Source organism: Pollachius pollachius (assembly GCF_949987615.1).
Source record: "Pollachius pollachius genome assembly, chromosome: 19".
In the NCBI taxonomy this organism is placed as follows: Eukaryota; Metazoa; Chordata; class Actinopteri; order Gadiformes; family Gadidae; genus Pollachius; species Pollachius pollachius.
Window position 1 is genome coordinate 9,169,531 of NC_136952.1, and position 72,089 is coordinate 9,241,619.

Sequence of the window (72,089 nt, forward strand, 5' to 3'; positions counted from 1 at the left end):
TGTTTGTGTGTGTGTGTGAGCGTACATGTGTGTGCATGTGCGGCTTTCGTGTACACACACTGGAGCTCTGCTAAACACACACACACACACACATGCATGCACGGCAGCACACACATGTGCACACAAGTGCACACATACACACACACACACACACGTTCGCGCACACAATTTGTGCATGCACATATATGCACACGTGCACACAGACACACTAGTGCGCACGCTAGTATGGACAAACTGCTGCATCCTTTTGAGGTTAAATTGAAATGGATTGTGTCGTTCAATATTTTATTGACAGCAGCTTCACAGAATGTTGCTACAGTGACACCAGGGATAATTATTTCAGCGCAGATTCCTTCCGCATCCTCATATTTTCCCTCCTTTTTTGTTGCTGTTTCTCTCCTTCTCTTTCTACTCTCTCCCTCTCTCTCCGTCTCACTCTTCTCTATCTTTCTCTCTCTCTGACTCTCTCTTTCTCTTTCCTTTTCTCTTTCTCCCTCGCTTCTCTGGCTTCCTCCAAGCCCTTCCATTCCTGTAGAGAATTAGTTCTGCATAAATTACCCAGCAGAATATTGAATCAGTCTCCAGCCACCAAAGGCGAGGTCTGTGTGGCTGATTACAGAGGAGTGCACATGCGCACGCACGCACACACAAACCCACACACACACACACACACACACACACACACACACACACACGCATATCGGAGGGGCTGGGTGGGAGCAGAGAGAGAGAGAGATATAGAGAGAGCGAGAGTGGGGGAGGCAAAGGGATGGATAGATTGAAAGAGGGAGCATAAAGGTTTCACTCAGAAAGAAAGGAATAGAGACGGCGAGTGGAGAATGAAATAGAGTGGGGAGAGAAAGAAAGAGAGGGAGAGAGAGCGTGAGAGAAAGAGAAGGAGAGAGAGAGAGAGAAGGAGAGAGAGAGAGAGAAGGAGAGAGAGAGAGAGAGAAGGAGAGAGAGAGAGAGAGAGAGAGAGAGAGAGAGAGAGAGAAGGAGAGAGAGAGAGAGAGAGAGAGAAGGAGAGAGAGAGAGAGAGAGAAGGAGAGAGAGAGAGAGAGAGTCATGAGCCTCCGAGCGAGGAGCTGACACCGTTGCAGTGAGAGGGGCTGGAGGAGAGGGGACGGGGGAGGGGGGATGAAGAGGCAGGGGGATGTGACTGGGATGAGAGAATCAGCCAATCAGGATGCAGAGCATAAGCTGTGTTAGCCAGCCAAGCTATCTACTCATTACTTAGTAGTAAGGTGGAGGGGGGGGGGGGGGGGGGGGATGTTTTTAAGAGGTGTTCACGTGCACGCATGTGTGTGTTGTTGTGTGTGTGTGTGTGTGTGTTTGCATGCGCGTGCAGATCAATCGTCACGGGTCACCGATTCATAACCCTATTACGAACCTTGAGTGGCTCCGTAAATTAAGCACGGTAATTACTCATGTTAATTACACAAAGATACCGCACACACGTTGATCTGCAAATAGGGGTTTTGCATACCAACACGCCATGATACGCAAGCACATAACACACTGGAGCCCCCCTCACAGGACCTCTGATACCCAGAGAGAGGAACATTTGAATTAGAGTGTCTTGTGTGGTAAATTGCTGTGCATGATCGCTGCTGAGTCCGATTGTGCGATACGACACATTTTCTGATCAATTATTAATTGTTGTGAATGTAACAAACGGCACATCCTGTTTGCATATATACCTTGAGGACACACAGGAAGTTGATGAATGGGAGCAGGGACGATATGACATCCCTGCTCTGCACGCATGTTCGGGCCTGTGCTTTGAGCTGTAGCACTGAGTCGATAGAGCGGTGTGTGTCTGTGTGCGTGTCCATGTGTGTGTGTGTGTGTGTGTGTGTGTGTGTGTGTGTGTGTGTGTGTGTGCGTGCGTGCGTGTGTGTGTGTGTGTATGTTTCCTATAGGCTAGGCAATACGTTGGATTCATGATATTAGATAGGATCACATAGCTGCCTCTTGTTTTCCCGAGAGCTGTTTACAGTGGCTTCATAGCCTACAAAATGATTGAACACACACACACACACACACACACACGCACACACACACACACACACACACACACACAAACACACACACACACACACACACACACACACACACACACACACACACAAACAGACACACAAATTATTCACACTTATACAGGGACTGAATAGCAGCTGATTACTATTATAATAACTTGTTTTGGGGGTAAGTACCACCAGAGGCCATTTATTTTCTGCCTATATTCCGCTTTAATTAGGATTAGTAGTTTCAAGTTTATTTAATTAGAGCAAACTACCTGCACATAAGTGGTGGGAAATATGAACTGCGAAAGCAGGTTGCATGAGACACTGTTCACTTGTCCGTGGCAAGTATTTCAAATGCAAATGTTTTCATATGCATAATGGATTTTTTCCGGAGAAATCCAGACTTGTTTCTCTTTTTCATTACATTTTGCAGGCATTCACCAAAATAATACATTTGATTGAAATCTGGGATGTCCAGCCCGTTCCACTTGCTTTGTCCAGTGATTTGGTTCCACCTAGTGGCCGTAGGTACAGTTACAGTAAAGATAAGCTTGTGTCTCAAAGAAACACGTTGCTGTTGTGGATTTTCTCTCTCGATACATTCTATTGAAAGACGTTTTATTCAAACATCGTCGTTAATACTACATTATTTTAGAATATTTAAAACATATAAAGAAAAATAGTTATGAACAGAGGGTGACTAATAGTTGTATCCACATTTCCACATACATTCTTACGTTGATTATATGTATCATGTTTTACTCAATTGTTATTACTTAATTTCTTCACATCTTTTTTATTGTATATTTTTGTTTGTTATTCCTTGAACGTATGCAGTGATAGTAAACATTTGCTAGATGGCAGCCATGTTTTTCGACTGTGCAAGTCTGCGATCATTTGGTTCCTCTTTGCCTGTCCTCGTTGTCTACAGGAAGTCCCGGGTCACGTGTGATCAACACTGCCATGGTGCAGCATGAATGGCATGATGCGTCCATGCAGACTGTAGCGTGCTATATTTAGGGGAATACTGAACAATTCTCCGTCTATTTAAACGTTTTCTACCAGTAGGCCCGTATCGGGGAGAAAAACCGCCACAATGGTGAAGGAGCAGTTCAGAGAGACAGATGTGGCCAAAAAGATGTGAGTAGATAGGAGGATTTGGCTAAGAAACTGTTAGCTTCCCGGTTAGCAGAGCTCAGGGACAGACAGGCAACTCTCAAATGAGCTGTCAACTTCACTGATGACATTCGCATTTGTGAATGACGCTCTTAAGACCCTTATTCCGAAAGAGTCGCCCTTGCCCACCAACTTCTAAAACACATTTCTAAAATTAACTTAAATCTATTGAAATTACAGTGGCAAAGTAGCGAAATTATTTCACTGGTCAATGCTGCTAAATTCCCTAAATGTAAATGTAAATGGTCATGGCTAGTCACAGCACACAACAAAAGACATGTGAAGAAATGCTTTCCCCATGAAAAACGTTTTACTATACACTCCCTTACTGGCACTTCTTGTTGCTTCAAATGCCTACAGAAGCCACATTTGTTTCGGCATCCAGTCTGCCGAGCAAATGCGTCAGCAGGCCCATATCCAGGTGGTCAGCAAGAATCTGTACAGCCAGGACACCAAGCACACGCCATTGTCCTATGGAGTGCTGGACCATCGTATGGTAGGACATGGACTCGCACTGCCCAATCAAACACACACTCTCAACAAAGTTGATCACACTTGTGCTGCTTGCCATTTTGTTGTTTAATTTCTTTCATTTGTGTACATCCTTTTTATTAAACATTCTTACTAATAATAAATAATCATCGTCTTTTTACTTTCAAACAATCTTTTTGTTCACGTGTAAGAATGAGATGCAATACTGTCAAATATAATGGTGTTGGTGTATAGATATTGATATCGGCAATTGTCACAAATATGTCACACTGATTTATACATAATGTCCTAATCCACACTGATGTGTTTCCTTAAGGGCACCAGCGAGAAAGACAGGCCGTGTGAGACCTGTGGAAAGAACCTTGCCGACTGCTTGGGACACTATGGCTATCTGGATCTGGAGCTGCCCTGTTTCCATGTGGGCTATTTTAAAGCTGTCATAGGAATCCTACAGGCAAGTCGATGCTTTGTTTACTCAGATCAAACATACCCTGAATACAGGTTCCGTAATATCTACAGCATGATCTAATCTAATTTATTGCAATTTTAATAAATACATCTGAATTCATAAATTACAGTTAAATGCAGCGCATTGAATGTCATCTTGGACCTTTTTTATACTGAGCGAAACCCAGACCTATGTTTGGTTTTCCCACTGCAAACCAGAACTGTGAAAGTAGGAGTGGTCAAATCAAAACAGTTGGCCTTAGGGATGCACCGATCTGTTTTTTTCTGTCTGAATCGGATCATCGATCTTTTCAGTGAGTGATCAGTCGTTCATTTTTTTATTAGAAGTGTAATCTGATCAGAATCAGCATTATTTGCCAAGCATGCGTAAAGATACAAGGTATTTCATTCCGGTTCCTGTGCTTACACAGAATCACAAGCTGAATGAGGAAAACAAAATAATTTCAACTACTATGTACAGATATTAACCTTTATGGAACACTCCCAACACCAATCTTATCCAACATACAATCAAATGTAATGGTATCGCCTGCGATACGGTCTGCATATATCCAATTGCGCAGGCAAAGAAATGCATCCTTATTCCTATGCCTGGATGAAGCGGCTGAGATAACCAAGCTCTGAAACAAATGATGAATTGGACTGTTCTGTCGTCATTATTGTATTGTATTGTATAGGTAGATGTCTGGTAGCTAAAAGAGCGTTTCACAAGAACTAAGGAAATTGCCTTGAATCCCAACACAAGTTCCTTGTCGCCATCTGTGGGTATGCTGCAATTGCTATGTTTTGGCCTGATGTCTTCCAATTATATTAGCCCTGACCTTTAAATAGAGGGGTCAAATGTCAAAATTGAGATATCCGCCTGTGTGTGTCTCATCACTTTTTATATTGCCGTGTTGTGATATGTTTGCATTGTATTTATTCTGGCTGTACTTCACTTTGTTGGCATCAAATCGATTCATCCTCTGAGCAATAGCATGTCCTTGTGAATGGCAGGGAATCCTTTTAATATTTGAAAAATATTGTGATATTCCATTGCTAGGCACAACACTAAATAGTGCCTGGACTGATTACTACATTGAGTTTGACAGACGTCATATAATTTGGCGTCATATCAAGGTATATATATATATATATTTAGTAATTATTTTAATTATATATATATATATATATATATATATATATATATTATTGCATTAAGGTTCATCAATAGAGACAAAAAACAAATAAAGGGGTGAACATTTGGGTGAGTGTGGTGTCCAGTGTTTCCAATGAGCCTTGTTCCCTCCTCCTCCAGATGATCTGCAAGACCTGCTCCCACATCATGCTGACCCGCGAGGAGAAGCTCCAGTTCATGGACCACCTGAAGAGGCCCCACCTGCCCTACCTGCAGAAGCGGGGCCTGAAGAAGAAGGTCTCGGAGAAATGTCGCAAAAGGACACTCTGTATGAATTGCTCGTCGTTCAATGGTGAGTCAAAATCCGGATGTATTATTTGCCGGTTGATGCTGACTGACGTTTTGTCCTGGGGGAATCATGGTTGTGATTGCGGGGTCCTCTTCCTCCTCCAGGGACTGTGAAGAAGTGCGGGCTGCTGAAGATCATCCACGAGAAGTACAAAACCACCAAGAAGGTGGCCGACCCCTTTGTCTCAGAGTTCCTCCAGTCGTTTGACATCGCCATCGAGCACAACAAGGAGGTGGAGTCCCTACTCAACAGGGCGCAGGTAAGCCCCCGTAAGAATTATATAGGGCCAAGGCAGCTGGGGAAATTATACATTTCCACAGGCTACCTTTGAATAGGAAACCAGCCCTTAATGCATGGCTGGCAGCCTTAAAACTGACTAACCCTCCGATAGCCCCTGTCATGTCAATCTCCACAAGCTAGCACTCCGACCATAAAGTGTATAAACTATTACTCAGACGATATCACAGATCTATGTTTCCAAGCTGCTAATTAAACCACGGCGGGTTTGTAAACAGAAGTTCCACAAATGTCCCTCTCTACTCACCCTGATGTTCGCCGACTAGCCGATTGCTGATGCAGAGGGAGTTAAACTCAAAGAAGTAGTTTCATAGTAAGATGTATCTGTACAATATCCATCTGTGCAATATCCATCAACATCCACCAGAAAGTAAACCTCCAACATCCACCTAAAGTAAACGTGACACTCGTGAATCCGCCTCGCATCTATGCTCATCCGCGGGTGTATCTCCCAAAGTGCATCTAACCGAGACGATTTTTTTGTGAAACCATGTCTTTAATAACCATGTTATTAGGCAGATAATGAACCATGTTCTTTAATAGGTCCATGGTCCCAGGGTGGTTTCAAATTAAACCGGACCTATGCCGTTTCGTGTTAGGATTCGTGTGGACGCCTCAAGCGACGTTAGAGTTGCGTTGAAAGTTACAGGTTTTTTTTTGTATTATCTTTGTAGCTTTAAATACAGCTCCTTGGTCAATTTAATTACTAACTGTACATTAAAAAGTATTTCTACTCAATCTAAAAGGTTAAACAACTACTATCTCCTCCTCGACTTGAATGTTTTTATACAGCGCGCAGGCTGGATGCGCGCAGGCTTGATGCGCTCCACTTTTTTGTGGAGAACCAGCGCCTTGAATATGTAGGTACTACAGCGTTTGTACAGTTCGTTGCATTTTCGTTGAGTCCGTCTTTACGGAGATATTCCTCAAACGTGTCAAAGGAAAACAGGGGGAATCATACTTTTTGCCTTGTTACTTGGTTACTATTTGTGGGGCGCTCCAGTGTGTCCGCTCGGACGTCCCTTAGAGAGAGCATGGCCACTTCCAAAACCTCTCTCTCGCCGCACAGCATCCGAAATGCCCTATGCATGGTTATGCAACCTAATCCCACCATTAGATGGTCAAGGTTGACCGGGACATCTCAGCAGCAGACCGATTCAATGGCAGTGTCCATGCTCCGGCAGCACCCACACGCACACCAGTCACACTCACACGATCTGAAGGTGGAGCTGGAGCCTGAAATTGATCCCTCTCCACCGGGTGGCAGTCGGACACTACAGACATGTCCCTCACAGGCTCAAACGCGTAACCAGCCATATTAAAATCACTATTTTCCGCCGTGGAGTGTAGAAGACGTTTGCATGTCTGCAGCAACGACCTAGTCCTACCATGCCAGTGACGTCATCGGCGCTCTAATACTAAAAGACGCATTTCCTTTTGTTGCTAAAAAAAGCTATATATTGATTTTTTAAATATTTTTTTTAGTGTCATTTTTGTTATAATGTTCATAACTAACACGTTATGGATGTTGATTATTTCAGTTCAGTTCATCTTTAAAGGTGACATATTATATCACCAGGTGTGAGTGTGGTTAGCCGTGACAAGACGTTTTGAAAATCGGCCTCTTCTGACATTACAAGGGGCCGTGTCCACCTAGATGTATGCTAGATAGATCAGTCTACGCCAGTCGACTGTAGCAAACGTTGCTCATCTATCCGTCATACATCTATGTGGACAATCCCACCTGGGATGGAAGAAGATTTTCAAACCAGCTTATAGCGGCTTATCACACTCACACCTGGTGGTATAATAAGTCCCCTTTAATGACTGTATTTTGATGTCAGTTTATGTAATGTAAATGCCAGAGCTATCCATGAGTTGAATGCACCCAGAGAACATTTGATCTGAGTCGACTGCACCAGGGAGCAGTAAAGGGAGGGTATGGAGTTTTTTAATATCAAAGTGTAACCATCATTGAACTCAAAACTTTATACTTAAAAAAATGATACTTAAAAAACAAGGTAATCCGAATTACAACATTTGAGAAATGTGTTTTTATCATTTATGACTGGATTGTTTCATTGGGCCATAATTTCTTGAATGCGTGTGTTCGCCCATCGCTCCTTCAAAAGGATGCAAGAGAAAAGATGATTGCATATGTTCTTTCCCTTTTCCATTTTTTATTGATTTTCATTTGATGGGGCACTCTCATATAGAAATAGCTTGGATATAAGACAACCTTTCTCAACAAATTTCTCCAAGGCCTTTGTTGATTAGGTCCAACGTTAAAAAAGGAAGAAGGTTAAAAAGAAACGCACATTTTCATTTGACGACACACTGTCAAACCCGGCGCGTGTCTCGGGGATGCTGACTAAAAGGCGGCGGCGGTGCTCTTTACCTTTCTAAATATCGCCATGATGTCCCCCGCCCCAGGAGAACATGAGCCCTCTGGTGGTCCTCAACCTGCTAAAGCGGATCCCCGCCGAGGACGTCCCCCTGTTGCTGATGAACCCCGAGGCGGGCCGTCCCGCCGACCTCCTGCTGACGCGCCTGCTGGTGCCCCCGCTGTGCATCCGCCCCTCGGTCGTCAGCGACCTCAAGTCGGGCACCAACGAGGACGACCTCACCATGAAGCTCACTGAGATCATCTTCCTCAACGATGTCATCAAGAAGGTCAGCGGCGGCGTGACCACGCCCTCCCCGAGAAGGTCTCCTTTAGAACGTAGCACTGGGTTTTTTAGTTTTCTCTCTCTGAATATGGCCTTGTTTTTAAGTGAAGTAGGAAGACAAGAAAGTAGGAAAGCGAGCATTTTGAATACAATTTAAAAAAAAAACGCCTCTTCGAATAATTTCGACTTAAAATGTTGCATCAATTTTCTTCAAACTTTCCCCAATTCCATCAGTTCTTCTTCTTTGGCAAGACACACAAGTAGCTCAAGCTCTCTCTCTCTCTCTCTCTCTCTCTCGCCCCTCCGTCAGCACCGCATGACGGGAGCCAAGACCCAGATGATCATGGAGGACTGGGACTTCCTCCAGCTGCAGGTGGCCCTCTACATCAACAGTGAGCTGTCAGGCATCCCCATGAACATGGCGCCCAAGAAGTGGACCCGGGGCTTTGTCCAGCGGCTAAAGGGCAAACAAGGTACCGTCCCCGTGGGTTCGCTCGCTTACGAGTTTAATGGAAAACCCTACCCCCGTCGACTTCAGGTCAGACAATTGTTTTCGTTAAGCGACAGGGCTATGAAGCTGTTCAGGCGCTCGCTATCTCCACTTGCCCCAATCAGATTTAGGGGGCGGGGCATGAGGCAGAATGTTTGATTGACGTTGCATGGTAACCACAAATGGCCAATAACGGGTAACTTATGTCCTAGCATGGGTTTAAACCTTGGAGGGGAATTTATGCCCATATTTACATTTTATCCAGCTCATTACCTCACTTTTCACCTAAAAAAAGTTGTTTTAGTGTTGTGTTTTTTCCTCCTTTCATTTTTCTATTCCGACGACCTCTCCGACTGCGTCGTCTTTCATCCACTCAGGGCGTTTCCGAGGCAACCTGTCGGGGAAGAGAGTGGACTTCTCGGGGCGAACGGTCATCTCCCCGGACCCCAACCTGAGGATCGACGAGGTGGCCGTCCCCGTGCACGTGGCCAAGATCCTGACCTATCCAGAAAAGGTGCCCGCCACCGCCCGGGCCTGTCCGCACGGCACCTTACGAAAAGATCAGAATCACCATTATTTTGGTCAATATTGAAATCCTGATATTTTTGAGTTTGAAAACACGCATTTATTCAGCATTTCTCTCCAAAAAAAACACTTTGTAACTGAGAACTCTGAAATTTTCCCTGAAAAAATACGCAAAGTGGTCAAATAATGTACAAATATGTTTCCATAAAACATTGACTGAAAAAAATAAATAATAAAAATCTTTTCAACTCGATTATATTAGCTTGGAGATCGTTTGACCCAAAATTGAAATCACAATCCAAATTTGATTAAATGCGCAGCCCTAGCGTGATGTGTTGGGCAGCTCTCCCTCGGTTCCACCCCACAGCCCCGGCAGTGTGACTGAACGCAGACCAAACTAACCTCCCGATCGCCCCGGCAGGTGAACAGGGCCAACCTGGAGCTCATGAGGAAGCTGGTCCGCAACGGGCCTGACGTCCACCCTGGGGCCAACTTCATCCAGCACCGCCACACGCAGATGAAGAGGTGTGGACGGCTCCCTCCAGTCCTCCTCCCCACAGCGTTATTTAAAAGATGTAACCATGGTTGCAACCATTAGTCTATTTAATCGATAAGTCGATCGTCCGAAAATTTGTTTTTGTCATTTATTACACTATTCAAAACTATGTCAAAATAGCGATCTCAAAGATCAAAGATTTCTTATTGCTTTCCATCTCCGAATGAGGTAACACAGCGGTTATCGAGCCTTTCGTCCAACTGATGAAAGCCCTTTTATTTGCAGTATTATGACTATTATAGTCACAGACCGGGTTCTGGGCGCGACTTTCTCGCCATGCCCTCAAATCAAAGTGGTGCACAGTTAGTGACACGTTCCACATCACCCAGAAGGGGTCATTCTGCCATAGAGGGTATGGCTGAGTCACCAAATCAGACCCACTCTTCAACCCGTCTGTGTGTGTGTGTGTGTGTGTGGAGGCTAACAGGTCTTTTCGTTCTCTTTTCGACCAAAGAGAACGGGATTGATCTCGAGATAGATCTTTGTGTTTACCAAACATTTGCCTCATGCTTCAGAAATTCTAATATTTGGTTCATGGATCATGACTGAACGAATACTTGGTACACTCGGTTTGTCTTGGCTTCTTGTCAGATAAAGCAAGCAAATTGCCGACATGTCTTTGGACTTACAGTAGTTTGGTACCCGTCAATAAACCAACAAACGTGTGTTCCAGTACTGATCAACGACTCGTCCCCGCTAGGTTCCTCAAGTACGGAAACAGGGATAAGATGGCCCAGGAGCTGAGGTTTGGGGACGTGGTGGAGAGACACATGATCGACGGGGACATTGTGCTGTTCAACCGACAGCCTTCCCTGCACAAGCTCAGCATCATGGCTCACATTGTGAGTAGGGCCCAACTGCATTCTCTTCACTATCACTAACACTTTTCTACTCGTGAGACTTGAAGGTCATCAGCCTTGGCTCCTTGGAACATAAAAGGATGTCATTATATAAAACCTATTGCCATGGAATAGCAGTGTGTATCCATTAATGAAGCGTAACATCAAGCAAGAGATTAGAATTGTTCAAGGCTTGCATGTGGATTTATGTGTCCCCGCGTGTGTATCCCTATTTAGGGTTAATTTATGTAGTCCTTTATTTGGACCATAGTCTAATACCATTGATATGTTGCTGACGCACTGTCAAAACACGGCGCGTGTCTCGGGGATGCTGACTTGGTTGATGAATAAAGTGTGTCAATATGTATTGTGATGGCGTGTGTGTCTTTCGTCATCCTCCCAGGCCAAGGTGAAGCCTCACCGGACGTTCCGCTTCAACGAGTGTGTGTGCACGCCGTACAACGCTGACTTTGACGGCGACGAGATGAACCTCCACCTCCCCCAGACCGAAGAGGCCAAGGCTGAAGCCCTGGTGCTGATGGGCGTGCGTAGGACACACACACATACACACAGAAGCAACCACTTCATTAACACACACATATGGGGAGGGAGGGAGGGAGAGGCGCATGACACATACGCAAACATGCATGTGTCACAGACACGCGCGCATTCATGAAAACAGAGAGAAAAACAAAGACACACATGACAAACATAGGCAAAGAGAGAGACGCACACACACTTATTCTGTATGTTCTGTAACTTTAACGTGTGTCATGCAGAACAGCTGGCCATCATTGTCTAGGTTGAGGGTTCAATCGACTTGCCCTTTTCTTTCCCTTCAGACCAAAGCCAACCTGGTGACACCGAGGAACGGCGAGCCCTTAATCGCGGCCATTCAGGACTTCATAACGGGTCGGTATTGTGTCGCACAGCAGTTAATAAAAACCTCTGTGTTACGTGACGCCTTCAAAATTTGATTTCCTATTTAAGCTTTGAAGATGCATTGATCACACCCTTTCAACCGGTCTATAACTATAACCGTTTACGAACCCTGACTTTTAAAGTGTGTATGGCATTACAAACACCCATTGGGGTAAATAGGAGATTCCGCATTAGAAAGTCCCCCATGCGGTACATGAATGCATCACCGCTCTGTTTCTGAACATGCGATCAACGTGGCTGAGTGTGTCTTTCAAACGTGCGTTGGCCTTCCAGGAGCCTACCTGATGACGCTGAAGGACACCTTCCTGGACCACGCCAAAGCCTGTCAGATCGTGGCGTCCATCCTGGTGGGGCAGGACGAGCGTGTTAAGATAGGGATGCCCCGGCCTGCTATCATGAAGGTACGCCACGGCACCGCCATGATGTATAGGCCAGGTGATGATGGAGGAAACCTTGTTCTATTTAGGGCTGCTTGATTATGGAAAAAAATGATAATCATGATTATTTTGGTCGATGTTGAAATCACGATCATTGAAACGATTGTTGTTGAGTTTAAAAACACGATGCATTTATTCAGCATTTCTCTCCCAAAAAACGAATTGTTCTAATAGAAAAAAATGGACAAATATGTATCCAGCTGTTCTTTTCTGTAAAAAAATGAATGAATAAAAAGACTGTGTGTGTGTGTGCTTGTATATAGAGCAAAAACAAATCGTTTCAAGCTGATTATATTAGTTTGGAGATCGTTTCACCCAAATATCGAAATCGCAATTGAAATCCAATTATCTGTACAGCCCTAGTTACGTTGTGTGTGTGTGTGTGTGTGTGTGTGTGTGTGTGTAGCCTGTGGCTCTGTGGACCGGCAAGCAGCTCTTCAGCCTCATCCTGAAGCCCAGCAAGGAGAGCCCTGTGCTGGCCAACCTGCGCACCAAGGGCAAGCAGTACTGTGGCAAGGGAGAGGACCTCTGCTTCAACGACTCCTGTGAGCACCCCGCTGACATACACCCCTACGCCAAACCATCGCACGCACGCACGCACGCACACTATTTAGTTGTGATTAATGCAGGGAGCCCTTGTGCTTCCTTGTCTGTTGTCTCTTATGCTTTTAGATTTTCTAGGCAACAATAATATTCTGGTTTCACTTGACACTAAATGCGCTTCTATTTGCATCAGCATTGAGTTCGTCACGATATATTGCCATGTCGATTTTTGGAGCACAGCCCCACAACATTCCCTTTCGATGTTTCACTGTTTGTGCGCTCATCAACACGCGTGCTGTGTCCCTCTGTCTTTCTGTCTGTCTCTCTCTGTCTCACTCACATTTATTTATCAATACCTTTTGTTCTCCCTCCCCGGTAGTCGTGGTGATCCAGAACAGCGAGCTGTTGTGCGGCAGCCTGGACAAAGGCACCCTGGGCTCTGGTTCCAAGAACAACATCTTCTACATCCTGCTGCGGGACTGGGGCCAGCTGGAGGCCGCCAACGCCATGTCCCGCCTGGCGCGCATCACCCCCACCTACCTCTGTAGGTGTCCCCCCCGCCCACCCCATCCCACCAGCGTAGAAAATCAAACCGGGTGTATTGTGTTAATGCTGCAAAATTGAATTTCTTGTCTGCTTCCAGGCAAGACATTTATCCGTTAGCATTTTAATCTTTATTCTGCCGGAGTCATTTCAGAACAGCAGAATAGCAATTGATATAAGAGGGAATTATATCTGTAATTCTGGGTCGCAAAGAATGAAGATTATTTCTAAAGTGCTTTCACCATCCGCAGGTTAATTAGCTAGCAGGCAAACCTGCACATTGCTCCTGAGCACTGAACCCACTATAATCGAACAATAACCTTTTTAATCAAATTGAACCCAAAGTGTTACAAAACATGGAAAGTCTATTAACCCGACAAAGGACTCGCAACAATACACAAACAAACCATTGCCCTGGATGCAGTCCAGAATGGATCTTTGGTGTTAAACGGACCTGCAAGCAGACAGAGACGGATGGAAGGGGGGGGGCGATGTCTGTGATTGTGGCTGTCACGTCCTTTTTATGGCTGATTCGAGGCGCCCAGATCACCTTTGGTGTCAAACAGACCCCAACACTGGTTGACTATACCACCGGGCACAGAGGGACGACGTGGATGATGCTGATGTATTTCTCTGAATCGGAAAGGAAGTTGGCGGTGTTAAGTTCATGTTATCTTGCGTTCCGAGTTATGTTTCCGCTCAGGCCTCTCCGCCCCGGAGGGAATTGGGGATAAGCGGGGGTAGGTCTCCCCTGGGGCTCCTCAGCCCTTCGCTGAAGGCCCCCTTGAATAAGAGGCCTGCTCATTAATGAGGCGAGTGCCCACTCATAACGTGCAGAACGTGCCTGGGCGGAACGGGACGCCGATTTGCTGGGCCCCCTGTGAATAGGTCTGGAGCCCCCCTGAGAGCCACTCAGCCAAACAGCTCCCCACTCCACACCGCACCTCCTCGGGAGCACAGCATTACACCCGACAAGTGTGGAGTCGGTCGGATTAAGGGGTCACCGAGACTGTCGAAGGGCATACATAGTCATACAAACATACACGCAGTCATCCAAACATGCATACGTATATGAATATATGTAGCCATACAAACAATCGTAGATACATACAGCCATACAAACATGTGTATATACAAAAATACAGCCATACAAACATGCATACTTATATACATACATACAGCCATACAAACATACATGCGTGTACACATACACTCCTCTCGTCATAGGAGCTGGATCTGATTTCACTCAAAGCATATGCCCAATGACTTAATGGTCAACTAAATAGAAGATATCTGAGTTTTCTTCAGAGAGAACTGAAAACCCTAGGAAAGACTCTCAGTGGACTCGGATTTGAATCTAGGTAGGTAGGTAGGAAACTTCTCTTCATCACCTGGGGTTAAAATGTTTATTTTGAGACATTGGTGCTCAACCCAATGAATAAAATAGTATATATTGTGCTTGGCATCTTTATGGGCAGGAGACTGAGGACAGACAGGACAAGGGGTCAAAGTACAGAGAGAACAACACATAGCATGGGACCGCAAGCTAGAACCCGAGTAGCTACACGGCTAAATCCCTGCACCCTTTAGTGGTTCGAGCCCCCCTTCGCACTAAACAATCCTTTTTCTATCCCTCTTTGGTCCCGCTCCAGCCAACCGGGGCTTCTCCATCGGGATCGGCGACGTGACCCCGGGCCAGGGCCTGCTGAAGGCTAAGCAGGACCTTCTGGACGGCGGCTACAGGAAGTGTGACGAGTACATCGAGGCCCTCAAAACCGGGAAGCTCCAGCAGCAGCCGGGCTGCACGGCCGAGGAGACCCTGGAGGTACCCCTCTCTCTCTCTCTCTCTCTCTCTCTCTCTCTCTCTCTCTCTCTCTCTCTCTCTCTCTCTCTCTCTCTCTCTCTCTCTCTCTCTCTCTCTCTCTCTCTCTCTCAATGTAATGTAATGTGGTCGCTGACGTGAGAGTTAGGCATCCGAGTAGAGTGTACTCTACTTGGATTCATTTGATCGAGAGATAACGTTCAGAATTTATTTCCCTCATCAACCAACCGATCAATCGGTTGAAGATTCTGTTGAACTGCAGCCTATCAAGAATTTCTCTGGTTGACCCGACACAAGAGGTCTAAAGGGAGGGGCTGGGACGCATTCAAAATCTATCTTAGTGGTTTCTCCAACTTGCCCAGCCCAGGTTTATTGAATATACATAACTATTGTGGTCATTTTCTGTAGTGTTCCATAAATATATACACACAGTATGCCAGCCCTCACAACACGCCCCCCTGCTCCTTAATGACTCATCCTATACTATCTTCATTGGCTGTGAGTAACGTCTCGTTGCTAAATGACATAATGGTAAAAGACGAGCGTGCTCGTCGTCGAACAGTGGACTACGCATGTCAACGTAATAACAGTTGACACACAGAGGCTCCTGACAGCAAGGCTGCCAACCAGAGAGCCAATCACACCCTCCAGGCGAACATCCATCTATGATGTGTGATCTTCCCCCACCAGACGTCAGCTCAGTCTCTTATCCCCCCAGCCCACTGGATGCCCGACGCACTTTGAGGAGCCCTGCGGAGAACGGACTAAACTCTCGTTCCCTCCCCTTCTGTGTGTGTGTGTGTGTGTGTGTGTGTGTGTGTGTGTGTGTGTTTGTGTGTGTGTGTGCAGGCTCTCATCTTGAAAGAACTGTCCGTCATCCGAGACCATGCCGGCAGTGCTTGCCTCCGGGAGCTGGACAAGAGCAACAGCCCTTTGATCATGGCGCTTTGTGGCTCCAAAGGTGCCAAAGAACACGCACAGTCTCCAAGGACACACACACACACATATATATATACACTCTCTCTCGCACACATACAAACACACACACACACACACACACACACACACACACACACACACACACACACACACACACACTTACTCAAACAGAGCACAACGCTCACCCTCACCCTCCATCACTCACTCACTCACTCACTCAAACACACGCTCACATAACTGGAAGAAATCCACAGCATGGGGCCCTGCATTTCCCCAGAATGAAAAGCGCTCTGCTGTGGAAGGGGGGGGGGGGGGGGAGATGCTTGAGGTCCATCGCCATGACAACAGCCTCCGAAGGCGTTCATTCTAAAGCAATGGAAGCCGGCCGGATTATCGCCCAAACCACATTTCTTGGTACATTATTATGTTGATATGGTGACATTGGCAATCTTTTCTGTGGCCTTAAATGTTTTATTCGTCTGCTTTGGGTGAATACAAATTCACATTGGACAAGCCAAAGCACTAGTTAAATAGGCCTTAACAAAAAAATGAATACCGGGGCGTGCGGTCAGAAAGCAAGTAGTTCCCTTCAAAATAGAGTCTTCCCATTCTCTTATGTCGCCGCTGGAGCCGCTAATCGTCTTCTGCGATTGGTTGGGTTTTGGTTTTGGTTTCTTACCCCTGTATTATCCCCAAACATCCCCCCCTTGTGCACACCACCGCAGGCTCCTTCATCAATATCTCCCAGATGATTGCCTGTGTGGGCCAGCAGGCCATAAGTGGATCACGAGTGCCCGACGGCTTTGAGAATCGCTCCCTGCCGCACTTTGAAAAACACTCTAAAGTAAGGTTTGCTTCCTTTTTTAATTGAATCCCTGCGTCGCTCCCTGTTTATTGATCATTGCTCAATGTCTTGCTTCTTGGACACATCATTTAGGCCTTCCTTAGGTAACTAACTGAGTGTGATGGGGGGAGGGGGGGTAAGAACAACATGCATCTCAACGGAAGCTTTCTGGGGCACTTATTGGTCCAAGGGATACATCAGGTTTTTTTTCATTGTATTAAATACTGTGTAAACCATTTTTTCATTATCCCCTGTAGCTTTTCCCTTTTTTCCCTCAACTATTCAATAAAAAATGCCATTTGCTATTATTCACAGATTTAGTAAAACAGTCACTCCTCTTTCACATCTCAAGGTGTGCACATTTACATTTACCTTTAGGGCATTTAGCAGACGCTTTTATCCAAAAGCAGCTTACAATGTGTTAACAATTACAATTTGCCAGAAGAAAGTCAGTAGAAAGAGAAACAATCTGTAGGTACAATTACAAGATATTCATAGAAGTGCAAGTCCCATGCGCTTACAAGCGCTAGGTTAACCCATTCGCCATATGTACAACCAAGATGGCTAGGACAACGCTACACAATGCTAAACACTATTTAGATAAGTACTATGCTCCCACCTAGGAGCCCCATCGCTAGCTCTAACCCTTCTGCCTTCTCCTCCCAGCTGCCGGCCGCCAAGGGCTTCGTGGCCGACAGCTTCTACTCCGGCCTGACGCCCACAGAGTTCTTTTTCCACACCATGGCCGGCCGAGAGGGCCTGGTCGACACGGCTGTCAAGACCGCTGAGACGGGCTACATGCAGGTGAGCCCCTTTCTCTCGTTTATTCATAAGGAACACCATTGTTTTTTTTATTCATTCAGGGATTTGAAAGGTGCCCCCCCCCCCCCGCGGCCCATATGTTTTGATTACATGTGTGATATGGTGTGAAGTGTGTGCAGAAGTACCCTCTTGCCAGACGCAACAATGGGAAAACAAAGCCAGGCATTTCCATAATCCTTACCTAGGGCACAGCCTCTCATACTGCCTTGATACAAAAGCAGGGCCTTCAGGTGGCCTCTATGAGCCCCTGCACATTCAGGCGTCCTTTCTGATTATACCCTAGTACACGTGAAAACACCGTGTCCTGCACACTTATAAGTGTTGTGCTGCATGCTAACAATAGTGTGACGTGGTGCACGCTTATGCTTGGTTGCATGGTAACACTTGTGTTATGCGTTTTAACACCTGTTGTGTTGCACACTTATGGCGCATTTCAACCGGCAGTGCGCTTCGGACCCAGCACGCCTCAGCCCAGACGTGAGGGTGCGGTATAGCCCAGCTCAGTTGTGGCTCGCGTTTCCAACGCCGACAGTACCCTTATGGTAGGGCGGGTTTTAAGCCGGATGGCGATAGAATAGGGACCTCATAGCAGCCCGACACAGTGTAGCCTGCTAATAAATCCAAGGAAAAAGAAGAACGAAAAAACAACGAGCAACAATGTAGGTGGTCCAAGACGGCCGTCAAGCTTTTGAGCGACATTTTCTTCAATAAACAAAGCTTTCTCCGTTGTCCAGAAATACCTTGCAGGTACTTTCTTTGTTTGTCATTATCCCCCTGTCGCATTTAAGCGCACATACGGCTCAGTCTGGATCACGGGCACTTTTGGCGGTGGAAACGCAACGCGTGCCGTGCCTTTGCATACTGAACCGACCCCCACCCTCTGGTGAAAATGCGCCATTACACTTGTGTTGCAAGCCTTTACCTGTCCTGCGTGCTAACACATGTTTTGCACACTTACAAGTGTGTTACGTGCACACAACCTGTGTGTTGCACGCAAACTCTTACGTTGTGCGCTCAATCATCCCTCTCTCTCTCTCTCTCTCTCTCTCTCTCTCTCTCTCTCTCTCTCTCTCTCTCTCTCTCTCTCTCTCTCTCTCTCTCTCTCTCTCTCTCTCTCTCTCTCTCTCTCTCTCTCTCTCACAGAGGCGTCTGGTGAAGTCCCTGGAGGACCTGTGCTCCCAGTACGACCTGACGGTGCGCAGCTCCACGGGCGACATCATCCAGTTCATCTACGGCGGCGACGGCCTGGACCCCGCCGACATGGAGGGCAAGGACGAGCCGCTGGAGTTCAAGAGGGTGTTGGACAACGTCCGGGTGGGTGGGCCGACTCACACCCTGTGAGCCTGCACGCACACTGCGCTGCACGCACACACACACACACCACCAAGCGGCATGTGACTTGATGGTGCTTTTAACAATACTTGATGGTGTTTGCGTCGAGGCGATGTTTGTTCCCACATGTTGTAAACACATATTTTTTATTTATTCATGAATATGATAGAATATTTTCAATTATTATTATCATATATAATTATTATCTACAACAATGATGATATAGAATATAATTATATTATTATTATATAATTATTTTGTGCATTTATCAAATAATTATTGTATATATATTAGGTAAAAATATCGATTCATCACATGCACTGCAATTTATTTGTTATTTATTTGTTCTTGACTCAATTTAGATTCAGAATCTTTTTGAAATAGATTATTTCCATAAAAAATAAACATTTAAGCATACTCAGTCATTGTTATCTAGAAGCGAGTATGCCTAAATGTACATGCCCTTGTACATTTGTCCATGTTATGATTATTACTTTTGTGCTGCTGGTTTAGCTCAGGAACAATACTATACAATGGTGTATTCCCTTTTCGTTAGTTAAAGCACAATGAAATGGTTAATTCATTTTGAAATGGTTAATTCTAAATAGTAAATAGGTATTTTTGTCATCTGCACGTATTATTGAATCGATATCGAAGCAATTGGATCAATATCGAATCGATATCGAAGCGAATCAAGACCTAAAGAATTGAATTGAATTGAATTGTGAGGTACCTGGCAATACCCAGCCCTAATATATATTAGGGATAGTAAATAACTAGGTCATCGATTGATAACCAGACACAAAAACACCTAATCCAAATAATAGTTAAATATGAACACCACAGGATCTGGCATGCTTCCTTAAGACAAAGCAAGGGACATTTCAGCTTTATACAGTTGAGAATGTAGTCCGTCCGATGTGGAAAGGTGGGTTTGAGGTAGAATTTTTTGTGGGAAAGCGTATCATTTTTTCATCACCACCCATAAAGCAGAGGATCGACTGGCAAAAGATATTATTATCAAAGACACGGGGAGGCTGGCCAATTCAATTATTAAAAAACGGCGAGGTTCAACTACATGACAAATGACTGTCTCTCACACACATACAGACACACACATATACACATACACGGACTCGTTCACTCTCTCTTGCTCACCCTGACACACATGCACTCACTCGCTCTCGCATGCTCCTCGCCTGTCACTGACTCCCTCTCTCCCTCACTTACTGCCCCTCTCTCTCTCTCTCTCTCTCTCTCCCCCCCCCTCTCCCCATCAGGCTGTGTTCACGTGTCCAAAGCAGCCGGCCCTCAGCAAGAACGAGCTGGCCCTGACCGCCGAGTCCATTATGAAGCGGGGAGACTTCTCCTTCTGCAGAGACAGCTTCCTGGAGGTAATCAGCCCCAGGGAGGGGCCAGAATACATGTCCATTATTATTATTGCACGAACAATCCCCATTGAATCCCCGAATCAATTCACCAACAAAAGAACATGGATACAGAACACATCCCCCTCACAAGGCTCGAAATTACCTCCCTGTCTTGCCTATGGTTGAATCAAGGCGGACATGATGATCAGTCATTACTCCAATGTTCAACATGTCACAGCCTGCTGTGATGTTGGTTTCTGCCGGCGGTTTTGCCAAGCAGGGGGCCAGCGGCCGCCAAAAGAAACGTGACTAGACGAGATTTGATTTGACCCTTACATTCGGTTATTTAGCAGATGCTTCTTTCCAAAGAAACCTGCAAGTTGTGCTGAGAGGAGATCATGCCTTGAGTCCAAGTAACACCATTAAGAAAATAGCGTTCAGTGCTACGGCTAGGACACCACCAGGTGAAAAGGAGCTAAGCTCACCCGAAGGACGAAATATCTTATTTTCTTTTTCTTTGTGCAATTGGAATTAAAGCGCTGCCTTAATTCCACATAATAGTTTTAAAACGACTTTCACGTGGGATGCGCACATTGAGAGTCTAGACGGCTTATTCCTTCGTTCAGTGGCGCCAGTGACTGAGGGACTGAATTTGTAAGTGGACCTCGGAGGGCAGCGGAGTAAGAATATGAGCCTCATTTATTTGATCTCTGCCATCGTCTACAGGAAGCCAAGAAAGTAAAAGTGAGAAACCTTTTTCTTTTTTTGCCTAATTTCGTTCTGCCAATTATATATCTTATAACTTGGGAAGAATCATGTTGGTCCCAGGTGGTCATGTCTGAGTTGTTCAGACACGAGTGAGACGTTATGTAACTAGTTTCTTAATGACTGAATGAATTTTCCTGGTAACTGCTGCTGGTTATATTCTCCCCAGTGGACATGTGGTAATTTGTAAGCGTTAACCGTTCTGGCTACCGCAGAATGTCATCTAATCAAATGTGACGAAAAAGGACTGTTATACACAGACTACCCTCTGTTCCAACTCAAAATGCTTCTTCCTCTATCAAATTTATGTTCCCGTTTTTTTTAATACAATGTTCAAGGTCATCGGGCAAGCTCTGGCCAAGACATGGCCAGGTGTCTCTTTTGCAAAATATTTGTTTAATCTCAATAAGAGCAACCTGGCCCAATAAACACTAAATATCTCTGTTTATTGAGTTTCTTGGCTCTAACCACAGCACTTTCCTCTGTAAAGGAGTTAAACAACACAGGCTCAGAGAAGTTCCTGGAGGTATAGTGAATTCAGCATGCCCCGGCCTTGGGTGTTAATCTATAGACAGGTGGGAAACAGAGTACCTCGCTTTTTGTCAATTCAAGCTGGCTGACAAACAACGGTCTTTGCTTGAGTGGGTGTACCTTAATGTGTATAATAGTTATTCATATGCAGTTATGATGATAATTGCATATGAATAACCATTATGATTATGATCTAGTAATCATTGTGTGGGCAGGAGCTACTACAAGATAGTAATGCATGGGCAGAGCGTACAGTTTCAGGCACACATTGAATAAATAATGTCAAGTAAATAGTCAAATCTAGTATGCGTTTGTCCCGAGGGGATAGTTATGAAAGTTATGGTCTTCCCTTGGCAAGGACCAGGAGTTGTTTGCCATGTCCTGATGCATAATATCCCAGAATTTAAAGCGAGGGTACTCTGTCATGCGACTGTGTATTAACTAAGTATGTAATCTTTCAGAGTGGCATTTTTGACTGATCGATTCTGTCTTTGTTGTGGTTCTTTCCCAAGGCTCAAAGTTTGAGCTGACACATTTTACTGAACTAATTACACTCGTCCATGTGTGTCAACGATAACAATGCAAATGATGTTCCCTCCAGAGTGGTGTGTGTGCGTGTGCGTTTGTGCAAGTGTGTGCCTGCCAATATACTTTATTCTCCCTGGAACTTCTAACAAGTGCATGAGTGGGATGTCAGCTCCCCACGGAATAGCAATTATAGGAGTCTTTTCAAATGGCTCCCCACTTATAACACACTGACCCCCGTTGTTCTCCTGCCGACAGGAGATAAGGAAGTTCATCCACAGCATGTCAGAGAGAATCAAGAAGACCAGAGATAAATATGGCATCAATGATAACGGCACCACAGAGGTACCTACCGTGAACACCATCACATTATGGACAACAGTGGCTATGTTTCATATACATGCAGCCCACACACCCCCTAATCTCTCTCGCTCTCTCCCCTTATCTCTTTTTGCTCATCCTTTCCTGCCTTTTCTCTCTCTTTCGCTCCCTCTTTTGTGTTTCTTTCATTGTATGTTTCGTTATCTTTGCATATTTTTTTCTCCTTTTTCCCTATTTTTTTGTTCTTCCTCTTTCTTTGCTTCTATATATTTTTTAATCTATTCTCTCTCTCTCGCTTGCTCTCTCTATCTCTCTCTCTCTTTCTTTCTTCCCACCCCCCCCACCCCCACCCCCCCATATGCAGCCAAAAGTCCTCTACCAGCTTGACCGCATCACGCCCACCCAGTTGGAGAAGTTCCTGGAGACGTGCAGGGACAAGTACATGAGGTACTGCTTCTTTGTCAGCCCTACACCGTTGCCCTTAGCGACCATGGAGTAACGAACCAGCTTTATTCCTCTATGCACATCCAAGGGTTTATCCAGTCCTAGGCCTGGGTAAATCCCGTTAGTTTCACCCCAGATCGTCAGAAGTACAGTTTGGCGACGTTAGGGGCCCGTGGTCCCTCGCGACCCCCCCCCCCACATGACCTCTCAGACCTCCTCCCCTAAATCTCTGAGCAACACGGCGTCCGACCCTGAGGTGCTCCCCGTCCGTCCCCGCAGGGCGCAGATGGAGCCGGGCTCGGCCGTGGGCGCGGTGTGCGCCCAGAGCATCGGAGAGCCGGGCACCCAGATGACCCTGAAGACCTTCCACTTCGCCGGGGTGGCCTCCATGAACATCACGCTGGGGGTGCCGCGCATCAAGGAGATCATCAACGCGTCCAAGAACATCAGGTGCCGTCCTCCGCTCGCGTCTTCTCCGCTTCTCGCGCTTGGTTTTTCGTCTCCCGGGAGAGGCCGAGGTGTCGTTGACCGCAGCGCGCATCAAAAAGAACCGCTGCAGGCATTCTCTATGGTGCCTTGAATAAATACGTGTGATGTGTGACTTCAAATTCAAACCGTGAAGGCGTTACAGTAGGGCAAGAGAAGTAGGGTAAGCTCTTTTATGTTGGTGGAAACCGTAATTGCTACGCCTGCTTCCATATATGTGTGTGTGTGTGTGTTTGTGTTTTGATATGTATAAATATATATTTATATATTATGGCTGTCAAGCGATTACAATTCGTAATTGCGACTAATCGCATAGTATTGGTGAGTTATGCACGATTTATCGCAGTTTTTAAATTATATTTAAAATCCATTCCAATCGTAGTTAAATGAGATTATCGAAGACCAAGTGATCTTGAGTGAGTTTTATTGACTCACTCAGTGTGTGTGTGTGTTGAAGTTTTGGGAATTGTAAAAAGTTAATTAGTACAATTTTAAATCAACAGTTACTTACTAAAGTAAGTGGAACTAAAAACAAAAAATAATTCTGATATGAATGTTGATCTGTGGGAAAAACATTTGAAAATGTGCGTTAATTGAATTATAATAACATTGCGTTAACACGTTTTGATCGTGCCTATTTAAACAGCCCTTATACATATATATATATATATATATATATATATATATATATATATATATATATATATATCTCCTAAAAGTCCTCCGTTTGTTAATCTAATACACAGCGGGAGCCACTCGATCGTGCAACGCTCTGCTTTCGATCGGACAAAAGGGCAAGGCACAAACGGCATCACCGTACACGTCAATGTCCCAGTGGGTGTGAAATAGGCCGAGGTGCAACGCTCTCTCTTTTATACCACTTGACCTGGACATCGCACCACCGACCCCTTTCGTCAGGTGTCTCGAAAGGGGTCTGTCCCTTACGGGTTGCTGGCTGCCCAGCAACCCCTGTGACAGTTGAGGCATGGACATCAAGCTAATGGAGATGTAGGGAAATTCCAGAAGCTGGTTGCCGAAGCCGTTGGCAACAATCTAGAGAGGCCGCTTCATCAACAGAAGGAAGGATCGGTAACCACCTTGCCACAAGCCGCAGGCGGAAAAGGGAAAAAAATGAGAAAACGTGTTGCACTAATGCTGTGTTTGCCACCGATTCTGTTGGCTGAGGGCTTAACATCAGACGTCTTCAACGAGTTGGAACGGGGCCACTCACAGCGCTTTACAATGATTGCAAATATTCTCAAATCCGGATATTCATTCGCTAGTAGGGTATTAAAATCTCAATTTAGTTTAGTTTAGTTTTGGATGTTTAACCATTACAAGAATATTCCGGTAGGCCTTTGACAGCAGCCGTCCAGTGTGAGGATACGCAAGCTATTAACCCCCCCCCCCCCCCCCCCCCCCCCCCGGCTATCGGAGCGTTAATCCTTTTACAAAGGTTTTAATGATATTGTCTTTAGCAGCTATTTCAATGTTCAAATGACACCAAAAATCTCTACCTACTATTAATAACATAGTGGTTATTTATTACAGATTAATAGAACAGTTAGCGATGGCTTTCCTTTCATGGCGATCCGTCCCCCACAGCAGCGTCTTTGTGATTTATCAATGGGCAATTCAGTGATAATGTATATTTCAGACCACACCTCCTGAGCTGCTGCCTACCAGAGAGATGAGATAACAAAGACCTCCGAAAAAACTAATTAAAACAAAAGTAGAGGACACAGTTCTTTGTGATTATATGACGATTTGTCAGACACAGCCTTCATTCTGATGCTAGCCGTCATTCAGAACTCCTCAACCTCCCCCTCACCCAAACCGTGAAGGATTTCATAACGCTTTGAGATTAACTTGTTAAGAAAACAGAAGCAGGCTCCCTACACATTTAAATATGTACGGAGCATTTTCTTCTTTTTTTGTCAACAAAGTTATTGTTTTGCCGTAGTTGTACGCCATTATGCCGTCCTTCTGCAAACGATTTGGTTAATCCGACCCATTTGACAGCCAAACCTTCTGGAAAATATCCTCATTTGAAAGCATCACAAATTGGACCCATTAGGCTGTATTGCGTAATTCTGGTCTGAAAATACCATATGATATAATCCTTTCAGCTCCATCAACCCCACTGCTCCAGCAGCCCCATGGAGCGTGCCCTGCCACCGTCCCCCTGGCGGAACCCTTGAAGACCTTAGCGAGTGAATTGCAAAATAGTGTCAATGTATGCTTCCCTGCGGAAGCTAATGGGCACAATTTGCATAAAAAGCACCGTTAACTGCATGCCGGCGGGCCAAGGGACCCAACCGTACCGCCTAAACGGCTCGATGGTCGCGGCCCCTGCCGTGATTGTGATGGTTCTGATCGGTAGGGAGGTTGGAGTTAGTGAGCGAGCTATGTGCCACGCGCCTGCAGAATGGCTGCTGAAGGTCACCTCATTCAGACTAGAGACAGGAAGAGAGGATTGAGGAAAAAAATGAATACTGTCTTTTCAAAGGTTCTAAACTGAATAACATCAAATCGAAAATTGGAATCGCAGTGTCTATTCACTGTGAGGTTGTGGTAGTATCTATTTTTTTGGTTGCCTTCTTCGGAACAAACTTTGTTCCGAATATAGAGCAAACAAACCTTGCTCTATATTTCAACCTTGTTGTGGCTTCCGGAGTTGTTGTTGCTGTATTACAGGCTCACAGTTGGCGGGGATTAAATGGGAAATGGACTGGATGTCACTCTAACTTTTCTAACAAGTGGCACTTTCCAATTATTGCCTAACGTTCACCCCTTCATACTTACATTCACACACCCATGGCGGAGTCAGCCATGCAAGGCAACAGTGTAGCTCGTCAGTAACAGTCTAGGTGTTTTGCAGCGGTGCCGGAAATAATTTTAAAGTGGTGGTGCAAAATCCAACTAATCAAGCGGTTTCTCCCTAGGGCTATCATTTATTATGGTGCAAAAAAAAAGACCAAAACAGATCAGCAGACCCTGCTTACTAAACTAGGCTGACCAGATTTCATGAAACTTCCAGACACATGGCAAACTCACAAATTAGACATACTGTATATTTTTGTACGGAATCTCCCTGCTTCTGAAATGTGCAAACATCTCCACCCAGCGCTCGTCTGCTGGTTTTCCATCAGCGTTCCACTGCGCGTCCATCCCTGTTGCGTATGCCATCACGAATGAGGTTTCATTGAACAAATAATGATCGGGCTATAATAAGACCACGTTGTCTATGTAATCGCTGACAACAGGGGACATTTCATGGTGGTTGGTGGAAACCGGGACATTTTAGGGTCCTGACAGTCTTTTGTCGCGACTCGGGACACGCAACTTGAAAATCGTCCATTTTTTATTTTATTTTTATTTTAATATAAAAGTGGTGGTGCGATTGCACCACCTGCAGCACCGGTTCCGGCGCCTGTTGTCTTAGTCAGGGACACCTCAACAGTCAGCTAGGAGGAGCCGGGGACAGAACCAGCATTCCGGTTGCCAGGAACCACGCTCTCCTACCTGAGCCTCTGCTGCCAATTAATTACCAAGCCAGCGGTCTTGGTAATCAAGTATGAACGGGTGACAGCTTGTGTCCAGTCGCCAGTCATGTCTACATTCATACGATTCCCTCCGGGAATCCTGAAGAGGCCTTGTTGCCAGGGAAACTGGGGGCTGCACCAAAAAACCAGTTGGTGGTGTTGTTGTTTGTCTTTTGATCCTGGCAGCAAAGCCTCTGCCTCTTTCGTTCGCAGGGAGGTGTTGGCCATAAGTGTCCACGTGTGTATGATCTAGCCATGAGGGGCCTAGATTGCCCTTCACGGTGCGGGCTGCTTTTCTATATGGCAGAGGTCTTCCAGGAAACGTACGCAGACGTATGTATTGCACAGTGTTGCTGTGCGTGCAATACAATGTAAAGTTTTGTTGTTTGATTTCGAGCTGGTTTGCTAAAGAGGCTAATGTAGCTAACAATAACAATCACTAGTTCCTCCCCGACTCTTCGTGTAGCGATGCCCACAGAGACAAACGGGAATGCTATAAGTGCTACAAGCCAGGGGATCACGTCACGAGCAACTCGTGCGGGTGGTGTATGATGCATCTCGAACACATCATCAGATCCAGCTGGGGGGGTGGGGTCGGCATTGAGCAAGGCAGGGTATCGCTGTGTGTCCCAGTTGAAGGACATGCATGGCACTCATGCATGGCCACAGATGGGCACACAACTTCTGATGAACGAAAAGTAGTCCGTCCGTCCCCCCCCAGTATAAATTATTTATTTATTATTTCTAGATTAATATATTTAATGGAAAATAAATATTTAATGGACACGGACGCTCCCCATTTTTAATAATTCAAAGTTCCTTTATGTATCCCGCTCAGTTGTGTGAACTGTTGCGAATATGATTGCTGCGTTATACCTCCATGCCTTCTTTCAGAGAAGGAATGGTGCTGTGGATTTGTGAATGTGTTGCTCTGTAAAACGGGTCAATATGTACAGTGACGGCCTAATAGTGATTCAATATATATTTTAACCCACTATAAATGGCTGTGTCCGTGACAGCAGATCATTTGATAGACTTTGGTGATATTATTGATCCCCCAGCCCCCGAGGTCGTGTTGACGTCTGCGCTCTTGCGCACGTTTTGTCTCGTTCTGTTCCTTGGTGAAGTCATCGCCAGGCCCACCTCTGTGGACAAAGGTGCCTGGAGTCTGACCCTCTGGGTGCGTGTGGTACCTCATGCCACACTCGTGTTAGCCTGGTCCATCTTCACGCCCCTGGAAAACATGGCTGTACATACTCAGGCTGCTCGATGAGGGAAAAACCATAATCATGATTATTTTGGTCAGTTTTGGAATCGCAATTATTCAAACGATTATTTTTTAGTTTGAAAACATCAGCATTTCTCCTTTAGCCTCATTTAGCCTTAAATAAAATACACAAAATGGTCAAATAGAAACGGTTCAAATCTAAAATAATGTACAGATATGTATCCAGCTGTTCTGCAATTTATATAAAACATTAAATTAATAAAATGGATATACAAAAATAAATAATAATCATCTAAAATCGTAATTGCAATCAACATTTTGATTAATCGCCCAGCCCTAGTATATACTGTATACTGTATAAATATTCTGATAGGTCTTCATGCTGTGAGTGTTTCTCATGTGTCTACATGCTGAATCATTACCGTTTCACCCACAGCACCCCCATCATCACGGCCCACTTGGACGTGGACGATGACGCCGACTTTGGCCGTTTGGTGAAAGGGAGGATCGAGAAAACGCTACTTGGAGAGGTATGCATATCAGTAACTGTGTTTTCCTCTAGACTGGGATCGCTTGGATCTTAGCCTGTTTATCCTGTCGGCAATCCACGGATATTATTGTAATAATTATTTTTTTATTAAAAAAAGTTAGGATTAAGACAGAGTTTTGTTTTAATTTTGTTTTTTGAATGTTGTTTTTTAGATTTTTGGATTTTGTTTTGATTTTTGTTATGAAGTGGTTTTAAAATCAACATTGGTCGCGGTGGGGGGGGGAAGAAAACAAATAACCACAATCACGCTTTTATTTATCCCCAGATATCCGAATACATCGAGGAGGTCTTCCTGCCCGACGACTGTTTTATTCTGGTCAAGTTGTCCCTGGAGAGGATTCGGCTTCTGCGGCTGGAGGTACCATCGGTCATTGTTTGCTCTTTCTTCAGGGCTGCATCAAAGAACGCATGTAGGCATTGATTGGAGGTGGAATGGATGCTGGCAGCCTGTGTGTTTTTGCAAGGACACCAACGGTCTGGGTGATAAAAGCGTCAGGATCATCTCTCCTTGCTTTGAAACATCTGTTACCAATCAATATCGTTTGTTCAAATCCCTTTGTTGTGCCAATCCCACCCAAGAGCATTTTGACAGCTCCTCTTGTAGCTATGGGTCCTTGTGATGTTAAATTCTCTGTACTGACCGACACACATTGACTCCAAAACGCGAAAGTGCAATATTGCCCCTGTTTACCCTCGGCAAGATGTCATTAATAAACTCTGATGTAGCGGGGACGGGTTGGGCTGTCTTTCACCTGACGTAGGGGGGATCAGGTTGGGCTGTCTTTCACCTGACGTAGGGGGGATCAGGTTGGGCTGTCTTTCACCTGACGTAGGGGGGATCAGGTTGGGCTGTCTTTCACCTGACGTAGGGGGGATCAGGTTGGGCTGTCTTTCACCTGACGTAGGGGGGATCAGGTTGGGCTGTCTTTCACCTGACGTAGGGGGGATCTGGTTGGGCTGTCTTTCACCTGACGTAGGGGGGATCAGGTTGGGCTGTCTTTCACCTGACGTAGGGGGGATCAGGTTGGGCTGTCTTTCACCTGACGTAGGGGGGATCTGGTTGGGCTGTCTTTCACCTGACGTAGGGGGGATCTGGTTGGGTTGTCTTTCACCTGACGTAGGGGGGATCAGGTTGGGCTGTCTTTCACCTGACGTAGGGGGGATCAGGTTGGGCTGTCTTTCACCTGACGTAGGGGGGATCAGGTTGGGCTGTCTTTCACCTGACGTAGGGGGGATCTGGTTGGGTTGTCTTTCACCTGACGTAGGGGGGATCTGGTTGAGCTGTCTTTCACCTGACGTAGGGGGGATCAGGTTGTGGTCTCTTTCACCTGACGTAGGGGGGATCAGGTTGTGGTGTCTTTCTCCTGACGTAGCGGGATTGGGTGTAGTGTCTTTCTCCTGACGTAGCGGGATTGGGTGTAGTGTCTTTCTCCTGACGTAGCGGGATTGGGTGTAGTGCCTTTCACTTGACGTAGATGGCATCAGGTTGTGCTGTCTTTCTTCTGACGTAGCGGGATTGGGTGTAGTGTCTTTCTCCTGACGTAGCGGGATTGGGTGTAGTGCCTTTCACCTGGCGGAGGGATGATGGGTTGTGGTGTCTTTCTCCGGACCTAGCTGAACGGGTGGTGGTGTCTGCTCCTACAGGTGAACGCGGAGACGGTGCGCTACTCCATCTGCATGTCCAAGCTGCGGGTGAAGCCGGGGGACATCGCGGTGCACGGCGAGGCGGTGGTGTGCGTCTCGCCGCAGGAGAACAGCAAGAGCTCCATGTACTACGTCCTGCAGACGCTGAAGGAGGAACTCCCCAAAGTGAGGGGGTGCTCTCCTCACTCTCTCACTCCCTCCACCTCCACCTCTCTCTCCTCACTCACTCACTCCCTCCACCTCCACCTCTCTCTCCGCAACTCCACATTTCTCTCTCACTCTACATCTCTTGCTCTAAATATCCCTAAACCTCTCTCTGTGTATGTCTGTGTGTCCGTCTGTCTGTGTACCTGTCTCTCTCTACCTCTTGCTCTCACTCTACCACTCTCTCTCTCTCTCTCCACCTCCACCTTTCTATCTTGCTCTAAATCGCTCCATTTTTCCACATCTATCTACACCTCTCGCTCTCTCTCTCTCTCTCTCGCGCTCTCTACATCAACCTCTCTCTATCCCTTTTTAGAACTGCATATGTGGTATAACGCGGTCGTCTTGGTTCCAAAACGATGACCACGTTAAATCGCACGTTTTCACACTCTGAAGCATTTGCGTTCTCACCATGCGCACTCATGTTGACTGCTCAGTGAATGACTGGAATCAGCAGCTGGAGGAGTGGAGGAGAGCTATGAAGCCTGTGATCTAATTAGTCATGGACCACTCACCTCATGTGGAGGCAGAGAGCCAGGAGCCTCCCTGAAGAAATAATAATATTCACTGCACACACCGTACCCGTTGGCAAGCTTACTAGAAAACTTTTCATTCTAATTCGCAGACGGAAAGAAACTGCGAAGGGCTTTTAGTACAGGCTTTATCCGGTAATTGGCTGATATCCGTGACCAATCTTCTGCCAAGAAGATTCTGCTTCTTCTGGCGAAGGTCGTCACGGACCTACACATCAATCTAGACACGGATGTTTCACTTGCAAGTTGATGGGCAATCTTGTAGAGAAATCACTACTCCAACGGGGCACTGCATTATATCCAAATTCACGGCATGTCGACCCGTGTTATTTCGCTGTTTTAGCATATATGTATTTCTCTCTGTCTCTACATCTCTGTCTCCACATTGCTCTGTCTCCACATCTCTCTGTCTCTACATCTCTCTGTCTCTACATCTGTCTCTACATCTCTCCATCTCTCTGTCTCTACATCTCTCTGTCTCTACATCTCTCTGTCTCTACATCTGTCTCTACATCTCTCTGTCTCTACATCTGTCTCTACATCTCTCCATCTCTCTGTCTCTACATCTCTCTGTCTCTACATCTGTCTCTACATCTCTCTGTCTCTACATCTGTCTCTACATCTCTCTGTCTCTACTTCTCTCTGTCTCTACATCTCTACATCTCTCTGTCTCTACATCTCTACATCTCTCTGTCTCTACATCTCTCCATCTCTCTGTCTCTACATCTCTACATCTCTCTGTCTCTACATCTCTCCATCTCTGTCTCTACATCTGTCTCTACATCTCTCTGTCTCTACATCTCTCCATCTCTCTGTCTCTACATCTCTCCATCTCTCTGTCTCTACATCTGTCTCTACATCTCTCCATCTCTCTGTCTCTACATCTGTCTCTACATCTCTACATTTCTCTGTCTCTGATTCTCTCTCCACCCCCTGGTGTTTAACTGAGATTTCCCCCTCTTCCATGTGGACGTGAAGGTGGTGGTCCAGGGAATCCCAGAGGTGTCCCGAGCCGTCATCCACATCGACGAGCAGAGCGGCAAGAACAAGTACAAGCTCCTGGTGGAGGGGGATAACCTGAGGGCCGTCATGGCAACCCACGGGGTCAAAGGCAGCCGGACCACCTCCAACAACACCTTCGAGGTAGGTGGAGCAGGGGGAGGGAAGGCAGAGAGTTAGGGGGGGGGGAAGGGGGGGGGGGTAAAGGAGAAAGTTATGAAAGAGGGGGGGAGGGAGAGAGTTATGAAAGGGGGGGGAGAAGGGGGAGAGTTAGGAGAGAGGGGGGGAGGAGGGGGAGAGTCAGGAGAGAGGGGGGGCGCAAGGGAGAGAGCTATCCAAGCGGTGGTGCTGGCGGGAGTGCTTTGATGCGAGCAAAATAAGTAGTTGTTGATCCTTACCATTTAATGGTGGCCCCGCTGCCCCCCCAGGTGGAGAAGACCCTCGGCATCGAGGCGGCCCGCTCCACCATCATCAACGAGATCCAGTACACCATGACAAACCACGGCATGAGCATCGACCGGCGTCACGTCATGCTGCTGGCCGATCTCATGTCCTACAAGGTGAGCCCAAATTAAAACATTTTTAATCACATGGTGTTTGAATTCCATCTGAATCACTGGGTTCACTGGCTCTTTGAACACCCCGTCTTTACAGTAGGCACGTTGGGTGGCTACAATGACCCTTGCTTGGCCCTCTCTTGGCTTATTGTCCCTCTGGCTTCCCCTAAAGATTAGAGAGGGAAGACCGTTTTTTTATATAATAGTTTTATTGTTGTCGTCGTAATCCCCATGCTGTTATTGAAATAGATTTTAACAAACATCAGATTGATCTGAACCACTGCTACCACTGTGATGCTTTTGTGCACTATTTCATAAACATGTGAGACTGAGCTGATCCGCCGCTACCTTGGTTACTCTTTGTCCTGGCTTTACCCAGGGGGAGATCCTGGGCATCACCAGGTTCGGATTGGCCAAGATGAAGGAGAGCGTCCTGATGCTGGCGTCCTTCGAGAAGACGGCCGATCACCTGTTCGACGCCGCCTACTTCGGACAAAAGGACTCTGTTTGTGGTAAATCGATTCTGTTTGACACAAGCAAACATTCCCCCTGCCTACCCTCCGTTCAGTCGAGTAATCACGGCTGACCGTAAACACCTTTCTGTGTCTTTGTGTCTCCCAGGGGTGTCGGAGTGCATCATCATGGGGATTCCCATGAACATCGGAACGGGCCTGTTCAAGCTCCTACACAAGGCGGACAAAGCCCCCACGCCGCCCAAGAGACTGCTGCTGTTCGACCACAAAGACTTTCATGTCCCCCTGATAACGTAGCAGGCTCCCTCGGGGGGGGCCCTTTAGTTTCTTCTTTGTGTGTCTTTCTTCCGTTTGAGTCAGGTAGGGATGAGCCCTCCGCGAAGAGCAACAGAGTTTTTTTTTTTTTGTGCGGCAGGTTTGGGAGCGCATGTTTGTTTGTGTGCCAACAACAACAAGAAAACCATTTTGTTGTCGTTTTCTCTGACTCGTCACCAGTGATGCCTTTTTGACCTTTATGGACAATCTTTAGTTTACACCTTTTTTCTTTAGTGTACTCGAATATAAAAAGGTTGAGTCATGTGTGTGGTCTGCATTTCTACGACTTATGTGGATGTTAGTTTTTGGTAGTGCCAGGCTGCCAACATGTTTTTCATGTTTTTTCATGAAGCCAGTTGCTTAGCATTTCAAAGTTGAAATGGCGATGAATTCATATCTTTCTAAGGAATAACAAATCTTGATGCCAACATGCTGCAGCGATGTAAAGTGTGTTCATGACCCAAGGCTGGTATCTTCCTTATGTGGTGGATCTGTGCTGTGGTTGGCCTTCTCTAACGCTGAGAACAAAGAACCGTATATGCGTTCTCAATCAACGCCTTCTGCTTAGCACTTGATCATTCTGTTCCGTTTATGACGGCTGCTGGTGATTCTACCAACATACACTGGAGGAATAAAAAAAGATGAACTAAAGAGTTTAGTTACATTCAATATTCAAATGCATTCAAATGTGTCATTTTTGCTCGCACAATATCCCTTTCAAATACAGGGTTGGAATTGTAGTTGGATCCATTGTATATATACCCTCTGTAAATAAAATATTTAAAAAATTAAAGTTCAATTGTTTTTGTAAGACCTTGAAGTGGTTTCAAATAGATCTCTGGGCTCAAAATATGTTTTTAAAATCAAGTCGACGGATGGGGGCTTTATGACGTATCCATGTTTTTCCCGGGTTGTATTACAAAGGCGATTTCATTGGACAGTGTACGTGCATATATTTACATAACGCGATCTGATTGGCCGACGGATCCGTCGCTGCCTGAAAAGTTTAAAAATTCTCAACTTTTGACCCAGGCCATTGAGCTGAAAGGACGGAAGTAGTGCCTTGTTCACACTACATGCGTCCGTCGGTGGAGGGCCGAGGGCGTGTCTGACGTATAGGGGACTAGTCTTTATAGACGCATACTGCAGCCAATCAAATCGCCTCACTCTACAAAGCCGATGTGTGGATATTAATACAAAAGAAGACACAAACAACAGGTGACTAAAAACAATCCTATTATTCCACATTTCTTTAAAACTATATAACGGCCGGATTCTTCCTGCTTGTTATTGCAAAATGGATCCAGGAAACGCGTGGAGTGTATTGGCATAACCGCGATCTGACTGGCCGACGGATCCGGCGCTGCCTGAAAAGTTGAGAATTTCTCAACTTTTTTACGCAGGCCACGGAGCCGAATGGACGGACGGACACACAATGCATTTCGCGAGCGACCCATGCAAAGTCAATGAGATCCGTGGACGGACGGAAGAAGTGTGAACAAGCCCTATCGGCGATGATAACGTGAGCCGTACCTGAGCTGGACCGCACCTTCACTACTGGGCAAAGGAATGCTGGGCCGAAGCGCAGCCGCCGGTGGAAATGCGCCATAAGTGACGTAACAAGTTAGAGTGTCATAGATTAGCCTACGAGTTGCTGCAGTCAGAAGGCTAGTAGATTTATTCGGCGTACATTTGGGTAGACACTCAAACTTGGGATGTCACCAAGGCACAGGGCAGGACAGATTTTCAAACGGCTTGTTGTGGCCAATCACACTCACTCCCAGTGGTAAAATAGGGGCCCTTTAATTCAGAAGCCGATACAGACTTCAAAAGACGATGTCGGTACTGTCAATTAAACCAAAAGGTCAAAACATGGATCGCCCATGACTGTAAACCTGTGAAAGGTACCCACGCTGGAAAAGCTTTCCTGCGCTTTTGAAATGCCACTCACATCAAACATGACCTAACACACATGGCCTACGACACAATGATCGGTTGAAAGAGGAGCAAGTAAGAGTAATAACGATAAGGCGTATTCATGGTTGTATTCCACGCAGTCCCTTCACTGCAAAAAATTGCAGCGTGGAGGCTTATATATTCCACTCCATTTATTCCACAAAACACAATGAAATTACAGTTTTATAAAATAGGAGGCCTCAGATAGACAATTCAGAAATTTCTCCTCAAAGTCCATCCCAGTGCAGCATCTGCAGTGTATCCTGATCAAGAGGGGTAGAGTGGCTGATGCACAGATTCTCTCTGGGTAGATCCATTCATTTGAAGACATTCTCTTGAAGACTTAAATATTACAAAAAACACGTTTTCTGCCACTCTGATCCTTGATAGATTTTATAGTTTGCGTATATATATAAAACCTTTAAAAGTATAATATAAATGATAAACATTCGCATAAATCAACACACACATTCTCATATTACCGAAGCTAAATACTTTTGCTTGTGTAAATTGAGCTATGACCATGAATGATGCAGAATTGGACCTCTAGTCTTAGGTTTGAAGCTACCCTGTGGTTGCTGTATGCTTTATTTACCACAACAATGTCTGTACGTGAATTTTCGCTTTGGGCTTTAAAACAGTGTTGCTGGTGTATGTGGTGTATCACATCTAAGCACTGGTGAATAAATTGCAACAACCAAGACACTAATTCCTGTCATGTTTTGTACATAACGCCATCACTATTATCTCAATAAAATACAGTTCATCCATTCTCATCAAGCGGCAGGTAACTAATGCACACTCTTTCGGATTTGGATACCTTCCAAAAACACACTTTCCATTAAGTAACCCTAACTGAGAGAAAGCAGAAATTGTATCCTCTGAGGTAAAGCTAGCTATGTGATCGAACCTCCCTGTTGCTGCTTGTAATTTTTCACATTCCGCATGGTTTTCAGGTAGTGTGTAACCGTGTTTCATATACAGAGAATATATATCGATATATATCTACACTGTTCATGGACAGTGAGAACACAATAGGGCTTTTACTGCTTTAGTCGTGACATTCAAAAGACAATTCTAACCAGATCGGTCAACATACAAAAAAACAAGACGCAGGCCGCGGCGCCACACGGTTCGTCCCTGCACTTGATCCCACTCAATCCCGGCTCAGAACCGGGTTCCCATTTTTGAGCCCGTCCACATCAACAACGCCCACGTTCAACGTTACGACGTGGCGACCGTCGACCGGTCGGCCGCGACCCATCGGACCTCTGACGGGGGGGCAGGCAGAGTGAGCCCGGACTTCCTCCACGAGAAGTTCCTCCTCATTTGGTGATCCCGCCGCCACCGCTGCTGCTCCCGGGCAGCTGGGTCTGCATGGTGGACGCCTTGTCCCCGATCACGCCCAGTGAGCTGCAGCCGTGGGAGGAGCCCGAGGGGCCCTGTCGTCCGTCGCCGCCGTCGCCGTCGCGGTTCTCGTAGCCGTCGTCGGTCTTCAGGAAGGCCTCCCGCCGCAGGGGCCTGAAGTGGACGATGAGGTTGGCGGCGGGGCCGACGGCGGCGTTGGCGGCGGCTCGGCCCCTGCCTGGGGCCCCACGCTTGCGGAGGCAGAGGGACAGCGTGGAGACGCAGCTCTTCTTGAAGTTGTCGTTCATGAAGGCGTACACGATGGGGTTGTTGAAGCTGTTGAAGAAGCCCACCGCCTGCACCACGGCGATGATGGTGTGGAGCGTCACCTCCTCGTACTTCTTCTCCAGGTCGCCTGGACACACACACACGCACGTACACGTGCACATACACATGCACACATACGGAAGCGTACATACACACACGCACGTACATGTACACATACACACACATACATACACAAACACACATAGACATACACACGTACACACAAATAATAAATAACAATTAATAAGAAAATAAATAAAGCAATAATCTCTCCAGCCGGGTCGACTATTTTGCTATCTCCTATTTAATTAGACTGAATAATTTAGAAGTCAGAATACATTTACTTAAAAAGATAAAACTGGATTTACTAATCAAATACTATTACTGCCGATGGTGTACATCGATGTAGACATGTCTGAAGGAGGTCTTTAAGCCTGCTATGAGAACAGTTCATTCTTTGCTTGGGTTTCAGTTCTCGCTAATGCCATATATTCACTTTTCGATAACTACTCCATTGTAGTAGTGGCTCTGGAGCTAGTTCATTGCTGGTTGTTGGTTTGACCCCCCCTGTCTCTGAGCCTCACACCTTAGCCTCACTGCACCTCATTGCCTGGCATGGCTGACAATCATTTTGAAGCGTGATGAGTAACTACAGGTTTGAAAAGTGTTTTTTTTTTATAAATGCAGTCCATTTACCAATAACCACTTATCAGTTGGCTTCCTGCAATTCACTTGATCAGTCATTTCAGATGTCAGCTCTGAAATTAGGTGTGGAAAAAACATGTCCTTCATTGAAAATAAAAACAATTGTAATGAATTATTTTATCGTTTTCCTCTTACTTCGTGGCCCAAATACCACATATTTTAAAAGATGACTCAAACTCGCACTGAAACGAATAAAAAACGGCTCTAAAACTAAGAATTTAGAATAAAACTGGTAAGCCTGCTTTAAAAACATATTAGGATTTTATATTTCATACAAAAAAGTCAAAACACAAAATAAAAAAGAACACATGAAAAATGCAAAATTATAATAACCTGGGTAGGCGGTTGGGCACCTGATAAAAGATTTAGGTTGGGCTGTGGACAATTGGGATTGAAACCCAGCATAATCTGGCTAGTTTGGCTGGGAATTAACAATTTTAGCGACTATCAGTCAAGTCACTTATTATTCCAGACAGTTGCCATTATCCATTCATGAACCGTTCATTTCAGAACCCCTGGGCCAGATCCAAAATGATCACCTGCCAATATCCAATTTTAATAATATTTTTTCATAATAAACGGTTTGACAGGCCGATTTTATCACTGTGGTAAAAAGGTAAGAAATCTAGGTAAAGCTTACTGTATTCATAGAGCATGTGGACCGTGTGAAACGGAGCCCAGCAGACTGTGAAGAGCAGCACCACGATCACCATCATCTTCACCGCTCGCTTCTTCTTCCTTCCAACGCACGACACAAAGAGAAGAATGAGACACAGGAGTCCAAAAAAACAAAAGAGAAATTATGTCAACATGTTTGATTATGCAACTTATTTTGTTTCCAGGACATTCTCGGTAACACTTTACAATATGTTGATTCATTAGATATGAATTAACATAGGTTAATGTAGTAATAAGCATTATCATATAGCCTTAGAATAGGGGGTTTGGTTTGGTGGGTTAAGGTTAACCCTAACCCTATTAAACAAACGCATTAACCAATACCTTAGATGTAAGTTAAAGCTTTTTACTGCAGTAACTAATGTTCATTCTTGGTTAATGAATGTAACCCTATTGAAGAGTGGAACCCGTTTCTCTGACACAACTGGAAGAGCTTGACACGATTACAAATACAAAGCAAGGAAAATTACATATGTAATATAGATAATAAAAAGGACAGACGACGGGTGAATTTAAGCAAAAATAAATCATAAAAATAAAATAACACCATCAAGATCCGAGATACGAGATAAAATAATCTAAATATCCACGCAACCGGGGTGGCGGCAGAAATTGCTTTTGGTGCGGCGTGATTTCATGGTTTTCCTCCATGGGTCCACGGTTCCCATTCCGGATGCCTAAAGGCTTAGTAATGGTTCCACGTCGACGCCACGCAAGGGGGTTTACGGAACCATTATGTCCTTGCGGACCCTCCGTGCGTCCACCGCAAGGGCCTGATGTTCGCCTCCCAAAATGTTTAACCTTGCCTCAAGGCGACACAGCAGCAAGGGCTGTGATTGGTCCGCTCACTAAAGACCAACGCAGAACCAAAACTGGTTCACGACTGCGTCGAAGCGTCATTGCAATGTGGTCATTGCGTTGCGCCGACGAGGAACCGTAACGGAGCCTTAACGCTCACCGGGAGATCTTGCTCATCTCCCTCTGGTTCATGGTGTTGAGGGCGGACGAGTCGCCCACTCGCTTGCGGATCCACAGCTCGATGGCGATGCGCGTGTACAGGAACATCATGGTGAGCAGCGGCAGCAGGAAGAGCACCGCCATGATGAAGGTGGTGTACACCTGGCGCTGGGCCAGCGAGGGCCAGCTCTCCTGGCAGCACACGTGGTAGTGGTCGTACAGGAAGTCATACTTCACCTGCAGAGAGGTGGTGGTGTTGGTGGTGGTGGTGGTGGTGGTGGTGAGGCAGGTTGTGGAGAGGGTGGTGGTGGTGGTGGTGGTGGTGGAGTAGGTGGTGGTGGAGGTGAGGATGGTGGTTTTGGTGGTGAGGGTGGTGGTGAGGTTGGTTGTGGTGTTGGGGAAGCAGGTAGAGGTGAGGGGGGTGGTGGTGGTGAGATTGGTAGTGGTGAGGGTGGTGGTGGTGAGGTTGGAGGTGGTGATGGTGTTGGGGGTGGTGGGGATGATGGTGGTGAGGGGTTGACGTTGGTTTGAAAGAGAGGTTCCCACTTGCTTCAATGAAAAGCCATTCAGGCTTCAGGACAGACGGACGCAATTTTTCTTTTACTATGAATAGCAATAGTATTGTGATGTGTGTGCAATAGTAAGTGCCTGAAGAGGGTCTAAGTTGTCTTGTGTTGGTCTAAGTTGGTACTTCAACCTTTACCTTGGAAGTCCACAGTTGAGTATCAACTGAGTATCAACATCATCTCAGTTGAGTGTCAGTGGACACACACTTGACAAGTCAACATTGTGTAAGGTTATCAAGAACCTATCCACATATATTCCATTCAGTGTTATCCGAATATTGGATGTAATGCATAACATGTGAAGTGTATAGCAACCATACATCGTCAGACATTTTTCAGTTGAATGTCATGTTACGTGCCTCATTTGTCTCAGGTGAGCTGTGTGTCTGGCCTAATCATGGACTTTTGTTTGTTGTTTCGTAATTGATATTGCTGTTTATGCAGTAGACACTCAATTACATGACTTTTGATTACCTTTGGATGGTTTATGTGGATAGCTTAACCTTATTGAGTGTTGATGTGAGCATCAACGGACACAAAACTGAGACTGAGTCGATACTCAACTGAAACTAAATTGAAACTGAACTGCGGACTATTTGTGTAAAGTGTTGCCAAATGAAAGGTTATTCTAAATCCAATGTTGAACTCATTGGTATGTGTGTCACACAGCAAGCCTTTTTATCCTTATCAATTGGGTGAAATTCTTCATCATACTGATTAACATCTGCTCTATCGCTGATCTGACTTTATGATAGCATGCTGTGATATAGGGAATGTCAGCCTATTCTTTAGGGGAAAGGGTATAATGCATGGATAAAGTACTCTACTTACTTCTAGTTGTTGAACAAACAGTATTGGAGAGCCCACCATCACTGACGCAATCCACACTATCCCTGCAGAATGGGAAAAACATTTTTTACACATAAGCTTACTAGTAGCACACTGGTGTGTAGCCTAGCATTCGCTGAGTTTATAACAGTGTTTAGAAATCAGAGTTAAAAAGGGTATGTCACAAATATTCAACAAATCCTGTATTTGTACCGCAGCAGGCGTTCAAAGTAGCAGCTTGTAAACTGCACTACTTTATTATATTTAATAAATATCTAAAATGAATAGAATTACACTTCAAGAGTGAATGAAAGAGGTAGTGAACAATCTATGGATTTGTAAAATGTTGACTGCATTCAACTTATTACGTAACACAACATAACACCATACAAAATAATCTGCTTTCCTGTATTGAAAAGCTGATGCAGAAATCTGGTGCAAGAAACCTTATCTTCACAGCACATTCCTTTCAGACAATGTGCATATCAAGTTCGGTCAGTAAGTACCTCATCTTCGCAAATTGATACTAGCAATCAGGGTGCTGTTGCTTTTTACACATTCTCACCCACAGAGACTAACAACATAAACAAGACACAAATACATAGCCAAGTGTTTAAGGGCCGTGCTTACCTAGCATTTTGTAGGCTCTCCTGGATGTGTACTGCCTCCTCATTTGGAGTGGATACACAATTCCTTGGTACCTCTCGATGGCGATGCAGGTCATTGTCAAGATCCCTGTGACTATGGCTGTGGTCTGCACAAATGGAACCGTCTTGCATACCAGAACCCCTGATGAAGCAAAATAAAATGTCCTTGTAACAGGGTAAATGTATTATTGTAATGATCTGAAGAATGGGATGTAGTTTTTTTCATTACATAAATAAAATTGCTGACAATGAAGTTGACAGAGTTCTGGAAAATGGTGGCCATGAAGGGTAAGGACAGGTCAACTGTCAACATTTAGTAATTGGGTGTATCTGCAGTCTGTGCTGTAGAGGAAAAAATTGTCTTACATTTTTTGATGGCCCGAGTCTTTTGGGTTTTTCATAAGACTTTGCAGGGTGCCTGTTGTATATTTTTACCATTGCGATGAATGCAAGTAGATAGCTATCAGAGATGGTGGGTGAGTTTGCAGCTGAAGATTTTTAAGGCTGAGCAAAGAATTCTGTCCAGCTGTTCCCCTGATGAGCTGTGGAGCTGCCATGCAAAACAGATTGAGAACAGTTGAGAACACGTTCACTTGCAGCTCTGTTGAACAGCAACATCCACTCTCTGCACAGTGACACCCCACCCAAGTATGTTTCAGCTGGCACAGGAACAATTGTCTAGATACTAGAAGCTGTTCACTTTGGAGATGTTTACTTTACCGAGATGGAGAGACAGCCCCAATGAACCAGAGGAAAACCCAATTTCTGTTTCATACAACTACTGCACATTTGAACAGAGTGAGGCAGATCCAATAGTTTTAAACTCCAACGGACGTCCGCCTTAAAGTGAGTTAACGTTTGTCAATGGAGAGTGGCCAGACTCACTGTGCAAATGAAATGAAGTATGAGAGTCTGGTAGGACAAGGCTAAATCAGCCCTGCCACAACCATAAACACAATTCAAAGACGTAAAGCTCTGCAGCTTATGTGTGAGTGCATGAACGTGATGATTGGTGGAGGAATAGGCTACAGCATTGGCATAGAAACACATTGGCGTTGTGTGTCTCACCAGAAGGCAGGAAATTAAGTGTTGCTTTCCCTGCTGTTCGCTCCTCGCTGCATCTTCTCCATCACAAAGAGAAGGGATTGGGAACCGCCAACTATTGGCTTTCCTATTAGGCTTGGATTGTTGTCAAAGTGACAACCGAAGGCATTGAGACTGTGAGGCAGCTTAGGGTCGTCATGGGCTACTACAACAGTGATTTTATAGTTAGGGATCTTGGCCTAAAGCTTTGTTATCATTGGCCTTGGTTTGGTTGTTTTGGTCAGACGATTATCTGACATCCTTCAAGACAGCGAAAATATTTTTTGGAGGATCTTGGGTTCCCGACCAATTGTGATCATCGTGAATTTTTCTGCACTTGGGATATGATCGCAACAAATATGCCAAAAATCATTGATCAGAGAACTCAGTAAAAATTCAAGCTCTATTCATCCAAATGATCCAAATGAGGATCCATGTGTGGGATTACTACAATGGCTACATAATGTCCCTCCCTGCTACATCCTCTACCAGAGACAGTACAGCAATCATGTCCACAGCCCTGAGTAAAACAGAGCTTATTTGTTGAGGCATTTTGTGATAATTACGTAAGAGTGTACCACATGAATCCACTCCACATATTAAACAATTCCCTCATTGAGGAGAACCAATCTGGTCGGAGCTTGTGGTCACGGGTGGTAAAACCTCAACACTTGTTGACAATTGTCTCTGCTGCTTATTATAATCCGCACGCATATACTTGCATAGAAACGCATGTGCCCGAACACTATTTTAACTTAACCCCCCCCCCCCCCCCCCCCCCACACACACACACACACACACACACACACACACACACACACATACGCACACACACGGGATGCGTTTGAGTTATGACCCTTGAAGTTGAATGGGCAGTTAGCACATAACACCTCCATCTATACAACCATCTATTTCATAATGACTGAGGACTTGCATTCAACAACTCACCTCCGAGCCACTCTGATGAGATGTTTTGCAAGAGAGTGAATGGGACGCAGAAGAAAGTGATGAGCAGGTCGCTCACCGCTAGGGAGCAGATGAAGATGTTGGTGGCGGTCTGCACGGCGCGCTTTTTCACCACAATGTAAACCACCAAACTGTTACCCACCAGAGCCAGGACGAATATCAGGGCGTACATTATCACAAAAGTCGTTTTCACGCTGTACGGCAACTCGGGGACGTACACCAGAGGCTGGATGTTATACGAGTCGATGAACTCCTGGCGGCTGAGGTTGTAGAACTGCAGCATCTCCTTCAGTACCTCGGGGGTGATTTTAGTGTAGCGCTGTCTGGACTCGGTGGAGGTGGCCATGCTGGTCCGGTCGGTCTGTCAGCGTGGGGTGTGTGTGTGTGTGTGGGGGGGGGGGGGGGGGGGGACGGACACAATCCAGGCTCCAATCCACACAAGCTTGACGATTTCGATAAAAAAAAAAAAAAGAAAAAAAGGTCAAAATATATAATATTCCTGCGAGGATCCGCGGCAGCGTCCGTAGCGGCTCGCGCCTTCCGCGTCCTGGAGAGGCAGCTATACAGGCTGCCGGAGCGCCGCTCCACGTGGAGGCTTATTGACAGTCCATCAAACAAGCAGAGGACCGTATCACGGAGTTCCAGTTGTTATGGGATGCTTCATTTGTTTCTTTTTTTATTGGGCATGACAAAATCATTACCGAACACTGAACACGTTTTAGGTTTTAGTTTAGTGTAAATTTCGTTTATATCGTTCTTGGTTGTTGTTCTTTATCAATGAAACCATCCAATAGCCTCCCTATACATGATAGATCCGATCAGTGAAGCATTTATAGTCCTGAGCTTTCAGCTTTAAAGGCTGAGGGAGGAGTCGAAACACGCCAAAAGAAAGCGCATGCAGGTGTCTGCTTCTCGCGGATGTAGTAGGCCTACCCGAAAGCCACACTTTCTAAAAGTAGTTATCTTCCGAGAAAAATGGCACTGGTAAAAATAAGTTATTATATATAGTTATTATATTAACTTCATCAAAAGTAATTTTCTGATATTATATGTACAGTAAAAAATATACAAGTAAAAAGTAGTAAATCCTGTTCATAACACACACACACACACACACACACACACACACACACACACCCATGCACGCGCGCGCTCCGTGTGCGGGTACAGTCAAAGAAAATGTATGTTGAGTACATGAGCTAAAATAAAAAAATCCTCAACATATTCATGCATACAATTATCTTACATTTATATAGAAATTTAACTTGAAATAATCTTACAAGAATTTAAAGAACATCAACCGGAGAACAATGGACAATCAAAGCTAACGCGACTATTGCATAATGAATCAAATCTATTTACGACTGGCGCGGAGATTTGAGTGACAGGTCTGAAGGCCCTCCCTCGCTCCCAAGTCCCGCCTCCGAGGCTCCTGGTTCCATCGGTTAAATGTCTATGGGAAATAGTTTTTGAATGATCGTACATAACAAACTCTGTAGGTGTCGAAGAAAGTAAATGCTGCGCACGTTTTGAACTAAACACTCTTTCGATCTAGATTCCACTTGGGTTTTGGAGTGTCGATGCCGTTAAAGTAGCATTTATAATCGTTTACTACTTACAGCAACCAAAGAAATAAATAAAAACATGAATATATGAACCTGTGTATTATTTGAATATCTTAGAATTGAATGCAAAATAACAAGGTACATTTATACATGGCACTACAGGGCCAGTTTAATATAAAACACAATTTTATACAATATATAAGTAGGGGGTCCCCGCTCCATCTCTCCATCAGTTTGGGGGTCCTTGGCCTGGAAAACGTTGAAGACCCCTGTGCTAGATCATTAGAACGAGGGCTAGGTGCGTCAGTGCTAACCTGTGGCTGCCTCCCATCCTCCTTCCCAATGCGATCTACAATCGTATTGCTGGCCTGGCTCCTAGTCCTTGAGTTCTGTCTGGTACGCTGGTTTCCCTGTGGGCCGTGTCAACATCTCCACAAGCTAATGTGCTCCACACGCATGGCCCTCAACTACTCATTGTCACGTCTCCACAGCCTGCGAAAAATACTGTCATAAACCTCCAGATGCCCTTTTGTCACACCAACACCTCGGTATTCTGCGTCGTGGCCCCAAATACATCCACAGGGGCTCTCGTAGGAAGTTTACCCGCTGTCCTCACCCCAACAACATTGACTCTCTCTGGAGCTGGAATCTGAAATTAATACGGAACATTGCGCACACTGCGGACACCACCAATCTCTGCCCCGTTCCGTTAACGAAAGTCACTCAAAATAATCCAAATGCAAAGAATGCTTCCTTTGCTTTACTCAATGTACACTCTCTCAACAACAAGGCACCTTTCATTAATGATGTAATTACTGATATGGGTATTGACTTCATGTGATTAACTGCAACCTGGCAAATACCAAATGAATTTATCACACTTAATTGGGGCAATCCCACCTGGGTATAAGTTTATTGATAAACCACGCTTGACTGGGCGTGGGGGAGGACTTGCAGTGCTTTATCGCTCCTGTTTTAAGGTTGTGAGTGTGCCCACGCTGGATTTCTCATCCTTTGAATGTCTTATTTTAAAATTCGCTGGTAGTCTACCACTTCTCATTTTACATATCTACAGGCCTCCTTAAGCAATCTCTGTTTTTATAAATGAATTTGCTGAGCTGCTATCCTCTGTGTGCCCAATGTACTCATCTATCCTTGCTCTGGGTGATTTTAATATACATGTGGATTCAGACAACATAACATGTTGCTCAACATGTTAACTTCCCCACCCACTCAAATGCTCACATTCTAGACCTTGTCTGCACTGCTGGTTTCTCTCCTTCTGACCTTGGGCCCAAGGATCTCTTTGTCTCTGACCACAAAGCTGTCATGTTCAACATTGTTGTTCCTGAGCCTCACCGCCGTCCCCATGCGTCACACTCCATCACATTTAGGAACACCAAGAACATTGACACAGCTGAGCTATTAAACGCAATGCAATCCCAACTCATGGATCAGCCGCTTAACATGTGTTCTGATGATCTTGTTCTACTCTACAATGCTCATCTGTCTCATAAGTTAAATCAGTTTGCCCCATTGAAAACACACACTGTCACCTTCCTACGCTCTGCTCCATGGTACACACCTGAGCTGAGCAAATTGAAGGCTGCTGGTCTTCAACTCGAACGACTCAGCAAAAAAACTGGTCTAACAGTTCACATGCATGCATATAAAGACCGTGTCTTGGCCTACAAGGAGGCTCTGAACGAAGCCAAATCCATGCACTATACCACCATTATTGCTAGAGGACAGGGCAACCCTAGAGCCCTCTTTTCCACAGTAAACAAGCTACTCCAGCCTACCAAACCCTTCCCACTTACCCCCTCAACTGATATCTGCTGTGAGCTTCTTATTTTTTTCCAAAACAAAATCAGTACCATTTACAGTCAGTTTCAATCACTCCCTACTGCTACTGCACCGAGTGATGTCCCCACTACCCTTGTATCACCACCACAGTATCTCTCTGCTTTTGAACCGGTAGATGAGCATTTTGTCTATGACCTTGCCATTAAGGCTAAGTCCACTACCTGCCTCTTGGACCCTATGCCTACCCCACTGGTCTAAAACTGCCTGCCAGCTCTATGCCCCCTCCTTGTTCACATAATAAATTAATCTCTTTTGACCGGTTCTGTCCCATGCTCTCTCAAAACTGCAGCCATCACCCAAGTACATCACCCAAAAAAACGGGTGCAGCTGCTGATGATCTCAATAATTACCGTCCTACCTCCAACCTCCCTTTCATAGCCAAACTCCTTAAATGCACTGTCTCCTCACAAATTCAACAACATCTGACACACCATAGCTAATGGGAAGTTTTTCAGTCTGGTTTCAGGGCTCAGCACAGCACTGAGACGGCATTGGTCAAGGTCATAGACAACCTTCTCATTGCTGCTGACACAGGCCATGTCAGCTTTCTCTTGCTGCTGGACCTCACAGCTGCCTTTGACACGGTCTGTCACAACACACTGCTCACCCGGCTTGAAACACTTTTGGGTATCACTGGCACTGCGCTCACCTGGTTTAGGTCATATCTCACAGCTAGGGAACAGTTTGTCTCCATAGGTAATTTCTGGTCCCCCAGCTCACCCCTCTCACATGGTGTTCCCCAGGGCTCTGTCCTAGGTCCCCTGCTCTTCGTCATGTACATCCTCCCCCTTGGTCACATCTTACGTCAGCATGGTTTGGACTTTCATTGCTATGCTGATGACACACAGTAAGCCCATCAAACTCACTCCCTCCCTGCAATCTGGTCACCTGCCTTAATGCCATCAGCAAATGGATGACACAGAACTTTCTAAAACTAAACCATAACAAAACAGAAGCCATTCTCATTGCCACACCAGTCATTTTGAAAAAACTCAAACACTCTCAGTTATCCATCCCCGGCTTTTTCACCACCACCACCTCCGTCATTATAGATTCCACCCTCTCATTTGGTAGTCGCATAAAAAACATCACTAAAACAGCTTTCTTTCACCTCAAAAACATTTCCAAACTCCGCCCCTCACTTAACCCTACCACTGCTGAGACTCTCATTCATGCCTTCATATCCTCCAGACTAGACTATTGCAATGCCCCTTCCCAGCAAAGTTACTTAATAGACTACAATACCTACAAACCTCCGCTGCAAGAGTTCTCCCCCGCACTAGGCCCTGGCAACACATCACTCCCCTCCTCCACCATCTACACTGGCTCCCTGTGCAATACCGTATTCAATTTAAAATCATTGTCCTTGCTTTCAAATCACAACATAATCTTGCACCTTTCTATCTTTCTAACCTCCTGACCCCCTACAGACCAACCCGCACATTACACTCCACTGAAGCTCACCTCCTTTCCACCCCCACTGCACACCTCCGCACCATGGGTGACAGGGCGTTTAGCGTGGCCGGTCCAAAACTCTGGAACTCCCTCCCACTTGCACTGCGTCAATGCACTTCACTGTCCACTTTCAAATCTTTACTCAAAACCCACCTAATCACCCTGGCTTTTCCCTCCTACCCCTAACGCCTCCTACCCTGACCTTGACCAGGGCTGACCAACGCTCCCCCCCCCTTCCATTTCCTCTTACCATGTATCTTTTACTGCTGTTTTATTTATTATCTAGTTTTTTGTTTCTCTTTCTCTATAGTGTCTTTAACAAATGTTCGGTGTCTGTTTTATTGTCCCTGTTTGATGTCAAATGCTATTTTATTACCATTTAGTTTTAGCTTTACTGTACAGTGTCCTTGGGTGACATGAAAGGCGCTTGAAATAAAATGTATTATTATTATTACAGTAGTGCAATTGAAAGCCCTGCAACTCTCACAAACAGAGCAAACCTGCACCAGCAAGAGAAGCAGCTTCAATGGGCTCAAACATGGAGATATTATTCACCAGAAATATAAAACCAGAGGAAGTGAGTCTCATCTCTCATGCGGGCATGCCAAGTAGTTTGAGGTAGATCTGCTGCTTGAATGACACACACAGGATCCAAAACAATAATCCAGGACTGTTCATAAAACATGGCTTCACGATGACACTGTGAGAGAGAGCAACATTTTCCCAGGCTTAGCCTACTTAACTGGGCTACGTTAGATGTGAACAGGCTGGTCTATAAGAACAGTCAGTTAAACAGATAGGAGAACACCCCCAGATAAGTGCTCCCAAAAGTAAAATGCAATTCAATGTTTTATTGACTCACTCGAAATACACTGAACTGAACAACAAGATACAATCACGTACTCAGTGTTGCAGCAGTACATGGCCTACACACCCTGCACTCTCAATGCAAATGATGATGAATCTAACCTGTTTCTGCTTGGATCCCAATATGGTCCTCATTGCTAAAAGCCTCAGACTTTAGGTGTGTGCAAATGTATTCAATATACAATACTGAACTAAAATCATATTTTAATATTTATTCAGAAGCACTTAAATGTGAACATTTTAAAAGCCCCTTTTTAACAGTGACTGTTGCCTTGTCTCCTGGGGTATGAATCTCCAAGCCTGCAGGACACCGACGTTTTTAGGACGCTGGTAACACTTCACAATAAAGGTACATAAATGTACCATTAACTACAATTTGTTATTGCAGCAAAAGCATTATTGCATATCCTTTGCATAGGGGTTAGGGTTAACCCTAACTTATAAGTTGATTTTAGGAGAGACAAAGCATTTCGTTCAGCGATTATCCTAGGACAGCCCATACTGTCCAAAGTATCTGGGGGTGATTTTAGACAACAAGTTGAAGTGGGAGCAGTACATGGAAAACACAGGAAAAGCTGATCTCATTTGATGTTGACTGTAAAATGGCTAAGACGTTCTACACTGCTTATGTGGAAAGTGTCTTGACCTTTTGCATAATCTGCTGGTTCGGCATCGCAGCAGAAGCACAGAAGAGTAGGCTTAGGAAAATAGTGACCCCTGCCAGCAAGCTGTTGGGTATTAATTTGAAAAGTCTGGAACACACCTACAGAGAGAGCGTACTGTATTAGCAAATACAAAACACCCACTTTTCACCACCTTTCAACCATTAATAGATTTCGATACCCAGCCCTCTCCAAAAATAGGACAAAACAGTCATTCATTCCACAATCCATCAGCTTTTTAAACAAAATAAGCTAACAAATAAGGTTTTAATTGTTGGTTTAAAAAGCCAACAACCTTAGATGTGTCCTTATGTGGGAAATATGATTTTGGGGTCTTGTCAGTGGTTGTTTTTTTATGTTGTTATTATGGTTAACGGTCATGTGTATCTGTCTATTCACTGAGAAGAAAATTCCCCAAGGGGAAAATAAATTATCTATCTATCTATCTATCTATCTATCTATCTATCTATCTATCTATCTATCTATCTATCTATCTATCTATCTAAATAATTTATACATTAATATTAATACCTTAATCAGTATGTACACCATTTCCTTAGTTAACATTACATTAGTTAGTAAATGATTGCTAGACCATTAGTTAACTGTTTGTTAACTAAGTGATTGCTTATGCATTAACTAAGGTTAATCAATTGTTCATTAATGTATCCTTATTATAAAGTGTTACCAGGAAACTTTTAACATGTTCTTCTGTAGATGTCCCAAAGTCTCTCCCATGGGAAGTTAAAGGTGACATATTATACCACCAGGATACCGTATGAGTGAGATTAGCCATTACAAGCCGTTTTGAAAATCTGCCTCTTCTGACATCCCAAGTGGGCGTGTCCGCCTTGATGTGCACTGGATAGATCAGTCTACCAATCGACCCAGTGGACTGTAGCAAACGTTGCTCATCTATCCGTCATACATTAAGTTGGGAACACCCACTAGTGATGTCAGAAGAGGCAGATTTTCAAAACGGCTTGTAATGGCTAATCACACCCACACCTGTTGGTATAATATGTCACCTTAAACAGGTTATTCCTGGTTCAACAGGAAGCCTTCAAATAGCTCATAACTTGTTCACCATATGAAGCCTGCAAATATCTTATAATTGGTTCAACACCTACATCTAGCAATGCAGCAGATGTAATACATATTGTAACCTCATTAATTTTAATAGAGATGCTATGTCTGATTAAAGCTAGTTAAAGCAAGTATTGTGCGGATTAACAGTTTAGTTTGTGTGCCATGTCAAATGGCTTGAATGCTAATCTTTTGTATGGGAGGCGAGCCGTTCATTGTGCATGGTAACTATTCTTTCTTGTTGACAATACAGGTTCCTTAGCAACATTGGAAACATTGCCCGTGCAGGACCAAGACAACAAGCACAAAAGCTGGTTGTGTCAAGGTAAGCGCACACAAATTCAAACAAAAAAGCGATGTTTTAACTAAACAAACTCTTCGCCATGATGCCTTTTGTTATATGCTGATTTGTATTGTTGCCACTCGGATCCCTTCAGCTATCATTTTCCTCCCGTCTAGAGGAGAGGCTTTTCTGTTATGAACACCCTCTGACCGATTTAATGACATATTTACATTCTCTTTCAGATTCTTTGTTGCAGCCAATCATAGCCATCCGTGCCCTGTGTCTCCAGCATGTCGACCGGCGCTACACTGCCCGGTCCAGTCAGCCGGTCGAACACAGAGGAGATGTCTGTCAGCAATTACTGTCAAGTGCCCTTCAGCGCTCATAGTGCCCGCACGTTGATCAAAAGTAGCCCACGCTTCGGAACCATGAGTCACCATTCATTCTTCTCCAGGCACAACCCGCACCCTAATCGGGTCACACATATCCAAGGTGAGTCACACAAACGAACCCCAAACAATTGGAGAGAGAGAGAAAAAAAAAAAAACTGCAATGTCATAGATCATATTTTACAAAGTGGCAATCTCGAATATTTACGTGTCGGCCCATTTGGCAAGCGTTAATTGCAGGTGTGTTTTGGGACCTTACGTCCCGGAGATCGTAAGGGTCACCTGTGTGATGTCAGTCAGTTAGCAGTTCGCTTACTAAACGGCAACAATAGCAGAAAACAAAAAGAAAAACAAATACGCCGTTCAGCACACGGGTTGGTTGAAGAGTATGGCCCTGGGAAAATTACGTCCTATGTCCTTTCCTAACCAATTTTCTTGACCTCGATGGTAGGGGTCATCAGGTCACGGAAAGGAGAATTCATAAGGACTCAGGAAAAGACAACCGTGGTGCTAAGAGAGTCCGACTGCACTTACACTCGGCTATGTTATTAGGTTGTTAAGGACGGGGGTCTTCTGTAGTTTAACTGAAATGTTCCAAAAATGGACTACTAAAAGTACATGATGGATACTTCGCCCCGGGCCTTTTCACTGTGTAGTTTCATGCATTTGATAATAACGAACAACCAGGGAGAAAATACGACTACATTACCAAGTTTGGATTTTAAAAAGAGGGATATAAGCTCCCAGGCACAAAAGTGAAACAAAATGGTTGTTGCTCATAGCAAGGTTGCTCATGCTCAGCCTCAACTCATATTTTTCGACATGAAGCCCTATTAGAATGTGTGGGAGTGTGTGTGGTTGACGGCTGTATAAAAAGTTCCATGCTACACGCCACCTAGGTGGCTTCCACACTCCACTTAGGAAACTTTTCTGGGCACAGGGTGATGATTATTGCAGAAGTTTCGGCAAATGAACATGACAATGACACTCCAATACCCTGCAGGAGATCCATCTTTGAGTGCGTGTCTGGAGATGGCTGGTTCAGCCTGAGCACACTGATTACTCAATGTGCAACAGGAGTCAAATTAGACTCCAGGTGAGGCTGCTTAACACAGTCTTCATCCACACATCAGCTCAGGATTGTATGAAAAGTAATTGGTCGGTTCTTTTTTTGTTTTCGTGAATGTTGCATTGCTTTATATGTTGCTGCCGTAAGGAATACCGGTTGCTGCGTTCAGGACTGAGCCTATAGGGTACGCGCTCTACCCAGTGAGCAACCGGGGCACACCATCATGATGATGTTCTTATATAAAAACACATCGTACCTAGTCCCATATTCACCTTTCACGGATTAATACATTTGAAAACGGATTTACAATTATATTTCACTAAATGCAGGTTATTTTTGTACATTCTTTTTATCTCCATATATATTTTTCTATCTATTTAGTTTTTTTTATAATGGGAAAAAATAGACAGCTCTATGCCCGCCTGACATTAAAGCAGCCAATAAAGGCAAACAATGAAGGTGTGAGTGGCAATAGAGAGCAGGACTTGCTGCTTGTTCCCAGCAGGGTTCCTCTTCTTCCTCCTCGAGGGATTGCCTTTGATGCATTCACACTTTTGAAGCACTTTCAATATAGAATATCTAACATTGAAACGAATCGGTGGTTGAATGATATATAGGCTCTCATTTTTATTCATGTCATGGTTTATGCCGTTCAATTGGTTTAAGTGGCCTGTCATTTCTTTTGTGTATGTATATATTGCCTTTATATGTGGATTATTTAGAGATTGCTTTTAATCTTTGTTTGCCATAGTTTGCATCATTAAGGGTAATGGAGTCCGGACTTCACTCCATTACACCCCCTGATCCACAGACTTTGCTTGTATTGGTTTTGCTTGATTCTTTCATGATTAAAAGTTTCTTATAAATATATCCCTTTTCATGCATCACTTTCTTACAGAGAAAGCTCAATGCTGTGACCCCACAGTCCTTGCCTCTTGCCTTCATGTTCTTTTTTCATTATGGTGGGGCAATGTTCTGCCGCTTTGTATCTTGATGATTTGATTGGTGGTCTGTGGCAAACCAGGCAGTGAGGCTGTCTCGGTGTGAGCTGATTTTCGAGTGGCAGTACTGGGCAGGCTTTCAGCGGAGTGGTATGAAGCTATGTAAGCTGTAAAAAGCATGTGGCATGTGGTTAGATGGCCTCCATTAAAATCAGCAGTGGGCTACCATTTCTTGCCAGGTCTTCATCCCAGTCCGTCACTGCCCATGGCTGAAAGGATGAAAAAATAACATTGATTTCAGTGGTAATACTAATGATAAAGCAAGGTCACACAGAAGAATAAGAACGAAATGGCTTTAAATTGTGTGGCTTCATTTCTCCACAGCAGCCATCTGCCAAATGCCCATCACTTAAATAATTTTTTTTTTATAGAAACTACTTTTTTGATAACAGGTATTTTCACGAAATACTAAACAAACCGACGGCTGCAACGGCCAGTTCAAGCAAGTACTATACTGAAAAATAAGGTCAAGAGAAAGTAGGCTTTGACGGAAGTGTAAGAGTCCCAACCTTAACCCTAGCCCTAACCCACATGGCTGGATCTCACTTCCTAAGTCAGAGGACAAAGAAAACTAACAAATACAATCTAAATTAGAGCTGCAAGCAGCATTTTAACAGCCTTACGCAGACCATTAAGACCCTGACAAGCCATGACGCAGACCATAAAGACCCTGACGATGACCATTGAGACCTTTTTTGTTTGCATACGGTTGATAACGCTTGAATAGCCTCAGTTTGGATCTGGTGATGGGTGAACAACATTTCATGACCGTACATCATGAGTAGGGCTGAGGAGTTATGCATCTTTAAAGTTTTAATTTTATTAATTGTTGTAGCGCCCCCTATGGTCCAATTTAGATTAACTTTAGCTTGGTTAACCTTGACATATACCTCTTTAAGTACACCAAGTTTGGTGATGATTGACTTAAGTTAACCCTGCATTTTGGCACCTAACATTGATCGGGCTAAATTGGCGGACTGGTGTCCATTTTGTTACGGGTTCTGGGTTTCCTAGGAACATTTGCTCAAAATGAGGAGAGACAAATGTCTCCGACAGGAGTTCATGACTGTAGGTGGAAGAGGTCAGGAAATATGGCCGTCCAAAGTTTGTTTCCAGTTAAAGGTTATAGCGCCCCCTATGGCCCAATCTGGATACAATTTGGAGAGGTTTATCATCACCCACGTGCCTTTGACTACACCAAGTTTGATGATGATTGAAAGGAGGCCCAAGGACCCCTAATAAAACTAACGATTACAATCAGTTGCCTTCACACTTTGTGCTTGGCCCCCAAATTAACTTTAACCTTTGAGATAAGTCCTTGTTGTCAATGCATCACGGACTGCGCGTTGGGCCCCAAGTGCTGTCGGGGGCACCACAATTATGTTCATGATCAGAATAATCATATTGATGAAGTATTGAAATGAGAGATGAAGGACCACTCAAATTGCATCATTGATTTCACTATTATGGCATCAGGCAATACAATGTTATGCATATGTGCTCAAAATAATGCAATTGATTATGGTGACTTCTGATCCCAACAGGGCTTAATGGGAATCCTGTGTGCACGGTGAGAGATGACTGGGGTGTCACCACGTCATTGTTTCCCCATCCACTCATCAAAAGCCAAACCGGTTTCAGGGCCTGCCCTCTGCCGCTGGGTCCCCTAAGTCCATACGGGAGTTGTAGTCATCAGAGCAAACCAGGTATATATATATATATATATATATATATATATATATATATATATATATATATATATATATAAATAGAACATTATCAAATATGCATAATGAAAAAAATGTTTTATATATAAATCTATACTATTATTAATATTTTTACTTATCAGTATAAATAATTATTTATCATTTTTTATGTATTCATTTATTTACCATCCAGGACTTTTGCCAGAGTCCTGGAGGGAGGAGCTTAAAGAACTGGCTGTGAAGGTCAACCTGGCCTCTAAAGCAAAGAACACATTGGTACATTGAGCTACCATTTTGTTTATGTGATGCATAATTCATGCCTTTGTGGCCTTTAGCCCCAGCCTGGTCCTACCAGACTCTCGTACTTCATTTCATTTGCACAAAGAGTCTGGACCCACTCAATTGACTAACGTTAACTCACTTGAAGGCGTGTGTCTGTTGAAGATTAAAACTATTGGATCTGCCCAGTGCCACTCTGGATCTGCCATAACCAATCTCTAACGTTTGGCCGGGAATCACGTTGCGCGCAAGCTGTAAACAAACCAAACACCGTGCGTAAAGATGTCCGTCAACGAGAGCTGACTTTAACGTCATTGCTCTCAGCCACTCCCTCTGTTCGCTGATTGGACGCACAAAATTTGGACGGAGAAAACCCACTACCGCTGACCCAGACGTAGTACTGAAGGGAAATTAAAATTGAGTACTTAGGCGGGCGGAGCCAGGCTACTTTAGCCCTGCTTAAAACTGTGTCTCAATATTCCTTGTAGTGTACTACCTTGTCTTTTGATGTTCACTCTGATAGTGCTGCTATTATGACCATATACCGAATATCTTTAAACTAGCTATTGAAAAAGAAAAAGAAAGTGAAAGGATTTAATGTTGGAACACCTCTGTCTGTAAGAAGCCACCGATGGACGAACCGGCCCGCAGAAAGACCCAGTACTCGGCTCGGACAGGGAGGATAATCCCTCCCTCCGCCCAGGCCTACCAGCGCAGGACCTCCACCCAGAGACAGGCTCACCATGCTCAGCCACTCTACGACCAAGAGCTGCTGGTAGCAGCCTCCACCTCACCCATCCAACCCCTCTGTCCACCTCCACCTCACCCATCCAACCCCTCTCTCCACCTCCACCTCACCCATCCAACCCCTCTGTCCACCTCCACCTCACCCATCCAACCCCTCTGTCCACCTCCACCTCACCCATCCAACCCCTCTCTCCACCTCCACCTCACCCATCCAACCCCTCTGTCCACCTCCACCTCACCCATCCAACCCCTCTGTCCACCTCCACCTCACCCATCCAACCCCTCTCTCCACCTCCACCTCACCCATCCAACCCCTCTGTCCACCTCAACCTCACCCATCCAACCCCTCTGTCCACCTCCACCTCACCCATCCAACCCCTCTCTCCACCTCCACCTCACCCATCCAACCCCTCTCTCCACCTCTACCTCACCCATCCAACCCCTCTGTCCACCTCCACCTCACCCATTCAACCCCTCTGTCCACCTCCACCTCACCCATTCAACCCCTCTCTCCACCTCCACCTCACCCATCCAACCCCTCTCTCCACCTCTACCTCACCCATCCAACCCCTCTGTCCACCTCAACCTCACCCATCCAACCCCTCTCTCCACCTCCACCTCACCCATCCAACCCCTCTCTCCACCTCCACCTCACCCATCCAACCCCTCTCTCCACCTCCACCTCACCCATCCAACCCCTCTGTCCACCTCCACCTCACCCATCCAACCCCTCTCTCCACCTCCACCTCACCCATCCAACCCCTCTCTCCACCTCCACCTCACCCATCCAACCCCTCTCTCCACCTCCACCTCACCTACCCAAAACCTCACCTCCACCTCACCTACCCACACTTCACCTACCAACTCCTACCTCTTTCTGTTATCGTCTACTTATCCGTGTATAATATTAGGCACACAAAGTATGTGGGAGAAAGGAGTAGATTTGAAAGTGTAAATGAATCAGTTAGTAAGTCCACCCCCACCCCTCTGGCCAGGTGCTGGAGGTGCTGAGTCAGATCCTGCAGACGGACTCCTTATCCCAGGTCCAGAGGTGGCTTCTGCTGGCAGGCCAGAGAGGTAACAAGCTGCTTCTTCTCTTGTAATGTCTCAAATTGAAACCGTTTATTCTTTTTTTAAATGTTTTTAATTTTGTTTGCTCTCTTCTTGTGAATATAGAATTGTCTTCATTTTGTGTTGTTATTATTATTATATTATATATTTCGATAATGATTATTTGATTGTATGGTTGCATTATTCGTTTATTTTTATCATTATTATAAATATTATGGTTATTATTATCATTCTAATCATTATCAGTATCGTCATGCATCATAGTGGTCATGTCTCCTAACAACCAACCACAGAGAAGGACCTAGTGATGGGCATGATCCAGCAGGCCATGGTAGACCTCAAAGCCTTGGGCCACCACGGGGACATTGAACACTTCCAGCTGCTACATCCCTGCTCCACCACACTGTCTACACAAGGCTCTTTATCAGACCAGGCCCACAGGAAGCAACAGGGATCAAGGTTAGCCTATAGCGCTCTTCCGACCCACCTACTTCCAGCTGAACGTGCTCGGCAAAGCGCACAACTCGTAACAATTGTGGTTATTTGTTTGTTCGTTTGACACAGCTTGAGCCATGCCAAGCGTTCCTCCACTGAGGACAGACCAGGTAAGAGAAAGGGTTTTGGATTACCAACTATGCATTTGAACTATGCGTGCAAATCTTTGTTTGAATCTTTCCACACACAAAGAGGCTGTGTGCTTCACCTGTTTTACAGAGAGGATTGGAGAAGCAGAGGTCCTTGAGATCCACCATGAAGAGGAATAACAGTGTAGTGTGTTTACATCGAAATGTTGTGTTCTGAATATATATATTTTATATAAGAATATATAAGTTTCTTTTTCTTACATTTCTCAAAAAGGGAGTAAAAGTAACTAAATTCTTTCTATGGAATAATGTTATAAGGCTACAATGGCCTGTGCTATGTCACAAAAGAAAAGAAATGCAGTGTATGAAAAGGAAAGCAATAAAATTGCGATTAACCCACCTCGATGTGCGGGAATGCAATCTACACACATTTATTGTGTATGACATAAAATACTGTATAATAAAATAATATAACATGATTTTATGCCTTTTCGTTTCTTCATCATTCATTGTCATCGTTCAGATAAGTTATTTTGCAATTGGAAGATACTGGTTTTCTTCTTGCATCATTGAAGAAGTTGTCCCTATACAGATACAAATACTTAAATAAATCAGATAACCGGCAATGCTATACCACCTAAGGCTGTTTGATATATGATCAAATAAAATCAAATATAATCAAAGTTTCTCCCTTGAACATCACTGAAAAATGTATAAACGAAGAGGATAAAAGAACAAGATGTCATACAGAGGTCGCTCCACTCTTTTTGAAACACAGCCCATCGTTGTGTGTCTTTCCTTTCTTTTATTCATTCTTTCTTTCTTCTTTATTTTGTATTAGTTTTTTTCTTTCTTTCGCATTATTTTCTAATATTTCTTTCTCTTCTTATTTGATCCTTTATGTCCTGCGTGTCTGCTTGCATACTTTCTTTCTCTTGCTCTTTCTTTCTTTCTTTCTTTCTTTCTTTCTTTCTTTCGTTTGTCTATGCATACTCTTTGGTTCCTAGGGGATGAGGTGAGGCTCAGGAATCACTAATGAGTGAGTAGATAGACAAAGTGTTCATTAATTCATTATCATGACAAAAATAGGTTGGCTATGTCATGATGACAAGTTATTTTCTCGTTATCCCGGCTTCTGTTTTGGGCTGTGGTCTTAGGGCTGCATGTAACCCACATATTCACAATGTAAGTCCAGAATGTGGTGATTTTTATGGTCATAATTATTTTTCAGCTTACACTTCCTTTGCAGGCAATTTGCTAATGCAGTATTATTATGTAAAGTACTGTCAGATGGGAGATTGTTGCCGGAAAGTGCACAAAACATTGTTATTGTTTAGGCTCGGGCTGTCGGCTACATTTGTGTTAATTAGTATCATTGTTGTGACATTTTTACATTTTTTTTAAATTACATTAAAACACCTTAAAGGGGTAGTTCGGGATTTTGGACATAGGGCCTGATTCCCAAGTTAGCCTTGGTGTTCTTTATCATTGGAGTCAGTTTTCAACACATTTCATTCAGTCCTTCTAGTTGCAGAGTTTGCTCGTGCTAGGCTAGCACACGGCAACGGGCAATACTAGCCTGCTAATAAAACAGTCTTACCAACTCCACAGTACACCCGAGGCAAATCAACTTATTTTGGGTTTGGTTTATCAAATAGTACGCTGGTCCCAATTGGCATGGTTTTTCCTTTTCCTCTGTTTTATAAAATTTTTCATTGATTTTGGTTTTTGGCCCTTGGCCCTTGTGATTGGCATAGTTAGGTCTGGTGGGAAAATCAGAAGTGGCAGCTGCAATCAAGACCACCAGGGGATCAGCTTTAACGATTTCAGGACAATTCAAAACGTCATCAGTGAATATTGGTCCTTTGTATAGAGGACAAAATATTGGCCTGTGCCCGGCTTGCTTGGCATGAACATCACTTGAAAAATGTTTCAATCACTCATTTAAGAAATACTGCAAAAAATGTAATCGCTGCCTGGCAGCTAATCAACCCAATGTCAAACTTTTCCTGGTAACATAATAGAACCACAACCCATAGAGGTTCTGGCCATTGCCCTGGAGAGAGATGGCGATGGGCGAGAGTTTCTCCAAATTGAGGCAAGCGTTTCCGACCTCGGACCAGAAAGCAAGCACCTCATCAGACAAGGCGGGAGACTGCATCCCTTACACTTACACCCAATTAAGAAATACACTTTATACACTACCATCATCAGAGGCAGAAACAGGTAATTTGGTTTTTGTTTGCTTCTCTTCCGGTAAATAGTATATTTACAACTATGACAAATATCATAAAAGGCTACTATCCCCCCCCCCCGACCCCCCTAAAGCCCCTGGGCACTCGCCCAATGCCCTCTATGGGTCATCCGGTTTTGGGGACAATACAATTTATTAGATTGTGCGTCGTTTGTATGACAAGGGAAGGGTTTACAGAATCTGACCAAGTAGCAAAAATGGGCCGGAGAAAAATATGAGAATTTAAATTGCCCCCTTTTACTGCCTGGTGGGTTCTGTGCAGCTGTGGTTAGCCTCTGTTTGATTTTGAATATGGACGACGATCAGCTGCATGGCTCTAACTGGGGGACTACACTGTGTTCCATTTTATAAAGCTTTAAACAAAGACACTTGAGGGGGGCCAACCTCTTTAAGTGTCCCAGAGATCATTTCGATTTCAGTGAGCCATTTGAGTTAGTGTGAGAGAGAGAGGGAGGGAGAGAGAGAGAGAGAGAGAGAGAGAGAGAGAGAGAGAGAGAGAGAGAGAGAGAGAGAGAGAGAGAGAGATTGTGAGCCGCGCCTACAGAAGCGGGAATACACATCACATACTTGTGATGTGTATATTCACTTTCTCTGGTTTGATATTTCTGGAGAATAATATCGCCATGTTTGAGCCCATTGAAGCTGCTTCTCCTGCAGGTGTGCTCTGTTTGATATCAACTGTTTCTTGTGCGACACTTCATTGCGGCAAAGCACTTGGTTTAATGGAGCATCATCCCAGGAAGACACACTCAGAGCATTTACCAAGCATCCTCAGAGTGCTCACACGTTCGGCAGTACACCAAAGGTTTTAAGGCTTGACATTAACCAAAAATAGACGACTATGAGTGTCTTTTGTGGAGCCTTTTATAGATTGGCCATGGCTGGTTTTGGAATGGCAAAGTTAATTGTAATACATAAGTTGTGAGGTGGACGCGTCTGCAAGAATGCAAGACGACTAAAGCCATACAGTGGTTATCCAAATGCTCCCACCTTTCAACTGGAGAAAGGAACAGAGCTACCTTTAGGTGCATGTGTACAAAGGCGTCCCAAATGAACTAGTAACAAAGCAAAGCAGGTTATTTCAATTGTGATTTATGTATTAGGATGGCTTTTTCCACTGCAGTCTACATTCTGCTCCCAATACAAACCCCTGCCAAGAGATCAGCGTGATGCAACGACTGGGACAGATCAAACTGCCAAGGTGAATGAGCCACAATGACAGACAATTCACAGGAAAAAACCTTTGTTTGAAGGTTGTTTATCGAAAAGTTTGTGCTCTCTACAATTCTCACTGTTACTATGGCTTTGACAAAAAACATTAAGTTATGATAGATATATGGATATAAATATACTTAAACATTGCAGAGGCCAAAACAGACAACGTAAGGCAGGTCTTGCTGAGAGAAGAGGAGTTGGTGTTGGTGCACCAAGGACAAAAGGCGACGTGGCAGGCACTGGGAATCTTGAAGGAAGTGGAGTAATGGAAGAAGGAGATGCAGAGGAAGTTATCAATCCGTTTGGTGTCTTCCGATGTCCTCTAATATGTGTGTGTGTGTGTGTGTGTTTGGGTTTGCGTGTGTGAGCTGCTTTGTCTCATGAATCAATCATTGTACTGTTCTATCTAGCAATATTTCAGTTTTCTTTGTATCGACTGCTATTTGTATCGAATACCAATTTGAGGAGCTGGTGCGTTTGACCCACAGTCGATTCCCGCAGCCAAACAAGTGACTGAGCGTCCTTGTTCGAAGACAGCTAGCCACCTAGAGCTGCTTAATCATGACATGTATCTGATTCGACTGCCCTAAATACATACAATAGGGCAATATGTAATTGAAAGCATTGTAACTTTTTATTTTGCTGATACTGTGATACTTGCTGCGGTGTGTTGTCCAGGCCAACAGCGACATGATCACTAAGGTGCTGCTGTCGGGTGCCAGGAAGGTATTCCGGCTGGAGGCGGTGATGGAGGCCAGTGTGGAGGAGCTCTACGACATCTTGTCGGTGCGGGTGGAGGAGACGCACCGATGGAACAATAGCATTCAACGCGTCAACAGCGGAGGAGGTGCGACCAGCGAGCGAATTTATGATTATAAGTTTTAGAAAAACAAGTAGAAAAAATGTAATGTAAAAGGTAAAGAAATAATGAATGAATTATGTAATAATAAGTATACTGGATAGAAATAACATGGGATATGGTCCTCCTGATAGTTTGTTAGTATGTCCAATCCAATAAATGCAATTAATGTAACCTTATCCTCAGCAACTGTAATTAATCATCCAATAAGAAATAGGATCTCTGTTGTGTGTCAGGTGCTCAAACGCTTCGGACCTCAAACCATGGTTACTCACGAGTTGTCGGCAGAGACGGCTCGGAATCTGATTGCCCAACGGGACTTCCTGAGCGTCAGATACAGCTGCAAACCATGGACATAAAAAGAATGGACCACGGACTGAAAAATGGCCGCCCATTCATTCCTATGGAAACTGCTCAGTGGCACAGGGGAACATCAAGGAGAGATTTTCTTCGGCATCATGGGCGCCTAGACACGCCCTAGTCCCTGACGTACCGGATGCAGAAATATTCTCGTTTTCTAGCATTGTTAGCATTGTAGCATCACAAACGAGTACACTCGCATTGTTTACCGACCATGGAAGTATAAGTTACTAACCCCCCCGATCATTCTCTATATGTGATCTTTAAATTATACTCCTCCTGCCATCCAGGCAACAATTATTATTTAACAATAATTATAATTATATATAATTTATATTATTTTAGATTAGTTAGTCAATTTTGGACCTTATAAAGAAAAACACCTTGTATATACATTTTCATTTTTGTATTTTAAAACCAAAATCTTAATTACAACTCGTTTTTTAATATATTTTTCTGTTTGGATTTTTGTAATAAAAGCTTCTTTAATCGTAACTCTTTTGGTTCAAATCCTATTTCTTACACATGCAGCCATTTGGACGACATTCGATGATAGCTGATAACCAAGGTCCACACTGTAATACTATAATCAAGAGGTCATACAGGCAGTTCAAATAAAGCGATAGAACTTTATTGATCTTGATAAATATGTAAGATTGCTCCATATAACATATAACACCAACAACGTAGTAAACGTATGTAGGCCTAGAAAAATACAGTTCAACGTTATTGCTTAAGAAACAGATTCCTTCCAACTAACGATTTATGAAAAATGCAATCAATAATGTATACAAAAGTAAATGGTTACATATCGAACAGCATCGAAGTTGGAGTAGCCTACCCAAATAATGAATTGTAATACACTGTGGTGGTTAACATAATTCACCCACGGAAATATGGCTGGGCGGCGTGTTTAGGACAGACTCTTTTAGCAGACGGCCATCTGCTAAATCGACCGTCTCAGTTCAGTCCTGCTTGCCTTTCGAATGTACTGTTTTCAAGTTGTGTTGATTAAAGCTCAGTGCTGGATACTCCGCCTCCGACTCCCGTCTCTGGGCACTACACTGGTGACCCCGACGTAGGTCTCGCTGAAGCATCAGGGAACAAAACAAACATGGTGAATAATGTTTTATCAAGTTGCCGGAGTTCTGGGAGTTTTCACAGACGGCGTGGTTCTCGCAGACGGAGGCGCAGTTCGCCATCCGTGACGTCACGGACGACACCGCACGCTATTACCACGTCGTATCGGCGCTGGGGAGATCCACTGCGACCCGGGCGGCGAATTTCATAGCGAATCCCCCGAACCAGGGCAAATACAGAGACCTCAAAGCCTTCCTCTTGAAGACTTTTGAGCTGTCGCAGTCAGAGCGGGCCCAAAAGTTGTTGGCTATTCGGGGCCTCGGGGACAGCAAACCCTCTGACAGCAAACCCTCCCTATATGGAGATGATGCTCAACCTGCTGGGTGCGGAAGAGCCTAACTTCCTCTTCATAGAGCTGTTCCTCCAACACATGCCACCACAGGTCCGGACGGCGCTCGTGGGCACGAGGATTACCGAGCCACGCGCGTTGGCAGAAGAAGCCGACCGGTTTTTCCTGGCTGCTCAGAGTTTCGTACCCGAGGTGCTAGCCCCAACACGCACTGTCTACCCCCCGGACAATGACAGACTAGACAAAAGAGCCCCAGTGGCCGCCGAGGGCCGTGCCAGCACAGGTAAGTGCTATTTTCACGTGCGTTTCGGCGCTAAGGCAAAGAGGTGCCAGTCCCCGTGCAACTTCAAACCGACGGTAAACGCCAAGGCTTGCGCTCATTAGTGGCCATGAGTGCAGGCACGTCAACCCGGCTATTGTTCATCAGGGACACTCTCTCCGGCCCCGTTTCTTTGCAACACCGGTGCTCAGAGAAGTGTCCTGCCGGCTACGGTGGAGGACACCGCGCCTGGCGTCCACGGTCCACAGTTGAGGTCCGCTAACGACACACCCATCCGCACGTATGGTACAAAGACTGCGGACCTGTGCTTTGGAGGCCAGCGATTCAGGTAGGATTTCGTCACGGCCGACATCTTCTTTCCCCTCCTCGGCACGGATTTCCTTTGTGTGCACAATCTGCTAGTAGACGTCAAAAACAACCGCCTGGTGGACGCACGGACGTTCTCCTCGTTTGCATGTGCCCGCAGTCAAGTAGCTTACGGCGGGCTCTCCAGCTCCCTCTCAGAGGGGGACGAACATGAACGCCTGCTCAGGGAGTTCCCCGGTATAACCCGACCTACCTTTTCCACGGTCACGGTGACGCCCACCCGTCTATGCTAGGGCCCGATGACTTAACCCCGACAGGCTGAAGGTTGCTAGGTCGGAGTTCGCCAACATGGAGCGCCAGGGCATCATCCTCCGCTCAGACAGCCCCTGGGCCTCACTCCTCCACATCGTTCCCAAGCCAGACGATGGGTGGCGACCTTGTTGGGATTACCGCCGCCTGAACGACGCTACCACGCCCGACCGCTACCCAATCCCGCACATCCAGGACTTCTCAGCACACCTGGCAGGCAAGCGGCTCTTCTCGAAGGTGGACCTGGTGCGCGGTTACCACCAGGTACCAGTGCATCCCTCGGACATCGCCAAGACGGCGGTAGTGACACCTTTCGGGTTATTCGAGTCCAGCGGTTAATGGACTCGGCGCTCAGGGAGATGCCTTTCGTTTTCGTATATTTGGACGACATCCTGGTTGCCAGCTCTTCCGAAAAGGAGCACCAGGGTCACCTACGTGACCTCTTCATGAGGCTCGACCAGCACGGACTGATCATCAACCCGGCGAAGTGCCTGTTCGGGTTGTCCTCCATCCACTTCCTGGGGCATCTCATAAACAAAGATGGGGCCGCCCCTCTTCCGTAGAAAGTGGAGGCGATTTCTGCTTTCCCCCGCCCGCACACAGCTCGGGCGCTCCCAGAATTCCTGGGGATGGTGACATTTTACCACCGGTTCACTCCCCAGGCGGCTCACGTCATGCGCCCACTGTACGGGGCTCTCAAGGACAAGTCCCCTGGCCAGGCTGTCGACTGGACGGCGGAGAGGGAGAAGGCGTTGAGGCCACGAAGGCCGCCTTGGGCAAAGCCGCCATGTTGGCCCAACCGACGTATGGTGCCTGGCAGCCGCTCGCCTTTTTCAGTTGCCAGTTGACCCCCACAAATACAGCACGTTCGACAGGGAACTCCTTGGACTCTGGTTCTTCCGGTTCCTCCAGGAAGGCCGAGAGTTTGCGGCTTTCATGGACCACAAGCCACGAACATTCTGCATGTCCAAGGTGGCGGAACCGTGGTCTGCCCGCCAGCAGCGCCAGCTTTCGTACATCTCCAAGTACACCACGGACATCCGACACATTGCTGGCAAGTCCAACGCGGTCGCAGACTGCCTCTCAAGAACAGTCATCTGAGCCGTCCAACTGGGCCTGGATTCCGTCCGTATGAGCGTGGACCAGGCCTCCGACCATGGGGTCCAGAGGAATTCGGATACGGGTTTGCGCCTGGAGGAGGTTGCAGTGGGCAGCTCAGACGTGAGGCAATGGTGCGACGTCTCCACAGGCCAGCCTCGACCGCTGGTCACGGTGACCTGGCGCCGGCCCGTTTTTGAGGCATTGCATGGCCTTTCCCACCCCAGCAGGAAGCCGTCTGTGAAATTGCTTTCCCAGAGGTTTGCGTGGCAGGGGCTTAGCAAGGCTGTAGTACTTGGGTCAGCTCATGCGTTGACTGTCAACGGTCCAAGGTGCACCGCCATATTAAGGCCCCCTTTGGAGAGTTTATTGTTCCCGAGAGGAGGTTCGGCCATGTCAGCGTCGACCTGGTTGGACCGCTCCCCTCCTCTCACGGGTTTACCTACCTCTTCATCGTGGTCGACAGGACGACCCGCTGGCCTGAAGCTGTTCCCCTCCGGTTTTACGCCACGGCGACAAGTGCCTGGTGGTAGACGTCAGGGGTAGGCCTGAGACCGTTTCCTGTGATAGGATTAAGCCAACTAACGTGGAAGTTTCCAGACCGATGGAGGTGGCGCAACCCCGGTGTCGGGCCATCCTCCTGCGCAGCGCCCCACGCTGGCCGTTGAGACTCCCTCGACCCCGTTGACCCCCGGGACCTCCATGTTGGTGGACAGCACCGACGTGCCTGCTGCTTCCTCTGCCTTGGCCCCTGTCATCCGCTCGCGACAGGGTCGGGTCGTCGGCCCTTTCCGTCACAAGGACTTTGACTATGGGTGAATTCTGGGGGGGCTTGTGTGGTGGTTAACATAATTCACCCACAAACTATGGGTCGGGGGCATGTTTAGCACAGACTCTTTTTTTTATCAGACGGAACGACCGTCTCAGTTCAGCCCTGCTTGCCTTTCGAATGTACTGTTTTCAAGTTGTGTTAATTAAAACTAGGTGCTGGATACTCCGCCTCCGACTCCCGTCTCTCGGCACTACAACACCAACATTGTTAACAGTCATACATAGCTAAACAAGCAAATGAAAATGAAATACCAACACAACTGAAATGTTAATATCAGACTATTAACAATATTATGAGAATTACGTAGGTCTCCCATAATCATTCAGGTAATCAATACGTCCATGCCTGTTCCAGCTATTTCAAAGATATTTGTGTTTTGTATATCTGTTTTCAACGCCATTCATGTTAAGTAAAAGGAAAAACCTTGAACACGAGAAGTAAATGGAGCCGTGCACTTCTTTAATAGGTCCATGGCACTGAGCCGTTTGTTTCACTACGACTCCTTTCAAAAAATAAATACATAAAACGGCTAATAAAACGCTTGAGGAGGCGTTTTGAAAAAAAACAACTTACATTTTTCTAGAACATGGTATAAACATAATTATGAGCTTTTGATTGATATCCAGACATTTTTTGCGGGGACACATTCCTGTTCCCCACTTGTATTGGAGTGAACGGCAATATGTACTTCTGGGACTCCATGAATTGAAGACCCGTCTACAGCCCGCTAAAACGGGTGCAATACCAGGCTTGGCCGCTGAGCACTGGTGGATTGCGGACGTATGCACTGCTCCTGGGGGCTAAGGCCCCTGTCAAACCAAAATTGTACCGGGGGCGAAAATTGTACCGCCTACGAACTTTATATTTGTATTGTATAAGCTAGCTAGACTATGATACACTTTAAACACTCAGTTTACTAGCTAAATTCAATACAATACAAATATAAAGTGAAAACAAGTGTTATCTGTTTTATGTTATTTCGTCGATGAGCGCGAATGTTTTTTGAAAACTGCCTGGCAACGGACAATCGCGGCAAACGATGAAGTAATATTTCGAACGCTGGTTACGTAGGCGGTACAATTTTCGCCCCCGGTACAATTTTGGTGTGACACCCCCAGGAGCTGCTACAGTGATGCTACAATGCTAACAATGCTAGAAAACGAGAATATTTCTGCATCCGGTACGTCACGGACTAGGGCGTGTCTAGGCGCCCATGATACGGAATCAAATCTCTCCTTGATGTTCCCCTGCACCATTGAGCAGTTTTCATAGGAATGAATGGGTGGCCATTTTTCTGTCCGTGGTCCATTCTTTTTATGTCCATGCTGCAAACACGTCCCGTTTCTATGTGGGAGGAGTCCCTGCTCATTTGGAGGCCATGCCCATGGCCATGCCCCCACATAAGGACTTTTTGAGGTAGGTACCACCTATCTTTTATCCAAAGCCTTATTGGGGTCTCTATGAAACATGAAAGGTTTCATGAAAAGTTTGAAGTGACATTTAGTGTGGCAGGCGCGGAGCGACCCAAACTTTGCTAGACACGACGACCCTTGACCCCACTCCACACAATTATTATTGAAATTGGGGCAGTATAGGGTAGCCTGGGAACCAGACGACTCTGCAGATAGGTCTGGTTCCCATCCCACACAAAGCAATTTCGGCTGGGTAAGATCCATGGTTGCAGACCTCACTTAGCGATGAAAAAATTGTAAAGAGACAACATCCTTGCTGAGGAGAAAAGCTGTGATTGTGTATCCTTAACCTGTCTGTGAACCAGTGATGAAATTGAAAGTACAAGGTGGCAGCAATTTTTTGTTGTTGTTGAAAACGCCTGCGGTCCACAGTATTTATCATCGTATTTATCCCGCCTCCTATTAGATACGATTGTAATTGTAATTGGCGGGTCTATCTCGTACCGGACAGAAATCATGTGTACGGGAGGGGAGCTAGACCCGCTTAATCATGACATGTCTCTGATTTCATAGTCCTAAAACCATATGTATGTTGAATAGTGCCATTTTAAAATCGATTTTCCTTGCTGATACTACAATAGCCTACTGACTGTGATACTGACCGGCCGGGTGTTTCATGGTGACAGAGCAGAGGAGGCCCCTAGCTGCTTGCTCTTGGAGCCTCTGCCAGACAAGACCACCAGCCGTCTGACATGGCTCCTCCTGGATGTAAAGGTATTTTTTTTTCTGACTCGAAGAATAGGAGGAGGAGACGTAGGAACCCTGTTATGGTACCACCTGGAATAAATCAATGGGAAGGCCATCTAATAACAGTAAATACCTACTTTGAAAAAGGAAGGCCAGTGTAAGTGTTTCAGCTCTTCATCTCTTCAAAGATGTAACAGACGTTCACTGTTTACAAAATGGCTACTTTATCTAGAGCAGGGGTCTCAAACTCCACTTACCTGGGGGCCGCTGGAGGTAGAGTCTAGGTCAGGCTGGGCCATATCAAGTATTCCACAGAAAAAAGGAGCACAACTGACCCAATCTAAGTTAATGATTGGGCTATAATTAGATCACGTTGGCTATGTAATCGCTGACAACAGGGGACATTTCATAGTGGTTGGTAGAAACCGGGACATTTTAGCGTCCTTTGGCTTTTGTCCACACTCAGGACACGCAACTTAGAATTCGGACTATCCCGGCAAATCCGGGACATCTGGTCACCCTATCACAAGTGATAAAAAAGCGTGGCAAGCCACTCGGCAAAAAATGTGCGTTTGACAACAACGCGCGGGCCGCACTAACACTAAACTTTGATGTCAGGTAGGGGGCCACAAAATATCATCCTGCGGGCCTTAATTGGCCCCCTGGCCGCGAGTTTGAGACCCCTGATCTAGAGACTCATGGTCCAAAGTCGCATGTGAGCAGCAGCAGATCATAGGGAGACTGATCCTGTTGGTCTTCAAAGAAATAATATGGTCCCTATAGGAATGGATGTGGTTGTCTTGGTTGTTTGTCAGAATGTAACAAATGACTGCTCTGAAAGGGGAATAATCTGCTCAGAGGTCAATGCTGTAAATTAAAATAATAAGTGTGAATTATTTTTGATAAGTAAATTGTCTAAATAAGTACAATATATCATGAGATTTCCATAGGTTACATGTTTTGTTTGAAGGAACTACAACATTCAGAACCACAGAAACAAAACTAAAGAATCATAGTTTTGTTTACGCAAGCCCTCTCTAATTAAATCTAAAACCTAAGTTTCAGTCACACTAAAGCGATAAGAAGAAAAAAATGAAGATATTTTGATTCTAATGGAATAAAGACATGAGACAACAAAGAATTCCAAATTTGTTTAAACTTGTACTTTTTCTAGTTTCTTTACCATTAAAAAATTCAATAAATATTAACATTTAAAGCTTTCATTCATGTACGTATATACAAGAACTATACAATACACATTATAATGTTATAAACTGCAATGCAGCAAATACTAACTTGAACAAAAACCACAGCAACATCCACTTTCTGTTGACTTCCGCCATTTTGAATGCACTTCTCGAATACCACTATGCTTTCCCGTTAAATTGCCTGATGTTACTTGTTTTTTTCATATAACACAGTGAAATTTACACTATATACAATATTATTTAAAAAATATACCAGTTACAAAAAATTACTAAATCGTATTTTATACTTATCTTTTATACTTATCTTTTTGAGCATATGTGGCTTCCATCAATGCAAAGGAAGAGCATGCTACAGTGGGCTTTGCTTGCAAATGGACTCAATTCTCAACCAATGAGGATGGCCGGTTATGTTTTCGGGTTAAAAAAGAGAACGAATGAGCACCAAGAACAGAGAGTTGTTGCAAGGCTCTCTATCACGAGTGACGCAGGCCCCGCCCCATTCACAATACAATTTCAATAGTAGTTCTAATGCACTTGGAAAAAATGCTCAACATAACTGTACACGGACACAAACGGAAATGCTAGCGATGCAGTCGTCACATTTTTTGAAACATGTTTTGTAGTCATTTCATTTACAGCACCTTCATTTAACAACTTCTGTGTTTTCTGTTAGTTTTCATCTTCCATTTCATATTTGAAGCCGAGATGGGCAGAGTGAATGCACTGAGACGGCTCTGCTTCTGTTTTCTTTGCTGAGGTAACCATTAATGGTTGAAGTCCACTGGCATGGAAAATAAAAATAATAATTACAATAATAATAATAATTAAAAAAACGGAATAAAACCAAAACACAAATTCGCAGCAATAGTGTGAGCCCGTCGGATGGCATTGGAATGAGCTGACCAAGGACTGGAAGGAGTATTCACGTCCATACGTCCCCATGGCAACGCCGCCGGCTGGCTGTTCACGTCTTCAGGGAGCGCCTGCTGTTCTGTGAGCCCGCCTCCACTCAGGTCCTCCTAAAGTGTCTCTTCTAGACCTGGCGGCGGCGGTACTATCGGGGGAGGAGGAGGGGGAGGGAGCGGGGGAGGAGGAAGAGGAGAGGGGGGAGTCTGTGGGCCGTGGCAACCCCAGAGGCGGGAGGGGCCGGGGGTCTGTGTTCGTGTCGCTGGGGGTCTCTGAGGTCACCGCCACGGCGGCCGCGTAGGACGAGGAGGCTTCACGGGGGTCCTGATTGGGCGTGGCGGTGAAGGCGGTGGCGGTGGTGGTGGACAGTCCCTGGGAGGTGGAGCGAGGCCTTCGCCCGCTGGCTTTAGTGGTTTGTGGGGGGCTCCGGGAGGTGCTGACCAACCCCTGGGGAGCGGTGGACGG

The 72,089-nt window shown here is 45.2% G+C and overlaps 5 protein-coding genes across 5 annotated transcripts in view; 3 read left to right on the forward strand and 2 right to left on the reverse strand.

The window, feature by feature from the left end:
• The first annotated feature begins 3,036 nt into the window (after positions 1–3,036).
• polr3a (polymerase (RNA) III (DNA directed) polypeptide A) lies at positions 3,037–34,462 on the forward strand. Its single transcript, XM_079757392.1, has 31 exons — positions 3,037–3,167; positions 3,564–3,699; positions 4,012–4,149; positions 5,461–5,632; positions 5,734–5,888; positions 8,360–8,599; positions 8,906–9,068; positions 9,463–9,599; positions 10,032–10,135; positions 10,867–11,008; positions 11,409–11,549; positions 11,848–11,917; positions 12,221–12,348; positions 12,791–12,929; positions 13,307–13,471; positions 15,123–15,295; positions 16,142–16,253; positions 16,957–17,075; positions 17,742–17,879; positions 19,041–19,211; positions 20,510–20,623; positions 22,679–22,765; positions 23,106–23,188; positions 23,465–23,635; positions 28,881–28,974; positions 29,260–29,352; positions 30,639–30,803; positions 32,354–32,518; positions 32,803–32,934; positions 33,311–33,443; positions 33,553–34,462. Exons 1-31 carry the CDS (start codon positions 3,124–3,126, stop codon positions 33,699–33,701), a joined length of 4,173 nt encoding a protein of 1,390 aa, XP_079613518.1. The 5' UTR covers positions 3,037–3,123; the 3' UTR covers positions 33,702–34,462.
• Positions 34,463–37,000: 2,538 nt separating this feature from the next.
• Positions 37,001–44,125, reverse strand: qrfprb (pyroglutamylated RFamide peptide receptor b; the record flags this gene model as incomplete). The annotated part of the gene is made up of 6 exons (XM_079756814.1): positions 37,001–37,437; positions 38,695–38,792; positions 39,691–39,926; positions 41,087–41,148; positions 41,714–41,872; positions 43,762–44,125. 6 exons carry the CDS (start codon positions 44,123–44,125, stop codon positions 37,001–37,003), a joined length of 1,356 nt encoding a protein of 451 aa, XP_079612940.1.
• Positions 44,126–51,853: 7,728 nt separating this feature from the next.
• On the forward strand, positions 51,854–58,597 carry tbata (thymus, brain and testes associated; the record flags this gene model as incomplete). Its single annotated transcript, XM_079756483.1, has 8 exons — positions 51,854–52,055; positions 55,567–55,728; positions 55,922–56,004; positions 56,630–56,782; positions 57,750–57,831; positions 58,119–58,284; positions 58,390–58,430; positions 58,540–58,597. The coding sequence occupies 8 exons, from the start codon at positions 51,854–51,856 to the stop codon at positions 58,587–58,589; spliced, it is 939 nt and encodes a 312-aa protein (XP_079612609.1). The 3' UTR covers positions 58,590–58,597.
• Positions 58,598–62,568: 3,971 nt separating this feature from the next.
• On the forward strand, positions 62,569–63,096 carry star2 (steroidogenic acute regulatory protein 2; the record flags this gene model as incomplete). The annotated part of the gene is made up of 2 exons (XM_079756815.1): positions 62,569–62,709; positions 62,974–63,096. The coding sequence occupies 2 exons, from the start codon at positions 62,569–62,571 to the stop codon at positions 63,094–63,096; spliced, it is 264 nt and encodes an 87-aa protein (XP_079612941.1).
• A 7,730-nt stretch (positions 63,097–70,826) lies between these two features.
• Positions 70,827–72,089, reverse strand: part of adamts14 (ADAM metallopeptidase with thrombospondin type 1 motif, 14) — a 44,169-nt gene continuing 42,906 nt past the window's right edge. The window contains exon 22 of the mRNA XM_079756467.1: positions 70,827–72,089. This exon is cut by the window's right edge and continues 188 nt beyond it. Coding sequence (XP_079612593.1) covers positions 71,691–72,089 — 399 coding nt within the window. The 3' untranslated portion in view covers positions 70,827–71,690.

Bases quoted from the DNA above. Each gene is read 5' to 3' on its own strand.
- polr3a (XM_079757392.1), top strand. From the start codon at position 3,124: ATGGTGAAGGAGCAGTTCAGAGAGACAGATGTGGCCAAAAAGAT. The intron at 10,136-10,866 runs GTGTGGACGGCT...CGTCCCCGCTAG, and splicing joins CGCCACACGCAGATGAAGAG to GTTCCTCAAGTACGGAAACA. The intron at 28,975-29,259 runs GTATGCATATCA...ATTTATCCCCAG, and splicing joins AGAAAACGCTACTTGGAGAG to ATATCCGAATACATCGAGGA.